General features: G+C 45.3%; 3 protein-coding genes and 1 pseudogene across 4 annotated transcripts; 3 read left to right on the top strand and 1 right to left on the bottom strand.

Moving 5' to 3' along the window:
• The first annotated feature begins 13,410 nt into the window (after positions 1–13,410).
• On the top strand, positions 13,411–25,381 carry LOC123181850 (PH, RCC1 and FYVE domains-containing protein 1-like; annotated as a pseudogene). Its single transcript, XR_006491894.1, has 11 exons — positions 13,411–13,943; positions 15,075–15,161; positions 15,260–15,349; positions 15,818–15,898; positions 16,033–16,227; positions 16,653–18,764; positions 19,188–19,334; positions 19,748–20,118; positions 21,863–21,944; positions 22,480–22,513; positions 22,955–25,381. The product of XR_006491894.1 is annotated as a PH, RCC1 and FYVE domains-containing protein 1-like (transcript).
• A 1,211-nt stretch (positions 25,382–26,592) lies between these two features.
• LOC123181849 (uncharacterized) lies at positions 26,593–34,373 on the top strand. Its single transcript, XM_044594248.1, has 18 exons — positions 26,593–26,768; positions 26,874–27,067; positions 27,264–27,338; positions 27,897–27,952; positions 28,521–28,592; positions 28,667–28,762; positions 28,852–28,932; positions 29,477–29,539; positions 29,625–29,720; positions 29,805–29,885; positions 30,494–30,565; positions 30,642–30,737; positions 30,821–30,901; positions 31,491–31,550; positions 31,656–31,751; positions 31,837–31,917; positions 33,393–33,503; positions 33,575–34,373. The coding sequence occupies exons 2-18, from the start codon at positions 26,880–26,882 to the stop codon at positions 34,072–34,074; spliced, it is 1,905 nt and encodes a 634-aa protein (XP_044450183.1). The 5' UTR covers positions 26,593–26,768; positions 26,874–26,879; the 3' UTR covers positions 34,075–34,373.
• A 2,005-nt stretch (positions 34,374–36,378) lies between these two features.
• LOC123169525 (putative cyclin-dependent kinase F-2) lies at positions 36,379–37,891 on the top strand. The gene has a single exon (XM_044587399.1). It carries the CDS (start codon positions 36,515–36,517, stop codon positions 37,796–37,798), a length of 1,284 nt encoding a protein of 427 aa, XP_044443334.1. The 5' UTR covers positions 36,379–36,514; the 3' UTR covers positions 37,799–37,891.
• A 1,114-nt stretch (positions 37,892–39,005) lies between these two features.
• Positions 39,006–41,994, bottom strand: LOC123181848 (receptor protein kinase-like protein ZAR1). Its single transcript, XM_044594247.1, has 2 exons — positions 40,487–41,994; positions 39,006–40,001 (listed from the first exon to the last, which is right to left on the bottom strand). Exons 1-2 carry the CDS (start codon positions 41,922–41,924, stop codon positions 39,340–39,342), a joined length of 2,100 nt encoding a protein of 699 aa, XP_044450182.1. The 5' UTR covers positions 41,925–41,994; the 3' UTR covers positions 39,006–39,339.
• Between the last annotated feature and the right edge of the window lie 30,095 nt (positions 41,995–72,089).

Genomic DNA, 72,089 nt, shown 5'->3' with positions numbered 1-72,089 from the left:
AGACTGGGAAGCGACCAACTAGAGAGTGACAACAGTCATGAACATGCATTAAAATTAATGAACATCGAGTGCAAGCATGAGTAGGATATAATCCACCATGAACATAAATATCGTGGAGGCTATGTTGATTTTGTTTCAACTACATGTGTGAACATGTGCCAAGTCAAGTCACTCGAATCATTCAAAGGAGGATACCACCCTATCATACCACATCACAACCATTTTAATAGCATGTTGGCACGCAAGGTAAACCATTATAACTCCTAGCTAATTAAGCATGGCATGAGCAACTATAATCTCTAATTGTCATTGCAAACATGTTTCATTCATAATAGGCTGAATCAGGAACGATGAACTAATCATATTTACGAAAACAAGAGAGGTCGAGTTCATACCAGCTTCTCTCATCTCAAGCAGTCCATCATATATCGTCATTATTGCCTTTCACTTGCACGACCGAACGGTGTGAATAATAATAATAGTGTACGTGCATTGGACTAAGCTGGAATCTGCGAGCGTTCAATACAAGGGAGAAGACAAGGTAATGTGGGCTCTTTGTTAAATCAACAATAATGCATATAAGAGCCACTCAACATTTTCGTTATGGTCTTCTCCTCTCGACCCCCAAAGAAAAGAAAAGAAATAAAACTATTTACACGGGAAAGCTCCCAACAAACAAGAGAAGAACAAGAAATCTTTTTGGGTTTTATTTTTAATTATTACTACTACATGCATGGAAGGTAAACTAGCTAAAAGCTACAAATATTTTTTTTGGTTTTTCTTAAGGTTTTTCAAACACACAAGAAGAAAGCGAGAAAAAGAAAATAAACTAGCATGGATGGTACAATGAAAAAGTATGAGCACCGACAACTAGAATGAGTGTGTGAACATGAATGTAATGTCGGTGAGAAATACGTACTCCCCCAAGCTTAGGCTTTTGGCCTAAGTTGGTTTATGCCCATGGATCAAAGTTGTAGTTGGGGTCGTACTGAGATGCAGCAGCTATTGCCTCATGAGCTGCCGCTTGGAGGCAAGCTGCCTCCGTCCTCCTCTTATACTCGTTCGCCTCCTCCCTGGTTATAATATATCTCCCTTTTGCCTGAAAGTCAAAGAAAGTAGGAGCATGGAGAGCAACATGGAAAGTGCGACGCCTGTCAAACATTAGTCGGTACTGGAGAGGCTGTTCATTCCTCTCAATAAACTGATGGCGGACCATAGCATCATAATCTAGATAAGCGGGGGGCAATTCCATATCATTTTCATGTATGGGCATCTCAAGAAAATTAGCCACACGGGTTGCATAAATCCCCCCAAACAAGTCTCCACTTAAACCATTATTATGCAACCTTCGTGCAACAATGGCCCCCAAGTTATATTGTTTATCTCCTAAAACAGCACTCTTGAGAACACTAAGATCAGGAACACACATGTGACATGTCTCATCCTTACCGTTTATGCATCTACCTATAAAGAGAGCAAAATAATGTATAGCAGGAAAATGAATGCTCCCTATGGTAGCTTGTGTTATTTCTCTAGATTCCCCCACAGTGATACTAGCAAGAAAATCTTTAAACTCGGATTTGCGAGGTTCACTAGCACTACCCCATTGCGGGAGTTTACAAGCAGTATTAAAATCTTCTAAGTCCATGGTATAAGATTTACCATAGAGATCAAATAGGACAGTGTGAGAAGTGCGTGAAGATGTAAATTTGAACCTTCTCACAAAGGAATCAGTTAGCTAATAATACTGAGGGCACTTATCTAGCAGGAAGCCCTCGAGTTCAGCATTACGCACATATGCGTCAAATTCCTCCTTAATTCCTGCTCGGACCATGAAATCTTCTGACGGCCATTCACAAGGCCGCACTTGAGCTTCTCTTGGTAGTTCATGGTCCGGCTCACGCATTGCGGGCCTGGGTCCTTGCTTCCTTGAAGAACCACCTTGGTACATTTTCCTAAACATATTACTTCCTCTGAAAAATTTAGTGACTCAAAATAAAAGTGAACCAAACTCAACAAAATTGATAGCAACTACTCCCACAAGTGCCTAGAGACTATATCATGCATTAAAACTACTTGGAACCATATAAATTTGACATGCAAGCTCAAGAACAGGGTCACCTAGGCAGCAAAAATTTGCAAAGAATAAAGCACTAGAACAAAAACTAATTGGACCATTGGAGGAGTCACATACAGAAGAACAATCACCCAAAGCAGTTTCGTGAGTGGAGCTTTGAGCAAGGAGATCGAAAATGGCAGCAAGATGAGCTAGAACTCGTGCTTGAGATGGTTGGTGATTTTTTTGGGAGGAAGAAGGAGTGTGTGGTTGCTGGAATAAGTGGAGGGGGGCCACCAGGGGCCCACGAGGCAGGGGCGCGCCCAGGGGTGGGCATGCCCTGGACCCTCGTGGCCAGGTGCTTGCTCCCCCTGATGTGTTCTCAGTGCCAGATATTCTCAAATATTCTAGAAAAAATCATATTTCATTTTCAAGGCATTTGGAGAACTTTTATTTTCGGGGTATTTTTTTATTGCAAGGATAATTCAGAAAACAGACAAAAAATACTATTTTTTTATTTATTCTAAATAACAGAAAGTAAAAGGAGGGTACAGAAGGTTGTGCTTTCTAACTTCATCCATCTCATGCTCATCAAAAGGAATCCACTAACAAGGTTGATCAAATCTTGTTAACAAACTCTTTTCGAATAACATGGAACCGGAGAAATTTCGAATAACACTAGGTTACCTCAACGGGGATATGCACATCCCCAACAATAAGAATATCATATCTCTTCTTAACAGTAGGAAGAGGAAATTCAAAACCTCCAATAGTAATAGTTGAAAATTTTCCAATAGAATTGATACTGTGGACTTGAGGTTGTTTGCTCGGAAAGTGTACCGTGTGCTCATTACCATTAACATGAAAAGTGACATTGCCTTTGTTGCAATCAATAACAGCCCCTGCAGTATTCAAAAAGGGTCTACCAAGGATAATCGACATACTATCGTCCTCGGGAATATCAAGAATAACAAAGTTCGTCAAAATAGTAACATTTGCAACCACAACAGGCACATCCTCACAAATACCGACAGGTATAGCCGTTGACTTATCGGCCATTTGCAAAGATATTTCAATAGGTGTCAACTTATTCAAATCAAGTCTACGATATAAAGAGAGAGGCATAACACTAACACCAGCTCCAAGATCACATAAAGCAGTTCTAACATAGTTTCTTTTAATGGAGCATGGTATAGTTGGTACTCCTGGATCTCCAAGTTTCTTAGGTATTCCACCTTTAAAAGTATAATTAGCAAGCATGGTGGAAATTTCAGCTTCCGGTATCTTTCTTTTATTTGTAACAATATCTTTCATATACTTAGCATAAGGATTCATTTTAAGCATATCAGTCAAACGCATACGCAAAAAGATAGGTCTAATCATTTCAGCAAAGCGCTCAAAATCCTCATCATCCTTTTTCTTGGATGGTTTGGGAGGAAAAGGCATGGGTTTCTGAACCCATGGTTCTCTTTCTTTACCGTGCTTCCTAGCAACGAAGTATCTCTTATCATAATGTTGATTCTTTGATTGTGGGTTATCAAGATCAACGGTAGGTTCAATCTCTACATCATTGTCATTACTAGGTTGAGCATCAACATGAACATCATCATTAACATTATCACTAGGTTCATGTTCATTACCAGATTGTGTTTCAGCATCAGAAATAGAAATATCATTGGGATTCTCAGGTGTGTCTACAACAGGTTCACTAGAAGCATGCAAACTCCTATCATTTTTCTTTTTCTTCCTTTTAGAAGGACTAGGTGCATCAACATTAGTTCTCTGAGAATCCTGCTCAATTCTCTTAGGGTGGACCTCAGGATACAAAGGTTCCTGAGTCATTTTACCCCCTCTAGTCATAACTCTAATAGCATTATCATTTTTCTTATTATTTAATTCATTGATCAAATCATTTTGAGCTTTAAGCACTTGTTCTACTTGAGTGGTAACCATAGAAGCATGTTTGCTAATGATTTTAAGTTCACCTTTAACTCTAGACATACAATCACTCAAGTGTTCAATCATATAAGCATTGCATTTCAATTGTCTACCAACATAAGCATTGAAGTTTTCTTGTTTAACAATAAAATTATCAAACTCATCTAAGCATTGGCTAGCAGACTTATAACGAGGAATATCACCTTCATCAAATCTATAGAGAGAATTTACCTTTACTACCTGTGTCGGGTTATCAAGACCGTGTATTTCTTTAACAGGCGGCAAATTAAGACCATGTATTTCTTCAATAGGTGGTAAATTCTTAACATCTTCAGCTTTAATACCCTTTTCTTTCATAGATTTCTTTGCCTCTTGCATATCTTCAGGACTGAGAAATAGAATACCCCTTTTCTTTGGAGTTGGCTTAGGAATTGGTTCAGGAAGTGTCCAATTATTTTCATTAGTCAACATATTATTCAATAGCAATTCAGCTTGATCAACTGTTCTTTCCCTGAAAACACAACCAGCACAACTATCCAGGTGGCCTCTGGAAGCATCGGTTAGTCCATTATAAAAGATATCAAGTATTTCATTTTTATTGATAGGATGATCAGGCAAAGCATTAAGTAATTGGAGAAGCCTCCCCCAAGCTTGTGGGAGACTCTCTTCTTCAATTTGCACAAAATTATATATTTCCCTTAAAGTAGCTTGTTTCTTATGAGCAGGGAAATATTTAGCAGAGAAGTATAAATCATATCCTGGGGACTACGCACACAACCAGGATCAAGAGAATTAAACCATGTTTTAGCATCACCCTTTAATGAGAGCGGAAATAACTTAAGGATATAGTAGTAGCGAGTTTTCTCATCATTAGTGAATAGGGTGGCTATATCATTTAATTTAGTAAGATGTGCCACAACAGTTTCAGATTCATAGCCATAAAAAGGATCAGATTCAACCAAAGTAATTATCTCAGGATCGACAGAGAAATCATAATCCTTATCAGTAACACAGATAGGTGAAGTAGCAAAAGCAGGGTCATGTTTCATTCTAGCATTCAAAGACTTTTCTTTCAGCTTAGCTAATAATTTCTTAAGATCATATCTATCATTGCAAGCAAGAAAGTCTCTAGCAGTTTCTTCATCCATAACATAACCCTCAGGCACAACAGGCAATTCATATCTAGGGGGAGAATCTTCATCATCACTTTCATCAATATTATCAGTTTCAATAATTTCATTCTCTCTAGCCCTAGCAAGTTGTTCATCAAGAAATTCACCTAATGGCACAGTAGTATCAAGCATAGAAGTAGTTTCATCATAAGTATCATGCATAGCAGAAGTGGCATCATCAATAACATGCGACATATCAGAATTAATAGCAGAAGCAGGTTTAGGTGTCGCAAGCTTACTCAAAACAGAAGGTGAATCAAGTGCAGAGCTAGATGGCAGTTCCTTACCTCCCCTCGTAGTTGAGGGAAAAATCTTAGTTCTTTCGTCTTTCAAGTTCCTCATAGTGATCAACAGATATAAATCCCAAGTGACTCAAAGAATAGAGCTATGCTCCCCGGCAACGGCGTCAGAAAATAGTCTTGATAACCCACAAGTATAGGGGATCGCAACAGTTTTCGAGGGTAGAGTATTCAACCCAAATTTATTGATTCGACACAAGGGGAGCCAAAGAATATTCTCAAGTATTAGCAGTTGAGTTGTCAATTCAACCACACCCGGATAACTTAATATCTGCAGCAAAGTATTTAGTAGCAAAGTAGTATGGAAGTAACGGTAACGGTGGGCAAAGTAACAATAGTAGTTTTGTAGTAATTGTGACAGAGGCAACGGCAAAGTAACTAAGCGGAAACAATATGTGAAAAGCTCGTAGGCATTGGATCGGTGATGGAGAATTATGTCGGATGCGATTCCTCATGCAATAGTTATAACATAGGGTGACACAGAACTAGCTCCAGTTCATCAATGTAATGTAGGCATGTATTCCGAATATAGTAATACGTGCTTATGGAAAAGAACTTGCATGACATCTTTTGTCCTACCCTCCCATGGCAGCGGGGTCCTATTGGAAACTAAGGGATATTAAGGCCTCCTTTTAATATAGCACCGGACCAAAGCATTACCACTTAGTGAATACATGAACTCCTCAAACTACGGTCATCACCGGGAGTGGTCCCGATTATTGTCACTTCGGGGTTACCGGATCATAACACATAGTAGGTGACTATAGACTTGCAAGATAGGATCAAGAACTCACATATATTCATGAAAACATAATAGGTTCAGATCTGAAATCATGGCACTCGGGCCCTAGTGACAAGCATTAAGCATAGCAAAGTCATAGCAACATCAATCTCAGAATATAGTGGATACTAGGGATCAAAACCTAACAAAACTAACTCGATTACATGGTAAATCTCATCCAACCCATCACCGTCCAGCAAGCCTACGATGGAATTACTCACGCACGGCGGTGAGCATCATGAAATTGGTGATGGAGGAAGGTTGATGATGACGATGGCGACGGATTCCCCTCTCCGGAGCCCCGAACGGACTCCAGATCAGCCCTCCCGAGAGAGATTAGGGCTTGGCGGCGGCTCCGTATCGTAAAACGCGATGAATCCTTCTCTCTGATTTTTTTCTCCCCGAACGTGAATATATGGAGTTGGAGTTGAGGTCGGTGGAGCACCAAGGGGCCCACGAGGCAGGGGGCGCGCCCAGGGGGTAGGCGCGCCCCCACCCTCGTGGACAGGGTGTGGCCCCCCTGGCCTTGATTCTTTCGCCAGTATTTTTATTAATTCCAAAAATATTGTCCGTGAAGTTTCAGGTCATTCCGAGAACTTTTATTTCTGCACAAAAATAACACCATGGCAATTCTGCTGAAAACAACGTCAGTCCGGGTTAGTTCCATTCAAATCATGCAAGTTAGAGTCCAAAACAAGGGCAAAAGTGCTTGGAAAAGTAGATACGATGGAGACGTATCAGCCGTGCTACGTCGGAATGCTGAGCTCTTCGCCCGGCCGCCTCGGGACTAGCCTGGAGGCTGGAACCTTGTCCCGCACCAAGCTCGGACCGCGTCATCAATGCCGAACACATTAACCAGCTAAGTCGCTTTCATGCTCAAAGTTTTAAATTTTTTATTTGTGTTCGGTTCGACGGTGCTCACATACATTGTTTTTCAGAAGAAACTCCCTTTGCCCATGTTAACTGGGGGCTCTTAAAATTTATATGAGCCGTTTTATAGTAAATGTGTTTTCTTCTTGGTCGTTGCAAAGTCTTTTCCTACTGCTCCTTTTTCGACTCGAGTGTATGGTCAATAGCCGGATAGCCTGGCTTCTCTCTAAAGCCGCTCGAGTTTAGTTCGCTAAACTGGGCTCGAAGAAGCACTCCGCCTTTGGGATAAGGAGCTTGAAGCCGTAGGCTGACCGCTTGAAGTCTTGAGATCGGATGTGTCATGTTAAAGCACGACAAAAGCACAATTTTTTAAGACCAATTGCCAGATTGGCACCAAAATCTCGATTTAGTCCGGACGTCAAGCTTTTACATAAGTTTTTGGCTTTTCAAGCTTATGGCCCTTTTGATCTATTTGTGTGTTTTTCTTTTATGAGGCGGGACATCCTCTTGACCGAGGTACCCTGCGTAATAATCCAGCTCGGAAAATCTTTTTTGACCCATAGATTGGCATTTTTTCTGCCGACCTGCACCTCGGTGTTGGGTCCGAGCATAAATCCCGCAGTACACTGCCGGACACTTTTTAAGCATCGATAATATCAACGGGTGGCTGCGACTTGAGCCGAACCCACCAAAAGCCACGGTACTCTGAGGAGTCCTAGGCAAAATGTTCTTGGATATTGCTTTATATGCATCCGTTTCGAATTGTGTCTTCGGTCAATAGTTGGGTTGCCCGGCTCATGTGCTTGCCTCCTATGGTCCGCTTTATTCGGCTAGGTGTGTAAAGGGAGAACCACTGCGATTGTGCTTCCATCTAGCATGGTTAAGCGCCTCAGTGGAGAAAGCCAAAAACTAACTGTCACAATAAGCGTAAACTGGTTAGCGATCTGATGACTATATTAAACTATAAGATCGATAGAGGTCACCCCGTGTTAAATGACGGTCCGTTCATAACATGGGCCAAAGTGTTTACGGCTTGACCTCGCCTGTTGCCGAACACTAACCGGGGCCTAGTAACTGGCCTCCCAACTTCAAGCTCCTCTGACTAAGTGAAAGTTATAAAGCCCGCATATCTGATTGCCTTGTTTCTGCTAGCACAACCACCTCCGGGCACCGAGATGTCGGCTAAGGGTTGCCTTGTTATTGCGGAAGCACCCTGTGTAGCATCTACAAAGGGGTAGAAGCCGATGATGGGCCACTTTCAAATGATAAACGGTCGCAACGGAGTCAAAATAAACATATATCATCAGTGTTTGTATTCATTACACAAGCGTCGCCTTTCGTAATTATCGTTATAAAGCCATAAATATGCATCAATTTGACTTACCCCTACGTTCCCGATCGTTCGGCTAAGTGGTAAAGGGAGCACCTCTGTGATAGTTACTACCGGGTCATCTGAGTTAGTACCTCAGACTGGGTGAAGCCGAAAGCTAGCCATCTTAAAGGATATAATTGGTCGGCAATGACGGAAGTGAAAATTTAGGTTTGCTATAGACCACATAGTCCGGGAACTTTCCCCAAACTAAATCCTCAATATTTTCCTCCCACATTGCTCGGAGGTGAGGTTTCATGATCATGATCAGCATGACAACCCAAAGAAAGGAACCGATAGCGGGACTATTTTCTTTGGAAGATGCTTTTTACATTTAATAGCAATATAGCATATCTCTCTGCATACCTTTGTTTATAAAACCACATGGCCGGATTGCCTTGTTTGTCGTAAAACTTTTCCCTTGTAAAGGCTTTATAAAGTAGGACAAACACTCCCCAGCTACTGGCCGAGGAGGTTGAAGCCGATGGTCGGTCAACAAAGTTTTGTACATTGTGGATCCGAGCATTAATGATGTAAAGTACTTGGGTACATAGAATCATTACACATAAATTGTGAGCAAAAATCAATTTTTTCACAGCCAATCTTTTAAAGAGCTAATGGCAGAGTCTCTTTGAGACAACCGAGCAGCTGACATAACGCTCTCATAGTTCCTTATTGGCATTGATTTCCTATCTATTAAGCCCCTTGAGGCCGACCTTGGCGAGCTCAACTTTCGTTAGCTCGAACTCATTTATGAGATCTTTATTCTCTTTCCGAGAAGTTTGTGTTAAACACAACAAAATTTTCTGTCAAACGGATATTGATCCTTAATTCGGCCACCCGTGCCCACATTAAGGCTCGAGGGCTACTGGGCTTCGCGCTTATCATTTACAAACATTAAGGGGCACATCGATCCCCTGATCTGGTGTTGCCACCCGACCAGTGGCTCGGGCGCTACTGCATTGCCTATTTAATGCAGAAAATTCATAATGACCAGTGTTCGGCTTGACCGAGCTATGGGCAAACGTGTCTTCGGACAAAATAGGTACCATCAGGAACCTATCCGGCATCAAGCTAATATATTACGACGACTTCTCAAGACCTTCTCTCAAGGGCCCGTCTGTCGATCACTATTTCCTCCAATATATTACACCGCGTTTCTATTCCAAAGTTTGCTGCAGAGCTAGGAGTTGATCCTCAGGCCGATTTTGTGAATCGACCTGAGTCTCAGGGGCTACTGGGATCAGTGGTTTGATTTTATCCTTCAGGTACATCCTGGATATTAGGTCAGCACGCACCTTGAGGGCTACTGGCTATACATCTCGTCAGCAAACAAATTGCACCAATCGGAAATGAAATCCGCAAACAATCAGCCCACGGCCAAGGTAGTGCACCACCTTGGATGCAGTCTGGCATAAAGCTCGGATACAGATGGTTGGCTCCTTAGAGGGCATTTCCAGCATTAAGCTCGGCTAAACTCCTTTGACATTTTTGAGCCAAGGTGATCTATGACACCCCGGATACAGTCCGGCGTTGGAGCTCGGATGTAGTCTAGCGTTGGAGCTCGGACACAAGAGGACACCGCCGCACGGGAACAATTTCAAGCCTGAGGTGTGGCGTAAAAAATTACAAGGCATTGATAAAGGCCGAAAACTTAAAGGTCTCCTCGGATGCCCGATGTGTGCACTCTTCGGATTCAGCTCAGCGATCCTCAATCAAAGATGGGAAAGATTTGTCGAACCAGTTTTCAAGACCGGCGTCCGAAGATGAAGAACAGTTTGGAAGAACCGAGGAGCATCCCCAACTTGAAGACCGGTTCAGGGGGCTACTAACGGTGTCCTGGACTAGGGGGTACTCACCACATCGTCTCCCGATCAGTGGGATTGGGCCGAGGACCTCCATGGACGTTCACTCATGGGCCAGTTCGGACAGCCGATGCATACACGAGGAAGATTCCACAAGACTTAGTGATCAAGACAAGGACTCCTCTCCACCAACGTGTTCGACTAGGACTCTTATTATCCTAGGCCTCTGGTACATTATATAAGCCGGGGCCAGGCTAGTCGATAGAGGATCATGACATTACTCATCATACCTCTAGGGTTTAGACCACAACTAATGATCTCGGGGTAGATCAACTCTGTTATCATATACATCGAATACAATCAAAAGCAGCATGTAGGGTATTATCTCTTCGAGAGAGCCCGAAGCTGGGTAAAAACACCGTGTCCCTCGTCTCCTGTTACCCATCGATCCTAAGACACATAACTTGGGACCCCCTACCCGAGATCTGCCGGTTTTGACACCGACAGATATATCTCTACCCTAGTGTGTATCAAACTCCAAAATTGACCCTTCGAAGCATCATTAATGTAGATTATTTTTCAGTAAAATGCGACATTCCAGACGAATAGCAAGACATTTTTTGTTTGCAAAAATGTTAAATAGCAAGTCCCACACTTTGTTTAAGAGCATCTACAGTCGGATACACCAAATCTGACAGCTCAAACGCCCGCGGATGCGCCCAGACGCGTCCGCAGACAGTGACCAACACCTCAAATTACCGTTTCCACAACGGATACCTCAATTACAAATCCATAAAATTCCATGCACGTAGAACCTTTTCTTGATCCATGTATGACGACTGACTGTGTCCCCTCGGAGTGTTGGTGCAATCACCGGTGAGGTAGAGTAGGACATGGGACACGCACCGGCTCACGAGACTCGAGGATCACTGTTTTCCATGCCTTACCATTCCTCGTCGGAGCCCGTCGCCTGCACGTCACCGGTTAATGTGAGGTCGAAGATGGATCCGTCATGGTCGGTGGCTGACACGTTCACCACGATGCGGTTGCGGCGCCTGGGGTTGCCGGTCACCCGCATCGACGCTGGAGAATGCGACTCTACCTCGTTGACGTCTGCCGCGGCTTCCCGCACCCTCTACATCACACGGCGGGCATGTCCCTCAATAGCTTCAATGAACGGGCCACCGAAGGCCTCCGAGTCAGCTCGCCAATGAAGGGGTTGCGCCTTCGTAATCACATTCAGGATGCTAGACAGAGTGCACCGACTCCGGCGAGGCAGCGGCACACGCCTCGCACCAGATCCAAGCACACTTGGGCGGACGTTATGGATTCCTGCCGGATCGAGTCCGAACGCTGTCGGGCATTCTCATCGCGGGCATGGCTGAGCAATGCGGACGACCATCTCCTCCTCAGGCCTGACTGGGATGAGGTCCCAGTCCGCAGATCAGGTGACGGAGGACTCAGATCCACTACCAGCCATGCCGGAGAACACCGAAGATCGCTAAAAAGGAGCTTGTCGGCGTAGTGGAGTGGGTAGGTTTGGTCCGGGGAGCAGATGGGGATGAATATATGTGGGTCGGTGGGCGGTGTGGGTCAGGTCCGACGTGACGGACGCGTCTGGGCCTCGCCATATCCGCCTAGATTTGGGTTGGATATGAGGATTGTCGGTCAGCCCGGGCATTTGTGGTCGGTACAAAGCATCCGTCTGGGTCGTTTTTCTTTTTGATCGGTCATTGACGGGCCGTCTGTCCGAGTGTATAAGGACATCTTCAATGGTGTAAGGGGCTGTTTGGTTCTAGGCCTAGGAGTGCCACACTTTGCCATACAATGTTTGCCAAACTTGCCTAAGGTTAGTTCTTCAAAATGAGAGCCACAAGTTGGCAAGCCTTAGGGAATCTTGCCATACTTTTTGAGTGTATGTGATGTGGGACCATTAAGTTTGCCAAAGCTTGCCACACCTAAGGTTAGGCAAGTTTGACCAACTTAGGTGTGTGTTTGGTTCAAGCCACATCTTAGGCAAGCCACACTATGGTCCCACATCACATACACATAAAAAGTGTGGCAAGATTCCCTAACATCACATACACATAAAAAGTGTGGCAAGATTCCCTAAGTTTGCCAAAGCTTGCCACGCCTAGGCAAGTTTGACCAACTTAGGTGTGTGTTTGGTTCAAGCCACATCTTAAGCAAGTCACATTATGGTCCCACATCACATACACACAAAAAGTGTGGCAAGATTCCCTTAGGCTTGCCAACTTGTGGCTCTCATTTTAAAGAACTAACCTCAGGCAAGTTTGGCAAACATTGTATGGCAAAGTGTGGCACTCCTAGGCCTAGAACCAAACAGCCCCTTAGTCTCAAACCAAACAGCCCCTAAGATAGTCGTTGGTAGACTTTGCCACATAGGAATTTTTTATGCTGTGTCACACAATAAATGAGAAAGAGAGTAAGGTTGTACATGAATCAACAACCCTTGCATAAGCTCCAATGTAGAATAAGATAACACCTTATTTATTATCTTACATCCTATTGGTAAACTAGTAGATACAACCAATTGAAGTAGTTGTATGTTAAACAAATAAACAAAAGAGATGCCCTAAGATTTGAGGCGCCCTGGCGTAGATGCTCTAAGTGTGCGCGTGTGGTGCTTATCTTGGTCGCACCACATCTTTCTAAAAAATTATTACCTCCGTCCGGAAATACTTGTCATCGAAATGGATAAAAAGAGGTGTATCTAGAACTAAAATGCATCTAGATACATCCTCTTTTATTCATCTTGATGACAAGTATTTCCGGACGGAGGGAGTACCTGCGTTGGTCTGAGTTTTCCCGTCGGTAGGGTAATAACCACGTCGACAGCCGCAGAGAATCAAGCACTTCCACCGCAAAATCACCAACAGATTCCCCTCGCAGTGTGTCAGTGTCCTCGTGCGTCCCACAGCCAACGGATTTCAACCCCACGGCGTCCAATCACCGTGCCACCACTGCCCCATCGCCACCTCCCCCTTCCCCGTACCCGCGTACCACCACCACCACCACCGTAGCCTAGCCAGCGCAGTGCAGACGGCCGCCGCGACCTCAACCTAAAAGGCAAGCAGTGCAGCGCAGCGCCGCACACAGCCCAGCCCCAGCTAGCTGCTGCTAGCGATCACAGCACAGCGCAGAGCGCAGAGGCAGAGCCGCACGCGTAACAAACCTAGCACCAGCAGCTCCGGGGAAAAAGGCCTCAGCGAGAAAAGTGAAGGAGGAAAACAAAAAAAAACCAACGCCTCCCCTCCTCCTCCCACACCACCTCCTTCCTCCCCTCTCTCTCCATTCCTCGCCCTCTCCCACTTCCTCTCGATCTCTCTCCCAGCTCGCCAGCCGCTTCCTCCCCTCCCAAACCCCTCCCCGCGCCTGGATCCCGCGTGCTCCCGCCTACCCTCGCCGCCTCTCCGGCGGCCTCCTTCGAGCGTGCTCCAGCCGAGGGACGAGTCGGACCCCATTGGCGCGGGCCGCCGTAGGCAGGCCGTAGGCGTCGGGGGCGAGGCGAGGCGGGTCTCCGGGGTGCGGGGCGCGATGAGGAGGGCCGTGGGCTGACGCCGATGATGTCGGACGCCTCGTCGGATCTCGGCGGCGGAAGGGCCGGGCCCGTGGAGCGCGACATCGAGCAGGTGAGCGGCCCCGATCCCCCCGCTCGAATCGCTGCGGAATTCCCGGTCCTCGCGCGGTCGGGAGACCCGGATAGTTGGATGTAGATGCATTTCTGTTCTCCGTGTGTTTGTGTGCTCCTGCGTGTGTGGTGCCCAATTCTGCATCGCCGGTGGCCGCAGCTGTCCCCGGTGATTGAACGGCCCGTAATTCGGGGAAACTAAGTATGGAGATTCAGCTGTGCTACAGCCAGAGCTGTAACTTTTGGCGTCTTGGGTTGGAGATGTCCCAAGGGATATTGATTTGCCAGTGACCACTTTTTTGGCAGCTGGTTGTTAGGTTGTTTCCTACTAGTTGCTACGCTTCTCATCGAATTGGCTCATGGGCAGTTCTTTTGATCTAACAGGGAGTAGTATGTTAGAATTGCACCCCACCTTTTTTGTGTCTTCATTTTTGTTGTGCGCAAAGTATTGAGCTCTGTTACGTGAGTATCCTTTCAGAGGTTGGGCCAATGGCGAGTTGGATCAGTACTGTATTCCATGTTCTTATTACTGACAGATAATTGCCCCGTGATGGGGTTAGTAAAATTCCTTGCCCCTTTATCGAAATTGCTTTATCCTCCGAGCATATGCCTGACATAGTGAAGAATACGGATACGAAATGCAGCTGTTCTGATCCTACGATATATCAAACACGCATACGCTCATGCATAGTCGAGTGAAGCCAAATTTCCCCTATGGCATTTTGTGTTTTTTCACCAACTGAAAGCACATATCTCTTGTGGGAATTGTTGGTTCATGTGGCATATATTGATACATGACATCTTGGCACATCCTTCCATGTTCATTGTTTATCTGTTCTATTGTGTATCGAGAAGTTTGAATACTAGTCTGATCCTCTCTCAATCTTAATTGATTGATATTGCAGTCCCATAATTTGTAATTCCTTTTCCATTTCTACACTATATGGCACCGCTTGAAATGCCAGTTAAAATTGAAAACGGCAATGGGCACATTTGAACGTGTTTGATTGTTCAATGGTGTTTTAAGGCTTCTCCTTTGACATACTATAAAATTACCACTATTTGGCAGGATAGTATTTTTAGACGCTAGTTACTGATGCTTGATACAACCTTATTCCCATTGTTACCGCAGGCCATCACTGCTCTCAAGAAAGGAGCATACCTGCTGAAGTATGGACGTAGAGGGAAGCCGAAATTTTGTCCCTTCAGGCTTTCCAATGTGAGTTTATTAATTTGCTCCATCACAGAATTTTCAAGTCCTTTATGTTTGCCCCATCTCATTTATGAATATCTTTGGCACTCCTTTTGCTCCTCCAGGATGAATCTATATTGATTTGGTTCTCAGGGAAAGAGGAGAAGCAACTAAGATTGAGTCATGTGTCCAGAATAATTCCTGGACAGCGAACTGTGAGTTGCTACTTCAACAAAACCCAATTTTGGGAGACAGATTTGATGGATACTATGCTCTACTGTTACGATTCATAATATTGGCTGAAGCAACTATATTTCATTTTGCTCGTTTACTCCTGGTGCTAGCTCCTGAATATTCCATGGGGCTTTCTTCAGCTTTTACCATGATGTGATTCTTCTTCGTTTTAGAGAGAGAGAGAGCTTGCTGCTAATTTATTTTCACTGTGCTCGATTCCACTAATTCACCAGTAGTTCCTATAGATACAAAGCATTTATGATCCAACATTGATAAAACTTTATGGCAAGAAGAGATAGCATCATTCTTTCCTGCAAAAATTAAGTTGAATAAACTTCTCAAGGTCCACTTATGAGATCATCTTCTGCGCTCAGATATTTAGCGAGGATGTTCTACTATTCTGAATTGCTGCAAAGCTGTCCTGATATAGTACTTTTTTTGTGATACAGGCGATTTTTCAGAGGTATCCACGACCTGAGAAGGAATGCCAGTCATTTTCTCTCATATCCCATGATAGATCATTGGACATTGTAAGTCATGCCAATCATTCATGTGTGATGTAACATGTTCGCTTGTTTGCCAACTTTGTTGCATGCTAAATTCGTTTGTTAGTCTATATCACCAGCTAATCAATTTGGTAATTTGGTTTTGTCATGAAAAACAGATATGCAAAGATAAAGATGAAGCTGAAGTGTGGTTTGCTGGGCTAAAAACACTGATATCACGTAGTCACCAAAGAAAATGGAGAACAGAATCAAGAAGTGATATGCTTTCCTCTGGTACAACTAGTCCAAGAACTTACACGAGAAGGAGCTCTCCCTTGAGTTCTCCTTTCAGTAGCAATGATAGTGTCCACAAGGTATTTCCCGCCATCCACCCAGCTCATCCATCTTCTCAACACTCTCTTGTTGTGTGCCGGTCAGGCTGCACTGATCAACCCAAACTCTTCCTCCATGTACTTTGATCTTTTCCATTTTTGTGTTTGATGCTACTGGCTTAAGACTTCTTTTCTGAGAAATCTCTGGCTTAAGATTTGAACAGCCACCAAACTTGAGTTGGCAGCCATGATACCCATGTTGTATTTTATGGTCTGTACATTCTATATCACATACTGGTTTGTGGCAGCAAAATAAAAATAAATAGAAGTATTTTTTCCTTGATGAAGTCAAAATATATGAAATAATATCTGTGTTCAAGCATGGCAGATCATGCTATTCCCATTTTATTTCTGCTATCTACATCAATTATTATAAAAAACAATCTTTAACAATTGAACTGCAACAGGATGGCAGCGAAAATTATCGACTCCGGAGTCCATATGGGAGTCCACCAAAGGTTGGCTTGGACAAGGCCTTCTCTGACATTGTATCATATGCAGCCCCACCTAGGCCCTTCTTCCCATCGGATTCTAATGTTGGATCAGTTCACTCTGTGTCTTCTGGGCACTCAGATAACACAAATGGGAACTCGAGGGGCATCCCAATGGATGCTTTCCGAGTTAGTTTATCAAGTGCTGTCAGTTCATCAAGTCATGGTTCTGGTCATGATGATGGCGATGCTCTAGGTGATGTTTTCATTTGGGGAGAGGGAACTGGGGAGGGAATTCTTGGTGGTGGCAATTCAAGGGTTGGAAGTTCCTCGGGTGCAAAGATGGATTGTCTTGTACCGAAGCCATTGGAGTTTGCTGGAAGGCTTGATGTGCAGAACATTTCATGTGGAGGAAGGCATGCTACACTTGTCACTAAGCAGGGAGAGGTCTACTCTTGGGGTGAGGAGTCAGGTGGGCGTCTTGGTCATGGTGTGGACTGTGACGTGCCCCAGCCAAAACTTATCGATGCTCTTGCTCATATGAACATTGAGCTAGTAGCATGTGGTGAGTACCATACTTGCGCAGTCACGCTCTCTGGAGATTTGTACACATGGGGAAATGGCACCTTTAATTTTGGACTTTCAGGTCATGGGAATGAAGTCAGTCATTGGATGCCCAAAAGGCTCAATGGACCATTAGAAGGCATACATGTTTCGTCTATTTCATGTGGCCCTTGGCACACGGCTGTAGTAACATCTGCAGGTCAGCTATTCACATTTGGAGATGGCTCTTTTGGAGTTCTAGGTCATGGAGATCGTCAGAGTATTTCGGTACCAAGGGAGGTGGAATCCCTGAAAGGGCTACGGACTGTTCGGGCAGCTTGTGGTGTGTGGCACACAGCCGCCGTTGTTGAAGTTATGGTTGGGAATTCAAGTTCCAGCAATTGTTCTTCTGGCAAGATATTTACATGGGGTGATGGTGATAAAGGTCGTTTGGGACATGGTGACAAAGAAACAAGACTTGTCCCAACGTGTGTGGCTTCTTTGGTTGAGCCTAACTTTTGCCAAGTAGCTTGTGGTCATTGTTTCACGGTGGCACTAACAACCTCAGGGCATGTGTACACAATGGGAAGTTCTGTCTATGGTCAGCTTGGAAATCCACAAGCAGATGGCATGGTTCCTGCGCGTGTTGAAGGAAAGCTACATAAAAACTTCGTGGAGGAGATTTCATGTGGCGCTTATCATGTTGCTGTCTTGACTTCCAGGACAGAGGTGTATACATGGGGTAAAGGTGCTAATGGCCGGTTAGGACATGGTGATACTGATGATAGGAATTCTCCTACACTAGTTGAAGCTCTGAAAGATAAGCAAGTCAGGAGTGTTGTTTGTGGAATTAACTTCACTGCAGCAATATGCATTCACAAGTGGGTGTCTGGAGTTGACCAGTCCATGTGTTCTGGATGTCGCTTGCCGTTTAACTTGAGGAGAAAACGGCATAATTGCTACAACTGTGCTCTTGTATTTTGTCATTCCTGCAGCAGTAAGAAATCTCTGAAGGCTTCATTAGCACCAAACCCAAACAAGCCTTACCGTGTCTGTGATAGCTGCTACGGTAAACTTAATAAGGGACCTGAGACAGATAGGTATTCTTCAGCAAAGCGCGGAGCTATCTTACAAGGGTTCAATGATTCTATCAATGATGATTCGGAGACAAGGTCAAATGTCCAATTGTCTAGATTGTCATCAATGGAATCTTTCAAGAACATGGATAGCAGATATTCAAAGAAAAATAAGAAGTTTGAGTTTAATAGCAGCCGTGTTTCCCCTATTCCAAATGGCAGCTCTCACTGGAGCGGGCTCAACATTTCTAAATCTTTTGGCTCATCAAAGAAATTTTTCTCAGCGTCTGTTCCTGGATCAAGAATTGCTTCTAGGGCAACGTCACCTGTCTCAAGAAGAACAAGCCCTCCTCGATCTACAACTCCAACACCTACCTTGGGTGGTCTAACATCTCCTAGAGTTGTTGTAGATGGTACAAAGCCAATAAAGGACAGTGTAAGCCAAGAGGTTATACATTTGAGATCTCAGGTACAGATCTTGACGTTCTCTCTATTCAATCAGTATTTCTAACTTGTCTCCATTATAAGTAAGTAGTATGATTGTATGCATTATTGGTCACCATTCTCTAATAACTTGATGAAGCAGTCATATGAAACCGTTAACTTCTAAATGGAATCTCAAAATATCTGACATAATGACAGTAAACAAGTTTGTACACACCTGTTTTTCCTTCTGCTCTCTTTATTTTATGACCGGCCCAGTGTCCAGTCGCTGTAGGAAGGTAGAAAGATATTCATGGAACTGATCATTATTATGACAGTAGTTTTCTATGCAGTTAACTAATATATTCACGGAATAAAATACTACACTGATAGATCATCAAACTCCCCTATTTGTTTAATGTGAGAGTTTGCTTACCTGTGGAGGTTCTAATCAAGTTCAATATTTCAGGTGGAAAATCTTACTCGGAAGTCCCACCTACTGGAAGTTGAATTGGAGAGAACAACTAAACAGTTAAAGGAAGCTATTTCCATTGCAGGGGAGGAAACTGCAAAGTGCAAAGCTGCAAAAGAAGTAATCAAGTCGCTCACTGCACAAGTAAGATTCCTTATCTGTGAGGATGTTGTTTTCTTATATTTCAGCCAGAACCTACTGTAAAAACATCCATAGATTAAATATAAGTACATTTTTTTCACCAAATCTGATGAAATTGAATGGCTAAAAACCAAGAACTCTGTAGATTGGTCAAAGTCAGTGTGCTTCCTTTGACGGGATCCAAGCAGCTCATAACTCTTCTGGGTTTTGAGCCTGTGACTTATCTAAATGATGTTCATGTACTATGGAGCGAAATAAGGCAACCATACTACTTTAGTGGAGTTGCAAAGGGTGCAGACAAAAGAAGTGGTCTGGAGATGTTGTTTTTATTAACAAACAACTAGCATGACATGATGATTTTAAAACTTGAATGATGATACAGTCTAACATGTGAACAATCATTTTTTCTACCATAGTTGAAGGGTATGGCAGAGAAGCTACCTGAAGGAGCAGGAGCAGGAGCAGGGGCAGGGGTGGTTAAGCACAGTAGACTGCCACCACTTTCTGGAGTGCCTGTTAATGATATATCAATGGCAACTGAGAATTTAGGTAGCCCTAGAAATTCAGGAGAGCCATATTTGAACGGGTCTAATGGGTTGATTGTTTCTAATGGACCAAGTTCAGTTAGAAATAAGACTCACCTGGAAGTTGGCAAGAATGGAACCAGACAGCCCGATTCAGACTCTAAGCCTGATTCTGAATGGGTAGAGCAAGATGAACCAGGGGTCTACATCACCCTTACGGCCCTACCTGGAGGGGCTAGAGATCTTAGGAGGGTACGGTTCAGGTAAATTCCTTCATTCCCATTCAAAATGCAACTATAAATCAGCTGAAGGACTTGTCTATTGGACGTTTATGGGCACATTATTTATACATTTGATTAGTGTAGACTGTCAGACAATGTTCAGCACTTTGTTAATTTGATGTGAGGTAGTATAGCAAATGACCTTTTTTCTGGTCTATCATATAAGATTCTTTAGTTATTCGGAACAAATTGTTCTTCTGTGTAGGTGTAGCTGTATGACAACCTGTTTAATTATGAAGTTCTTCACAGATTAATTATATACTCCCTCTGTTCACTTTTGTAAGACTTTTTAGACATTTAAGACAGCACCTACAACAGTTCAATTTCAGCTGTCTTAAAAGACTTACAAAAGTGAACAGAGGGAGTAACTAATTCTAGATATAAGAATTTGTATTTGTATTTTTATAGGACTGATTTTCATACACATTTTTTGTCTGCTGGACATGAAGGATCAAAGAAAAATTGTAATGATTTTGTAAAGTCGACTCTACCGCTTAGAAACTGGGACGTGTCTAGGTGGCAGCCGTTGGCTCATTAGTAGCCGTGAGCAAACAGCGCGAGCAAACACCACTTAAAATGAAAGCACCGCCCCCCACCTGACAAAAAAGGAAAACGTGTCTGGTCCTCCAGTGGATATTTTTCCACACACAAACACCCCCCCCCCCCCCACATGTATAAAGCCTGTCCAATTAATTTCAATACAGTTATTTTAAAAAGCTGTAACATTCGAACCAAGCGTGGAATTAAGATCCGTTTTCACCCATAGTTTCCTCGCAAGTTGCTCTCCGAAACTAGATCCCATATTGGTACCTTTTGACAGACTTTTACCAGAAACAATTTTAGTGTTACTATAGGAAGCAACTTTAGTGCTTTAGTGCTATAAGAAGCAACTTCCTGTTTTGTGAAAGTTGCCTATCGCTAATAATTAGCTGCATGCAGTATTGTAGAAGCTGTCTACCATGGTTTCTGAGTTGCCTATCTAGGAAACCAAGCAGTTCACAGTTTATGAAGTTGTCTTCCGGTGATGTTCCATCACTGTGAAAGTTGCATACTATGGTTTCCGGTAATGCTGAATTGCCTACCATTGCTAATTAGTTGCATATAGCACTGTTAAAAGTTGGCGATGTTGCTAAGTTGCCTACCCCTCTACCTAAGTTGCTTACCGTACTAAAGATTACTCTAGGCAACTTAGCATAATGTTAGGCTAGTCACTAGTCATGGTAGACAACTTGGAGAAAACGCCAGGCTACCTGGCAGTCATGGTAGCCATCTCAGGGCAAACATTATGCTAACTGGCACTGAAAGTTGTTTCCAATAGCACGAAAGTTGCTTCTGGAGAGAAGTTCATTGAAACATATGAAAATGAGATCAAAGGCCCAACAGTGAAAATGATCGTAATTCCAATATTTGGTCCAAAAGTTATAGCATTTTGAAATTTCGAAAAGTGGAATTGATCTACCAAAATAGTAATGCATGTGGTACAGCATGGGCAGGACCGCAGGTGCTTTTTCCTTGCATGTGCCAATCATCTTTTGCTATTTTAGGTAAAAAAGGGAATCAACTTTGGTGTGGGCTCTATATGTATAGCCAAAAAGTACAGCTGCACTTCTAAGAATTAGGGTAGAAACTAATGTTCTGTTGAGATTTTGTGCTATTTAAAAGCTTATTGTAATTTCTGGAGTTTGATCTTTGCTGCTTTTCACTCATTTCTATTTCTTGCGTGCAGCCGGAAGCGTTTCAGCGAGACGCAAGCAGAGCAATGGTGGCAAGAGAACCGGGCAAGGGTATACGAGCTGTATAACGTTCGTGTGGTGGACAAATCAGTCACCAGTATTGATAGTGATGTACCTCACTGACATAGAGCATGCGATTGGTTGCGAGGTTATTTAGGGCCTGAAAGAAAGAGGGCTGCTGTTTGGAAAATGTGGGCTTGCCCAAGGAGAAGTGATGTAAATGGTTCGTGGCAGCCGGCTAATCTGCCCTGTAAATGCATAAGCAAGCACACCAATTTAGAGTTTGTTCTTCCTAATTTTCCATTGATCCACGAATATATAGGTCCAACAGCCGAGCCAGAGATAACGGGTGCAGAACATTTTGGATGCTAATTGTAGATTGAGATGCGAAGCAGCCATGCAAGAGTTAAGCTTTATTTTCATTGTGCTGCATTTTTTAATTTCTACCATCCTGCCTGCCTGCTTTTTGTTTCATCCAGTTTCCTCGCAAACTGCACAGGTTTACAGTGTGCTTTCCAGTTATACGAGTCCTCGAAAAAAAAATTCTGGTTGTGTGGAGTAGATGCAGATCAGGCTATGGGCATTCTCTTCTCGCTACCATTTTTTCCAGTGGAGACGAAAGGAGTGCATTTGTTCGTCCACCCGTTGCTTGGCGGTGATGGATGTTTCCCGTTGCTTGCATTTTACCGACGATGGCTGGCATACGCTGATGCTCTGCGATTTTGCGGAGTGTCTTGTCGTCGACAACATAATCTGGGTGTAGCCAGGAGTCCAAGTAAGAAGAGAAGTCTCCCAGTATGTGCCCCGACCACCCACACGTCAAGAAACAAGAGCCGATTTAGATTTGGTTAAGAGCGCGCGGTTAGGTCCAACCGCCAAGACACAGCACGCAACACAAATGATACCAACATTCAGTTAGGTCACAGTAGCTCACAAGTCGCAACGCCCCCTCACCCATACAGACACCATTTCCGTCACTCTTTGCTCGCTTCTGCCTTCCATTCCTAGCAGCCACCTTGACCGGCGATCACCTACTAGAAGATCTTAGTACCCTTCAGATCACCAAGAATTACTAACATTTATAGTTGTAACCGGTGTGAAAATAGCTAGCACCATTGCCTCTGTTATAGAAGTGCGCTAGCTAGCTAGCTACGAACAATCTCAACCTATGGCGAATGGTGGCGTGCGTGCAAGAGTGCACTACACGTTCAAGAAAACTTCAGTACTGCCTCATTCAGAGAGCTAATTGTCGAGGCTATTTGTAGTTTCTGAAGCTGTTTCCCGCTCATCTACTGCTTCCACACTCCACACATCGACCCCTCTCACGCGCACTTGCCTCGCCCGCAGCCATGGATCAGGACCTGTCGTCGGAGCTGGACCCGGCGCTCCTCCTCTCCACGTCGGCGTCCTCGTCGTCGCCGCAGGACTCCGCGTCGCCGTCCTTCTCCTTCTACCCGCCCTCCCCTCCGGAGTATACCCTCACCGTCACCAACCTCTCGTGCCCAGCGCCGCGCCGCGCCAACGGCGCTCTCCTCCCGTTCTTGCCCTCCTTCTCCGCGGCACCGGCACCCGCCGCCGAGGGGCTCCTCAACTCCGTCTCCTTCACCGCGTCCAGCTCCAGCATCCTGGCCGTGGTCGGCCCCAGCGGCGCCGGCAAGTCGACGCTCCTGCGCATCCTGTCCGGCCGCGGCACCGGCTCCGAGATCACCAAGCCGCCCACCGTGTGCATCAACGGCCACGCCGTCACCTCCCGCGCGCAGCTGCGCCGGACGTGCGGCTTCGTCACGCAGGACGACAACCTCCTGCCGCTGCTCACCGTCCGCGAGACCATCCTCTTCGCCGCGCGCTTCAGGCTCGGCTCCTCCGTGACCGCGCGGGAGCAGCACGAGCGGGTGGAGGCGCTCATGCAGGAGCTGCGCCTCTCCGAGGTGGCCGACAGCTACGTCGGCGGCGGCGGCGGCGAGGCGATGTCGTCGTCCCGCGGGGTGTCCGGGGGCGAGCGCAAGCGGGTGTCCATCGCGGTGGACATGGTGCACGACCCGCCGGTCCTGCTGCTGGACGAGCCCACGTCGGGGCTGGACAGCCGGTCGGCCATGGACGTGCTGGCGCTGCTGCACGAGGTGGCGCGCGCGCGGCGGCAGGTGGTGGTGCTCAGCATCCACCAGCCCAGCTACCGCATGCTCGGCTACATCTCGTCGCTGCTGCTGCTCTCCCGCGGCGCCGTCGCGCACTGCGGCTCGCTCAGGTCGCTCGAGGACGCGCTGGCAAGGCTGGGCCACAAGATCCCCGCGCAGCTCAACCCGCTGGAGCTCGCCATGGAGGTCACCGAGCAGCTACAGGCGGACCGCGCCAAGTTCGCCGAGCTGAGGGACAACGACCAGTACGAGGAGGAAAGGGAAAGCCCCGGCGTCGGCAACGGCAGCCTTCAGGTCCCCGAGCACGGGTACCGCAGCCGCGCCGTGGAGGTGGCGGCGCTGACAGTGCGCTGCTGGCGCACCATGTACCGCACGCAGCAGCTCTTCGCGGCGCGGGCGGCGCAGGCGGTGGTCGGCGGCCTCGGCCTCGGCAGCGTCTTCTTCCGCGTGCGCGCCGACCCGGACGGCCTGGCGCTCCGGCTCGGCCTCTTCGCCTTCAGCCTCAGCTTCCTCCTCTCCTCCACCGTGGAGGCGCTGCCCATCCTCCTCCACGAGCGGCGCGTGCTGATGCGCGAGGCCTCCCGCCGCGCCTACCGCCTGTCCTCCTACGTGGTGGCCAACGCGCTGGTGTTCGCGCCGTGCCTGCTCGCCGTGGCGGTCCTCTTCTCGGCGCCCGTGTACTGGCTGGTGGGCCTCCGCGCCTCCCTGGCCGCCTTCGGGTTCTTCGTGCTCGCCGTGTGGCTCATCGTGCTCATGGCCAGCTCCCTGGTCCTCTTCCTCAGCGCCGTGTCCCCGGACTTCATCCTCGGCAACTCGCTCATCTGCATCTTCCTGGGCGTCTTCTTCCTCTTCTCCGGCTACTTCATACCCAAGGAGAGCATCCCGAGGTACTGGGCCTTCATGTACTACGTGTCCATGTACAGGTACCCGCTGGACCTGCTGCTCATCAACGAGTACGGGGGCAGCGCCAGGGACAAGTGCGTGGCGTGGGTGGGTGGGGACGCCATGAACGGCGACGGCGTGTGCCTGAGCACCGGAGGCGACGTGCTGAGGGGGAGAGGGGTGGACGAGGGCATGAGGTGGGTCAACGTGGGGGTCATGCTGGGCTTCTTCCTCGTGTACAGGATCATGTGCTGGGCTGTGCTGGTGAGGAGGGCGTCCAAGACCACTCTCTGATCCTTCCTTCCCCTGTTTTTGTTTGTCAGCTTCATTGGTTTGGATCATATATACAAATCGGCGTTATTTGTTTGCTTTTCTGCTGTAGTTTGCTCTTTGTTTAGATGTGCTGAGTAAGAAGTGCAATGCAAGTTTGCACTCATGTGTGTAAAATGCTTGATTTGGGTTCATGAAAAGAAAATGTCTACCTGTCTACCTGAACTATGGGCGTCCTTTTACGGAAACGCTTCTATTCAGTGGGCTGATAATCAACATGGCACCCGCAGGGCTCGGGTGCGGGTAATGCTCGCCCAAACCCGTATCCGTCTCAATATTTTTCTCCTAAATCCTTACTCGTACCTGCACCTCCGGTTTTATATTGTTCTCATACCCATACCCAGCCGCGGGTAATAACGGTGGGCAAAATACCATCTCGGTCACCTTTCAATTCATATTTTACCATGTATAAATTTCAACATTTTATTATGTAAAACGCAACATTTCAGCTTGCATATTTTAGCATTTCAGCCCGAGGCGAGATGGGAAGATGGGTTTGTAATGAGTGTGACGACACATGGATGGGTGAGGGGAGAGTATTTTGTGTGTGGGTTGTGGGCTATTAGGCTAGGGTTTCCATTTTTTGTTAGTGAATGATATAGGGGACCTACATGTTAGATGTGCTAATATACGGGTAAGGCGGTACACGAGTATGTGTATTGTCTTCCTGTACCTGTACCCGGCTTATCCGTTTGGTGCATTTTTTTTTCCATTTACAGACCTATGAGTATTTAACTTTCCCAAACCCTTACCCTAATAGGGGTTTTACCCGTCAACATTGCGGGTAGCGGGTACCCATTGCCATGTCGAGCTGATATTTCTGCTTGTGTCGCCTCTGTGACCATCAGACCTGCTTTTGATTGGACGGCTCAGAAGGAACAACTTTTTTCCTCTTTTTGCATTGACGTGGACCAGTTTGATTTAAGAAAAAAAACACCCTAAAAGAAACTGCAAAACCGAACAATATAACATTTGCAGTTGCAAACCTATAACTTTACATTTTCTTTTCAGCTCCGGAACCACCAGACCTTACTTTCCGGAAAAACTTTGGAAGCAAAACCTATATGAAGTTCTATTGCTTTTGAGCTCGAAAACTACTTCCTCCATCCCATAATATAAGCGCGTGTTTGACACTACTACACTAGTGTACAAAACGCTCTTATATTAGGAATATCGGGTCATGAGGAACAAGATTTTAAGTTTTACTCATTTTACTTTTGTATATTCTCTTTCAAATAGACAAGCTTCCCTGTATTATTGGGCCCAAATCTGGTCCGTGGTGGCGGTATGTCCAGTCCAGCAAAAGCACATAGGACCCTTTCGATGCTCCTTCATAGCCCAGCGGGCCGCGTTTCCTTCCGGCGCCGCCAAAGCGTTTGGCGTCGAACACACGCACGCGGCCGTCACCGTCTTCGCCGTGCCTACGAAGAGATCGAGGAGGAAGAGGAAGCGGCGTCGCGGCGCACCCCGTTTCCATTCTCGGCTTCCTCGCCCACCGACCACCCCCGCCTCTCCTCCCTCAGCCTACGCGCCGCCCGCCGCCGCCATTGACGTAAGCGCCCCCTCCTCTACCGCCGCGCTCCCGCTCTGCTGCTCCGTTCCCTTCCCTTCTCCCGCGTAGTCACCTCCGGTCCTCTCTCCGCTTGCGCTCCTGCAGGCACAGATGATGGGCTCCTCGGGCTCCGGCAATGGCTCCCGCCACCTCGACCCGGGCCGCGTCCACGAGCTCGTCATGCGCCGAAAGCCGTACGACCTCCTCCACTACCTGAATTCCGTGCCCGGGGCGTCCGAGGACCCGCACTGCCGCCAGATCAAATACGTCGCGGAGACTCTCCTGCTGCTCATGCGAAGGTGCGGTTCTCGCCTCTCGGTGGCGTCTCGCTTCATGGATCCAGCGCTTGCTCTGGTCCATGCGACGCTCCTTCCTCCGCTTCCTCCCGGGGCGCGCTAGCTGCCACGATTCCTGCTCTGATTTCTGCGCCTGCTTCTCGCGCTTCCTCTAGTAGTAGGACTACTAATTTGGTTGCGTTGTTTTCTCGTCCTCCAGAGGTTTGGTTCCCGGAGACAAGACGCTGATCGTGGATTGGGCCCGAAACGCATGGCTGAACGCGACACAAAGCAGGTTGGTACTTGAAATCTCGCAGAGGCTCGTGCTCTTCTTCTTCATGCCCTGTTCCTAGTTTCCTACCATGTGTCGCCCGCTATCTGTTCGATGTTTGTACCCCGAGAAATGGTCCTAAGCATCTACGGTTAGTTCCATCTGGTCTCTGGTGCCGATTTGTTGCTTGCGTAATGAGCGCTTCAGTGTAGTATAGTGCGTATAATAATACTACAAGTTTGTTATTGGAATGATGCTCAAGCACTTGATTGATTTGCTTTAATCTCCTGTGCAGAATTTCTGCTACTAGATAGAATGGTTATGGCAAATTCTGTTCGGTTTTGTTCTGTAACTTAAAAGGTTTGGCTTAGTCTCGTGTTACAAGATAAATCTTCTGTCGAATCCTTTCCGTGGAAGTGATTTATGTTGGCAAGACACCATCTCATTGGGGAAAAATGAAACCATCTTCCATTTTACAAAAAGTTGCTACTTGTGTTGCTTATTAAAATGTTGGTATGCTAGACATATTATGATCTGGGTTTATCTCTGCATATAAATTAAATATTTGTTCTATTTTTGCAGACTTTTTTCATCCCAGATGGTTGGTGGTGGTCCATCCAATTTTACTTCAGATGCAGGTTCAACACTATAACCTCTAGCATATCTTCTCTTGGTGTCACTGAGCATTTTGTTGAACGTCATTTACAGATTTACCTGAGGATTTTCCCTGTTATGAGTTTATAACTCATAGATGGCCGTTTTTATTGGCATTTTGTCAAGATTATTTTCACAGTATATTGTATATGTTGTGAACGTATGACTGTACATATACGATCAAGATGATTGCAACAAGGATTTTATTTTTCTACTGCCATGTTTATCCAAGATTGAACATGCAGGTTTTGGTTACATTATCTTTCAGGTAATTCATTATTTCTCAAAATCCTATCAACTACTGCAAGCTTTTCTGACAGGAGGAACGTCAAATTTCTAGCAACTTAGTGTATAGCTGCTTAGTTTATCAAGTTGCTCTGCAGTCAATATACACCTATGGATTATGGTAGATATACTCCTATACTTGCCGGCAAGATTTCTGTGTACTGCTACTTGTTCTTTATCTACTATTTACTCTCATAGTAAGTCACAAATAGATCAAGGTGAATGGTTGTATATCTATGGTGGATGATCTGTGTCATTCTTATACAGGTTATAATATGCATCCACACAATTCAAGTTCATATTCTGGAAGGATGTTGACCAATGAACCTGTCAGTAATGGTATAGCAAAATTCGGTGTTTCACTTCTATCCGAACTGTCTGTTTCTACTAACCATCATGGTACATGTGTGCAGACTTCAGACATGCTGCAATGCATAATCAATTATCTGCTTCTAACCCAAGGAATCATACTGCAACATTTCCTCCACAGCAAGCAAACTCAACTGATGGTCGGTAAATGTTCCATGTCTTCTTACTCTACAATTTTTCTCCCATAAGTATGTATTTAGAACGATCATCATTCATGTCTGATGTGTAGTGATGCTTGATGGAACCCCTGCTTTTAACTCCGGAACTCATGCTTCAGCATATGTTCCATTGCGGAATAATTCTAAGCTTGGTTAGTAACGATTCCTGATTCCTTACCCTGCATTGTTACTTACCATGTTTATTAGTTGTCATGTCGCTCCTGCTTGACATGCCAATTCACAAAGAAAGAACGAAAGCCTGATGATTTGTGAGCTTTGTCTGTTAACTTGAAAGTAATGCTAACAAGTTTCTTGCTTTTTACCATGGTGACTCACGAGTGTGCTGTCTTAATACAGCAAGGAAATATTTATTCGCTACTTGTTCATTCATATAGGGTAACTGAAAGGATTGCAATGGTTCAAGTTCAATTTTGGCAATGTAGTCTGGAACGTTTGGAATAAATAAGATGGAACTCCTATCAACTACTCCCAAAGTTTTCTGAAACAGGATGAATGATTCTTAATTGAAACTAAAAGTTAGCAACTTAGCATAGCTGCTCAGTTTACGAAGTTGACAAGGTTTCTGTGTACCACTGCTTGTCCTGCATCTAATATTTACTTTCGTAGTCAGTCGCAAATAGATTCAGGTAAATGGGTGTGTATCTTAGGTGAATGATCTGTGCCATTATTTTACAGGTCATGATATGCACCCACACAATTCAAGTTCATATTCTGGAAGGATGTCGACCAACGAACCTGGTAGTAATGGCACAGCTAAATTTGGTGTTTTACTTCTATTTATCTGAACTTTGTATTTCTACTAACAATCATCACACGTGTGCAGGGCTCAGAGATACTGCAACGCATAATCAATTATCTGCTTCTTACTCACGGAATCATACTGCAACATTTCCTCAACTGCAATTAAACTCGAATGATGGTTAGTAAATGTTCCATGTTTGCTTACTTTATAACTTATCTCACATAAGTATGTATTGAGCTGATCATAATGTCTGATGTGTAGTGATGCTTGATGAAACATCTGCCTTTAACCCTGGAACTCATGCTTCAGCATATGTTCCATCAGGGGGTTATTATACACTTGGTTAGTAGTGTTTCTTGTTTTCTTACCCTCCCTGCATTCTTGATACATCAGTTAACATGTTATTAGTTTGTCATGCCACTCCTGCTTGACATGCAAATTCACAAAGAAAGGAAAATCCTGATGACTTTTGAACTTTGCTTGTTAACTTAAAATTAACGCCGACAAATTTCTTGCTTTGTACCATGGTAAGTCACGAGTCTGTTGTCTTGATACAACGAGGAAATATTAGTTTGCTGCTTATTCCTTCATCTCTTATTACTGAAAGGATTGCCACTGCATTGGCGATTCAAGTTTCAACTTTGCCAATGTAGTCTGGAATGTTTGAAATAAACAAGATGAACTCCTATCAACTACTCCAAGGTTTTCTGTAACAGGACGATCATTTGTTAATAGAAACTAAAGTTAGTAGCTTAGCATATCTGCTCAGTTTACCAAGTTGCTCTTCTGTCAATATACACCTATGGTAAATATACTCATATACTTGTTGACAAGGTTTCTGTTTACCGCTCCTTGTCCTGTATCTAATATTTACTTTCGTAGTCAGTTACAAATAGATCCAGGTAAATGGGTGTATATCTATGGTGGATAATCTGCGATATTCTTTACAGGTCATAAGATGCACCCACAAAATTCAAATTCAAATTCTGGAAGGATGTTGACTAACAAACCTGGTAGTAATGGTATAGCTAAATTTGGTGTTTTACTTCTATCTATCTGAACTGTGTATTTCTACTAACAATCATCACACGTGTGCAGGGCTCAGAGATACTGCAACGCATAATCAATTATCTGCTTCTTACTCACGGAATCATACTGCAACATTTCCTCAACTGCAATTAAACTCGAATGATGGTTAGTAAAATGTTCCATGTTTGCTTACTTTATAACTTTTCTCATATAAGTATGTATTTGAGCTGATCAAGTCTGGTATGTAGTAATGCTTGATGAAACATCTACCTTTAACCCTGGAACTCATGCTTCAGAATATGTTCCATCACGGGGTTATTATACACTTGGTTAGTAGTGTTTCCTATTTTCTTACCCCTATCTTACCTGCATTCTTGATAGTTTGTCATGTCTCTCCTGCTTGACATGCCAATTCACAAAGAAAGAAAAATCCTTATGACTTGTAGCTTTGCCTGTTAACATAATTAATGCTGGGAAATTTCTTGCTTTGTACAATGGTAAGTCATGAGTCTGCTGTCTTCATACAATGAGGAAATATTTGTTTGCTGCTTATTCATTCATATCTTATTACTGAAAGGATTGCCAGTGTATTAGCGATTCAAGTTCCAGCTTTGGCAGTGTAGTCTGGAATGTTTGAAATTAACAAGATGAACTCCTATCAACTACTCCAAGGTTTTCTGAAACAGTAAGAACATTTGCTAACAGAAACTTAGTTCAAAACTTAGCATAGCTGCTTAGTTACCAAGTTGCTCTGCAGTCAATATGCACCTATGTTAAATATTCATATACTTGTTGACAAGGTTTCTGTGTACTGCTCCTAACCCTTTTATGTGATATTTACTTTCGTGGTCAGTTACAAATTGATCAAGGTAAATGTATGTATATCTATGGTGGATGATCTGTGTCATTCTTTTACAGGTCATAATAATTCAAGTTCATATTCTGGAAGGATGTTGACCAACGAACCTTGTAGTAATGGTATTTCTAAGTTCGTTGCTTTACTTCTATCCTCTATCCTCTATACCTCAAAAATAAAAACGTTGTATTTCTTCTAACCATCATGGCATCATAAAATGTGTGCAGAGGTCAGAGATGCTGCAATGCATAATCAGTTATCTGCTTCTAACTCAAGGAATTATACTGCAACATTTCCTCCACTGCAGGCAAACTCAAATGATGGTTAGTAAATGTTACATGTTTGCTAACTCTACATTTTTTCTTACATAAGTATGCATTTGGACTGATCATCATGTCTGATTTGTAGTGCCGCTTGATGAAACATCTGGTTTTAACTCCGGAACTCATGCTTCAGCATATGTTCCATTGCGGGATAATCCTACACTTGGTTAGTAACATTTCCTGTTTTCTTACCCTGCATCCGTGATGCGTCACTTAACATGTTTATTAGTATGTCATGTCACTCCTGCTTGACATGCCAATTCACAAAAAATAAAGAAATCCCAATGACCTGTGAACCTGCCTGTTAACTTAAAATTAATGCTGACAAGTTTCTTGCTTTGTACCATGGTAAAGTCATGAGTCCACTGTCCTAATACAATGAGGAAATATTTGTTCACTATGTACCTACGTCCTGGTTTATTGGTCCCCATTGTATTTTGTGCCAAATTTTGACCATAAATTTAACTAACAAAATGTCCATGCATGTCACAAAAAATTATATCATTAGAAACTATGTTCAAACATGAGTCCAACGGACCAACGATATAATTTTTGTTGACATGCATTAATATTTTGTTAGTTAAATATTTGTTCATTAATATAGTACTAATTGAAAAAAGAAAGTATAAAGAAATATTTGTTCACTACTTGTTCATTAATATTTGTTCACTACTTGTTCATTAATATTTGTTCACTACTCCTCCTAGGCATGCCAATTACGAAAAATAAAGTATAATATTATTGAGCGATTGCCAGTGTATTCGTGATTTGATTTTCTACTTTGGCAGGTAGTCTAGAATGTTTGGAAAATTGGAATTAATAAGATGGAACTTCTTGCTACTTTTCGATGATTTTACCATCTGCCCACTTAACTGACAGAGTCGATAAGCCACCGGGCATGTTTGCTTTATAATATAGTGAAATCTAGTGGTACATATATATAGATGCCTAGTTACCATCTACTCCCTCCGTTCCTAAATATTTGTCTTTCTAGAAATTTCAACAAGTGACTACATTCGAAGCAAAATGAGTGAATCTACACTCTAAAATATGTCTATATACATCCGTATGTGGCAGTCTATTTGAAATCTCTAAAAAGACAAATATTTAGGAACGGAGGGAGTAAATACTTTGTTCATCCTTTGCATGCATCTGTGCTTTGTTGCTCTAATTCAGACATGTTTATTTTGCACATATTGTGAGTTTATGTTCAGAGATACACTATTTCTGTATTTCATCTAGTTGAATATACACATTATGAAGCAACACTGGAATACGGGTCCTGTGAGGTCACCGCCTCACTGGCACAGAACCCAGTGAAAGTTTTTTCTAGTTCATTCTGAAAAATCATTTCTAGTCCACCTATGAGCAGATAGAATAAGCTATTACAGATTCTACCTTCTTTGCCACCTCTATCTTGTACTCGCCTCGTGTCAAAAAACGTCTTACATTATGGGACGGAGGGAGTATATCCAAGTAGAGGTCGAAACTTGAAATAACTTCTGAGCATTGCATTTTCCCTTGATTTTTCATGCAATGCTATTTCAACGAGAAGGTGAAGCCAATTATATTGCAGCAATGTTTAGTAATATGCTCTGTCTAATGTTTTATGTGATGGTTCTTTCTCTGATGTTTTTCCAGCACAAGCATTCAATGAACTCTTGGATAATATTTTTTCGCCACAAAAGCATGGTACACGGACGGTCGGACCACTATGGCCGTGCCACCCTGGGTCAGAGCAGAATAGAAAAGGTTAAAATCTTTATTGACACTTGTTGTTTCCAGAAGATTACATGTGCATCAACGTGTGTGTCGTATTGCAGTGCTGCCCACAGTAGATATCAAAGGAAAGAGACCTGCATCGATGAAGGTGACGACGCTGAGGTTGAACGTTGCTTCTTTGGTTGCAGAGGATGGAATTAATAGTGCTGCAGGGGTGTTGATTAGGGATGGCAGCACGGCACAATTCATCAGTGCATCATGTTTTAGTCCGATACTACGCAGAGAGCCAGCTCTTCTTCTTGCAGCTGCTTGTTGCAAAGGGATCAAAATCGCTCTGTCCTATCAACCAGCTAGTATCACGCTGGAGTCCCATCTGCTCCCTCTGCTCAACCCGCTATACGCCTCTTCGGATCAACCGCCAGATGTAGTACAGCTGAAAGAATTCCTGAGCCAGGGATACCCACATTTCGTAGTCCGGGACATTCCAGAAGAATCCAATCGTGCTGCTTGTGAGTTGGCTCTCAATGTTTTGCACCTACGGGAGTCCTATATGTTCTTCAATGATCCGCCAGAATGGCTTGTCCCTTACTTAGATCAGTGAGCTTAAATACTCTTTTGAGTTCGAAAACAATTCACCGGCTACTCAGTATAGAAAGCTTCATGGTGTAGGTAAATGGCAGGTGCAAGCTTTCATCTTGAGTGTAGTACTGTAGATTAGATATAGTGAAGTTGAAGTATACATACAGTAACGACGTTCTTTCAACATCTCACATACATACATGCATACATGGATAGTGTCTTGTCTGTCTTCTCGCTGTACTTGCGACCCAGATGTGATAGGTGTGATGTAAACCTGGATAGACCATATACTGATGAATAGAAATGATTACAGTTGATCTTTGGTGGTTGTTCACTTGCTCTATCGATAAGTGTCCTGCTTTTCCTACAACATCTTTCATGATTCCAGTTTCTTTGGTAATTTGTGTTGCAAATGCCATGATACATTTATTTAGTCTGATATATTAGTACTAGTGTTTAGAAAGCCCGTGCTGTGCTGGAGGCATTTTGTGCCGTTAGTACGACTTGCCCTTTGTACTGGGAATTTCCTATACATACATAATTTCTTTCTTTCGATACAAGTATCTGCTTCAGGTTATTTGGAATGTAAACCTCGAATAGTTGAATCTAGCTTCCTGAATGTGCATCGCAAACATAGGGCAATTGTTTTGGATTGCTCCTTAGGGTTGTGAGATTAAACTATGTCCTTAGCATGTGTGTTGTTTGTGCTCCATTGCTGTCTATCTGCCGGGCACTGTAGATGCAAACGTGAGGGTGAGTCTATCCTGGCGCACAAGGAGAGCCAGTGTTCGGGGCCAGGACGACTGAATTGGTGAGATGGATTCCAGATCTGAGTTTCTTAGAGCATCTCTAGTTCATCCCCTGTAACTTAATTATCCATTCTATCCCCTATCCTTTTTTTGTGTGGAATTAAACCTTCATCGTCTAACCTATCTCCTGAAACTTAATCCCCTGAAAAATTCCTTTCCTTCAAAAGTTTGTACGCAAATCCTAGTTCGAATGTGCGTCCCTAGATCTTGGCTTTCATAACATATTAATTTGAGACTTAATCTAGGATACATATAAAATTCGTTGTTGCATAATAAGAACTGTTGTTGCTGATCTAGGGTACATATTACTACTAAGAACATAGACTACAACCATGGAAGGCGAGGAGACAAAACACAGGGTTCTCAAACTGCGTAACGACCATCACCAGACACCTTCGTTGCGTGGCCATGATCCCAAAACTGGCAGGACCGAATCCCCCATCATTAATTGGCGCCTAGAGAGTCGGCAAGTGGGTTGCGTGACCTGGCGAAGGCATACATTACGCCCTGGATGCCCACGCGTTGGGAAGTAGCCTAGGCCAATACGACGTCCAATATCTTGAAATCCAAAATCTACACTGGAGACACCGCGAGCAATCAAGACGATGACTTCATGAAGAAAAACGACATCATGACGTTGTCGCCGTCTGGTTCAAAGAACTGGGCCTAGGGTTTTCCCTAGTGCTCAAAGAGGGGCACAGATAGAGGTCATGACAAACCCTCCATGAAGGAAGGCGACACCGGCAGGTGTCGACGCTGCCAGCATCGGCAAACCGTTTAGGGATTTAGCCCTGGCCTATGTCTGAGCAATTCCACAACGTGTGTACTAGGATCCAAATACGAGGAAATCAGTCTGCCGCCGCAAGAAGGGGAGCTGCGCCCGCCACCGAAGACAAAGGTGGCAACTGGCGCCACCAGACGTGCGAACTTTGGAACTAACGGGAGAAGCACAAGGCATAGGTGTGGACGGGGTTGAAGGCATGGAGGGGCGGAGAGGACGGTGCAGGGGATGCGACGGCGATCGGCGACGCAGACAAGCCAAGATCTAGGGACGCACATCCGATATGTCAGGGCTGAACCTGTGAGAATGCCGGCGAGCAAAGGAAGCTGGAGGGGAACACAGCTTGCCGAGCACCGGACCAGAGCCGCACCGGCAAAGGACGCCGACTAGCCACGGACACCGGAGGAGACATAGGCCGCACTGGCAGCAGCACATTCTTGCCCCTCAAGCCCTGGAAGCCCAGATCGAGCCCATCCACCGGAGAGGTAAGTTTTAAGGGATCAAAAGCTATGTTTTGAGGAATTAAAGGTACATGAGAAAGTCTAGTCATGTGTGCTAATTTCCTTAAACAATTTTGTTAGTGGATTAAATGTTTTTAGGGGAAAGGCTAGAGCCTAGAGATGTTCTTGATAGCAGAGACCGATCGAACCGACCTTCTGCCGCTGGCTTCTGCACTCCGAACCCACGCGCACGTCGGTGCACCAACATAACGCCACTCGCCACTCGCCAGGTCTTGCGGAGTCTGTATCGCAACCGGCTCGACCTTCGTCAGATCGGATATAATGGTCGAATTCCTTCTCAATGTCTTGCTAGTTAGGGTAATTGGTTCGTAGCTAGGTCCAGACTCCTCGAGTCCAGACACCGCCAGCGACATGGCCAAGGATGACGGCGCAGTGACGACGATCGCCTCCCGGGTCGCCTCCATCTGCGCCGTCATCGACCACGCCGTTGCATCGGAAACCCTGAGCGCCAGGCGAGTCGCCGCCATCTCCGCCATGATCCACGACGTCGCCTCCGCCGCGGAGGAGGGGGCGACGAGAAGCACCGGGAAGCGGCGGCGCATGGGCAGCTCACGCAGCTACCAGGAGACGCGCAGGATCGGCGAGGGCCGCTTCGGCGTCGTCCTCAGGGCGCGTCACCGCGCCACCGGCCAGACCGTCGCCCTCAAGGGCCTCCGCTGGACGACGCGCCACAGCCCCGGCTCCGAGCAGCTCGTCGGGAAGCTCCTGCGAGAGGCCTGCTTCATGGCGGCCTGCGGCGGCCACCCCTCCGTCGTCGATCTCCGCGGCGTCGCGCGCGTGCCCGGCACCAGCGACTACGCCATCGTCATGGAGTACGTCGGCCCGAGCCTGGACCAGGTCGTCTACGACCGCATGGCCCGCCTCGGCCGCCCGTTCACAGAGGACGAGGTGCGCGGCGTCATGCGGCAGTTGCTGGCCGGCGCGGACGCCATGCACGAGCGCCGCATCATCCACCGCGACATCAAGCCGTCCAACGTCCTCGTCGTCTACGACGGCGTCGGAGGCGATGGGGACCTCGTCGTCAAGATCTGCGACTACGGGCTGGCGATGTCCATGGTCGAGCAGAACGCCGACGGCGCGTTCCTGGCCGCCGGAACGAGGTCGTACATGGCGCCCGAGATGCTGCTGGCGAAGCCGCGCTACGACACGCGCGTCGACATGTGGTCCCTGGGCTGCGTCATGGCCGAGATGCTCACCGGCGAGGTGCTCTTCGAGAGGGCGGACACCATGGCTGGCCAGCTCTACAAGATCTTCGATGTGCTCGGCGTGCCAGAAAAGAAGAAGGCGCTTAAGGCCTTCAAGTCGCCGTTCTCGTTCCTCGCCGGCGAGGTGAAGCTGTGGCGGCAAGCTCGGCGCGGTGGCAGGCTGCGCGAGCTGTTCCCGGAGAAGACGCTGTCCAAGGACGGGTTCAAGGTCTTGAAAGGGCTGCTCACGTGCAGCCCCAGCAAGCGGCTGGACGCGGCCGCCGCGCTCCGGCTCCCGTGGTTCGCTGACACCGACGACGACCACGCTCCGGTAGCCGCTGCAGTTTCGAAGAGCGGTGGTGCGGCCGCGAGCATTCGCGCGCTGGCGTCGCACTCCTGGCAGATGGCTTTGTCATGCTTTGGGCGACCGGTAAGGTCGAAGGCAGTGTAGAAATCCCCGTGGGTGATTAGTGGGCCGGGCCGCTGGATACTTTTGAATATTTGACTACTAATATTTGTACAAACATGTAGGTTGTCCCTTGTTCTAAAAAAATGTAGGTTGTCCCTTAAAAATGTAGGTTGGTGTTCAAAAAGCATATACACGATAAAGATAAAGTAAAATCATTTTTTCCATATTTTGGTTGCTAATATATGCACAAAAATCACACGGCAAAACAAAACTATAATCAAGCCGTTGAACTTTGATTATTAATATATGTACGAATATGTAGGTTGGTGCTCAATAATTTGTTTAAAAAATAATATTGTAATATACGCTCCGTTCCTAAATATAAGTCTTTTTAAAGATTCCAATGGGACTACATACGGAGCAAAATGAGTGAATATACACTTTAAAATATATCTATATACATCCGCATGTAGTCTTTATTGAAATATCTAAAAAGACTTATATTTAGGAACGGAGGGAGTAGATTATACAATTACATCGCAATTAGAAATTAATTGCGCAAACTGTTTTTGGAGACTGTACGAGTATTCAAAGCAAAATTCTAGGGCTTCTTTGATTCACCTAATTCAAAAGATGGTGAAATAGGAAGAAAAAAAACGCAGGATGACATTATCATGACCACTAGAATTCTACAAAAGTAAATTCGTATCAAATTAGAAGATTTTGTCAAGTGAATTCAGTTGATGGAAAGTTTTTCCAAATGTAGTGAAAATTATGGATCCTACGTATATACTATCAAACAACCCCACGAAGAAAAAATCGTATGGTTTACAACCCTCTAAAATCCGAATAGAAAATCATTTAGATCAGAGAGGTCCTTAGAACACTAGTGGCAATATACATACATGACATTTCAAATGGATCATTTTTCTAATGATGATGCCAAGGTTTGTGATATCTGAGGAACCAAAAGTACTCAACACTATCCCCGCAAAACAAAAGGCACTCAACACTATGCTACTATTATGCATGCTTCCATCCTATCTAATTAAGCAACATGATATTTGCAATTGAAGAACATGCCTGACCATGCGTCCATGCCCATCATACACTAGAGGAACAAAAAAATGATGTTTTTTTTTTTCTAATATCATGCTTCCTTTTTTTGTGTGCACTATTTGCAATTGAGGAGCTACCAAGTTGTCTGCAACATGAGCAATTGTTGCACCTAATATTCACTGCAAGGATAGACAACAATCAGGAATGGGATTTCATTGCAAGTCTTCAACTGATCAACCACGTGGTACATTCATCGCTGAGTTAACTGCAGCTGTGCACAGAATTCATTCTCACACAGAGTACTACAGTAGCAAATACTAACAGATACTACATGCTCTGCTCCCAAAGAAGAAAAGCTAACACATGATAGGTACCTAACTTGTTAAAGGCCCCGAAATCGATAATTTTACATGGTTAACTAAATGTCACTTGGTGTTCCCCTAACCTTCTTTGCCATGCTTGAGCTTTACAACCATCACATGTTTTCTGCAACCATATCACCGCCCTTTCGTGGTCGTGCTTTTCTAGCTTGAAACTGAAGCGCTCAGGCGCTCCAAGGTTTCTGTGACATTTCTCATCGTCGGTCTTCGCTCGGGATTAGCATGAACGCAAGCGAGAGCGACTTTGAGTACAGCAATCATCTCACCTTCCTGTTCCGAGTCCCTCGCGAGGAAAGGGTCGAGCACATCAGCGGATGGTTTCTTATCTTGTATACAGAACTGGACCCACTGGACAAGATCCATCTGCATAGTTTCCAAGAGAGCGACGGGCGATCTACCAGTAATCATTTCGAGCAAGATCACGCCATAGGAGTAGACATCCCATTTCTGCGACGGTTTCAATGTTTTCAGCGCTTCTGGTGCTTGGTAGCATGAACTTTCTTTGCTCACAAGAGGGCTCATTGAGGAATCTGGCTGCAGACTCTGAGCCTTTTCGACGCCAATCCGATCCGATTGCGAAGAAGGTGCTGCTCCACCAGCAATGTTTGCTAGTCGCCCGAGGCCGAAATCTGAAATATACGGTTCCATGTCCTTTCCAAGAAGGACATTGTTCGGCCTCAAGTCCCCGTGTACGTACTTCTTGGGACTGAATTCATGCAAGAAAGACATCCCATTCGCGACTCCTTTCATGATCTTTAGACGTGCATTCCATGTCAGTGGTGTGAATGTCATTGTCCCAGGTTTACCTGAAAGTAACAAATCAGCCAATGCAACGCTAGCCTGAAATAAATACATAGGTTCAACATTGCAGTGAGGATGTACTCTAGTAACCTTTGCTAGCAAAGAACTACCCCCTCTGTACATAAATATAAGAGACAGTACATCAGAAAGAAGTAAATTACCTCTCAAAAAAGTTGTTTTTAGAAAGAAATGAATAAAGTCAAACTTTAACAGAGTACCACTGAGACAGTACTGTATCAAAACAATTTACATGGACTGAAAGAGCATTCTAGAGATATCACTTGAACTCCAGGTACTAGCTTTGTCATTAACAACAAAAATCGTATCACAAGGGGCAAAACTAATCAATGTCGAAGTACATTATATCAGTACGAGGATCCTGATCTACAAATTACTATCACTGGTCAACAGTTCTATGAAGCGACAGAAAATAATGGAAACATGATGTAAGCTAGGCATTAGAGAGCTCGATTCAGTTGATAACACATACCATGAATTGCTGAAGAGAGGCTGCCATTTGAGATGTAATCATATATCAGCAACTTCTCATCAAAGGACCAGTAGTAGGCCCTCAAGGCAACAATGTTGGCATGCCGGACCTTGCCAATGGCCTCAACCTCACTCTGAAACTCCTTAAACCTTTGCAATCCCCCCTCACCGAGTCGCCTCACCGCCATGGTGAGCCCATCCTCAAGAACTACCTTGTACACAATCCCGATCCCACTCTTCCCGAGCACAAATGCTGATGCCTTAAGCAGCTCATCGAGATCAAACCTCACTTTCTGGTCCAACAGCACGAGGTCGTGCTGCTCTGATGGAGTCTCAGGCTCGTCCCTGCTAAAACAACCAGACCTCGACTCTTTCGAGCCGGGACCCGCACCATGTCCTTTCTCCTTGGGGGAAACTTTCTTCCAATAGCAGTAGAACACCAGGGCAATGATCAAGATCCCTGCGACATCACCCAGAACAATGGCCACAATGGCAGCCTTCCCCAACCCCTTGCTCCTCCCACTCCCGTTGCCCCCGGCACCGGACTCCCCATCCTTCGGAACAGACGGGTTGGACGATGGCGGCGAGCAGGGGTTCTCGAGCGGCGGCCCACACAACCCTGGGTTGCCCAAGAACGCTGTGGGGCCACGGTTGTCAAGCGCCCCATTCTGCGGAATCGGCCCTGACAAATTGTTATAGGAGAGATCAATGTAGACCTTCTCCGGCAATTTCCCCAGGCTCGCCGGAATCGGCCCGGAGAAGTCATTGTGCGATAGGTCCACCGTCCCCTCGAGCCTGGACAGGTTCCCGATGTCATCCGGGATGGCGCCGGAGAGCCGGTTGTAGGACAGATTGAGCTGCTCCAGCGCCGAGAGCTCCCGGCCGAACCCCGGCGGGATCGGGCCCATGAGGTTGTTCCGGCCGAGGGACAGCCTGCGGAGGCGCCTGCATTTCAGGATCGACCCGGGGAGAGAGCCGTTGAGGTTGTTGGAGGAAAGGTCCAAGATTTGGAGGTAGGGGAGGTCCCCGAGCTCCGCGGGGACGGGCCCGTCGAGCTCGTTCCCGTAGAGGACGAGGCTCTGCAGCCCCGCGGCGCCGGCGAGGAGCGCGGGCGGCAGGGCGCCGTAGAGGCGGTTGCCGCGGAGGTTGAGGTGGCGGAGGGAGGCCGGGAGCGGGGACGCCGGTAGGGCGGCGACGAGGCCCTTCCTGGGAAGGGAGAGCGCGACGACCCGGCGGATGCCGGCGTCGTCGCAGGCGACGCCGTTCCAGGAGCAGGGGTCGGCATCGGAGGCGTTCCAGTCGGCGAGGGCCCCTGTGGGGTCCTGCAGGACGGCGGCCCTGAAGGAGAGCAGCGCCTGGCCGTCGGCGGTGAGCGCGTTGGTGGCGGCGGGGAGCGCGAGGGCTAGGAGGAGGAGGAGGAGCGGGAGCACGGCGGCCATGGGAGGAGGAGGAACGCGGGGCTGCGCTTTCCAGTGGGGACTGGCCGACCGGGGCACTGAGTGAGGCTCCGAGTCGTTGCGTTTATGAAGACCGGCGGCACTCATTAGAACTGGCGATGGCATTATTTTCCTGTACTACGTTGTAGTTTCGTGTTTAACTGGGTTCTCACCGGAATCCTCCTAACTGCGCTTGCTATTCTATTTCCACTTCTTTACTGGTGAGGAGCGGTGGTGACCGATGATTGCCGACAGTTGGTGAGTACGGGCAATAGTGCATTGTGTTCGAGAAAGTAACGCGGCCGCACGTGCCTGCTCAACCTAGCTAGGGCATCTTCAACGCAAATGTACATCATCATCCCAGTGTCTACGGCAATGTCTGGACGCGTCGGAGGTCATTCAATCGAAGGACATGTCGTCCATCCTTCGCTGTTTGTCGAATTTTATCTTGATCAATAGTGACTTGATCATGCAAAAAAGCGTTGTATGTTCAACAAGTTTTTTACATCCTTCGAACCTGGAAATTTTGACCTCTTTTCCCCTTTCTTTTGCGCATAGCGTGCGGTGATTCTAATGTTTTAATTTCAAAAGTATTGTGCGAGCCATCGTATTGTAATTTACTAACGATGCATGAACAACGCTTTCAATCATGATGTAGATCGCAACACGTACCACAAAGAGGAAAAGTGCTCCTTCGACATGTTACTTTCAAGCTTCGGCGTTTCATCACATGATTCATCCTTTGAACAATGCATCCGAGAGCTAGAAGCAAAGGTTACAACACAAGAGTCGGACACAAAAGCAGCGATTGCCACCTTTGAAGAAGATCAGAATGCAGTACTTTGTGCACAGAAGCAATAAATCGAAGAGCTCAAATTGAAGCAGCATCAAGAAATAGAAATTTTCAAGATGGATCGGGACAGAAAAATCCGAGCGTTTCAAAAGAAGCAATAAGAAATGGAGGCAATTCTTAGTCATCTCTTAAGGAAGTTACTGCTGATGGTGTACTATTATTCGTCGTGATACTTTCTTGCATGTCTTATTTCTCATGCTTGATAATATGTCATTTGGATGCTCATTTTAATATGTGGGCCAGTGCTGTGACAGATGCCAAGTCTCATTCTTAATATAAGTTACGATGGCAATGTTAAATTTCAAAAATAAATAAATTTAAATTCAAACTCGCCTACAAATTGAAACCATGCACAATTTGGCGCCATCTCGAACCGGTGACAGTACCGGTGCCGAAAATTGCAGCTGTCACCAGAGTCATGGCCCCACTTGTAAGCACCCACATAAGCAACGTCCAGACCCACATGTAAGCAGCCACGTCAACATATTCTAGGCCCATATGTCAGCACCATTGACTCATCAAAACTGACAACCGACTTATTACCAACTGGTGCCTGCAAGCCAAACAGGGTTATGTAGCACTTTCGAGGAAGTATCCCAATTAGTTATCGCCCCAACGAAGAGCAGGGAAGAGTATTTATATTGGCACTTCTGTCACACATAAGTTGTCACAGTTCTTGTGTGAAGTAACTGGTTGAGCTTCTGCAAATATTGTTACTGTCCTATTGGACGAATAAACCAGAATGCCAAGGATAAAAGGTTTGAAGTAGCAGTGGTAAAAACTCTTAAAAGTAAATAACATAAATAAACGGGAAAGTAGAGTTGCGTTTCTTGCAATCGAGAGATTAGGCGCGGAGAGAATTCAGCTCATGGTAAGTATATAAATATATCAAGTGTGCGAGTGCGACGGTAATACCAATTACCTTGTATTATACTCATAGTATTTGATATGTGTGTTCTGTAGGCGGATCACGCTAAGGTTATGAAATTCCTCCTCGCGGGATTACATTTCATTTTATGGTCCTGCTTTGTCATTGCCACGGAGTGGTCGTCTCCACAATTAAGGTCCTTAGACCGGAACCAAGCATTAGGTTTCATGGATCACTATTATCTCATATTGTGTTCGGTCCTCATTGATATCTCCACCTGTCATATCAGAGGTCACATATTCCTAAACAATATGTGTTACCTGTGTAGGTCTTGAGATCGTGTTACATGCGCCCTTAAATTGGACAACACACATAGGGTTCACTACAATATAACAACTTACTGGACAAATTATAAGACTACGAATACACATGACGACATATAGATCAGACACAAATGAATCTTACCACTCACCTACATCTCCCATGCCTATGGGGGATTACTCACGCATCATAAGAGAGAAACCAGTCACACCAGAGATAAAACTCATGATAACCATATCGATAATACCATGAAGATCCACAATAAGATGAAATGGATAATTCAAATAGTCTTGGTCTCCAGATGAGAATGAATAGAGTTACAATTTGTTCTCACAACTTGGAATTCCTCTTACAATAGTGAAGGATGAGATGATGATGGAGATGAAAGGACCAAAACTAAGAAGATCTCCAAAGTTTCTTCGGTTCTCCTCTTCTTCGTTTTGGATGTGGTGGCGGCGGATAGGGCTCCTCCCTGATACATCCATTTTGCATCATGCTTTTATACTGATATTTGTTGCGTTATGAGTTGTTATTACACATTATGGTACAATACTTATGCCTTTTATCCCTTATTTTACAAGGTTTACATGAAGAGGGAGAATGCCTGTAGCTGGAATTCTAGACTAGAAAAGGAGCAAATATTAGAGACCTATTCTGCACAACTCCAAAAGTCCTGAAACTTCATGGAGAATTATTTTGGAATATATAAAAAATATTGGGCGAAGAAAGCACCAGAGGGGGGCCACCAGCCATCCACAAGGGTGGGGGCGCGCCTCCCTACCTTGTGGGCCCCCTGACAGGCCTTCGGTGCCCATCTTCTGCTATATGGTGTGTTTTGACCTGAAAAAATCAGGAGGAAGCTTTCGGGACGAAGCACCGCCGTCTCGAGGCAGAACTTGGGCAGAACCAATCTAGGGCTCTGGCGGAGCTGTTCTTGAAGGAAATATGCCCTAGAGGCAATAATAAAGTTGTTATTTTATATTTCCTTATTCATGATAAATGTTTATTATTCATGCTAGATCAGAAACCTAAATACATGTGTGAATACATAGACAAACACTATGTCCCTAGTGAGCCTCTACTTGACTAGCTCGTTGATCAAAGATGGTTAAGGTTTCCTAACCATGGACATGAGTTGTCATTTGATAACGGGATCACATCTTTAAGAGAATGATGTGATGAACAGGACCCATCCGTTAGCTTAGCATCAGGATCGTTCAGTTTTATTGCTATTGCTTTCTTCATGTAAATGCATTCCTTCGACTATGAGATTATGCAACTCCCGGATACCGGAGGAATGCCTTGTGTGCTATCAAACGTCACAACATAACTGGGTGATTATAAATATGCTCTACAGGTATCTCTGAAGGTGTTTGTTCAGTTGGCATAGATCGAAATTAGAATTTGTCACTCCGAGTATCGGAGAGGTATCTCTGGGCCATCTCGGTAATACACATCATAAGCTTGCAAGCAAACGACTAAGGAGTTAGTCACGAGGTGATGTATTACGGACGAGTAAAGAGACTTGCCGTTAACGAGATTGAACTAGGTATGAAGATACCGACGATCGAATCTCGGGCAAGTAACATACCGACAGACAAAGGGAATAACGTATGTTGTCATAACGGTTCGACCGATAAAGATCTTCGTAGAATATGCAGGAGCCAATATGGGCATCCAGGTTCCGCTATTGGTTATTTACCGGAGAGGTGTCTCGATCATGTCTACATAGTTCTCGAACCCGTAGGGTCCGCACGCTAACGTTCGATGACGATATTATATTATATGAGTTATGTGATTTGGTGACCGAATGTTGTTCGGAGTCCCGCATGGGATCATGGACATGAAGAGGAGTCTCGAAATGGTTGATAGGTAAAGATTGATATATAGGATGGTAGTATTCGGACACCGGAAGTGTTCCGGAGGGTACCGGGTACATATCGGGTCACCGGAAGGGGTTCCGGGCACCCCCGGCAAAAGATATGGGCCTAATGGGCCAAGAGGGGAAACGCACCAGCCACCAGGGGCTGGTGCACCCCCCATATGGGCCGAACCAGGAAAGAGGGGAAGGGAGAAGGAAAGGGGGGGTCGGCCTCCCCCTTCCTTCCCTCCTCCCTCCTCTTTCCTTCCCCCTCCGGTAAATAAGGAAGGGGGGGGGGGCGCCGGCCTAGGAGGAACCCAAGTAGGATTCGATCCTACTTGGGGCGCCTCTTGGCCTCTTCCCTCTCCCTCCCACCTATATATATGTCGGGGAGGCGCCCCCTAGCACACCCCAGACAATTGTTAGCCGTGTGCGGCGCCCCCCTCCACCGTTTACTCCCACTGTCATATCTTCGTAGTGCTTAGGCGAAGCCCTGCGAGGATCACTTCACCATCACCGTCACCACGCCATCATGCTGACGGAACTCATCTACTACCTCAACAACTTGTTGTATCAAGAATGCGAGGGACGTCACCGAGCTGAACGTGTGCAGAACGCGGAGGTGCCGTGCGTTTGGTACTTGATCGGTTGAAGCGTGAAGAAGTTCGACTACATCAACCGCGTTGAGAAACGCTTCCGCTTGCGGTCTACGAGAGTACATAGACACACTCCCCCCCTCGTTGATATGCATCTCCATGGATAGATCATTGCGTGTGCGTAGAATTTTTATTTATTTTCCATGCAACGATCCCAACAGTGGCATCATGAGCCAGGTCTATGCGTAGATGATATGCACGAGTAGAACACAAAGAGTTGTGGGCTGTGACGCCCCCGATTCAATCGTACACTAATCATACACGCAAACGTGTACGATCAAGATCAGGGACTCACGGGAAGATATCACAACACAACTCTAAAAATAAAATAAGTCATACAAGCATCATAATATAAGCCAGGGGCCTCGAGGGCTCGAATACAAGTGCTCGATCATAGACGAGTCAACGGAAGCAACAAAATCTGAGTACAAACATAAGTTAAACAAGTTTGCCTTAAGAAGGCTAGCACAAACTGGGATACAGATCGAAAGAGGCGCATGCCTCCTGCCTGGGATCCTCCTAAACTACTCCTGGTCGTCATCAGTGGCCTGCACGTAGTAGTAGGCACCTCTGGTGTAGTAGGAGTCGTCGGTGACGGTGGCGTCTGGCTCCTGGGCTCCAGCATCTGGTTACGACAACCGAGAGGAAAGGAAAGGGGGAAAAGAGGGAGAAAAGCAACCATGAGTACTCATCCAAAGTACTCGCAAGCAAGGATCTACACTACATATGCATGAGTATCTGTGTAAAGGGGCAATATTGGTGGACTGAACTATAGAATGCCAGAATAAGAGGGGGATAGCTAGTCCTGTCGAAGACTACGCTTCTGGCAGCCTCCATCTTGCAGCATGTAGAAGAGAGTAGATGGTAAGTTCACCAAGTAGCATCGCATAGCATAACCCTACCCGGCGACCCTCCCCTCGTCGCCCTGTGTGAGAGCGATCATCGGGTTATATCTGGCACTTGGAAGGGTGTGTTTTATTAAGTATCCGGTTCTAGTTGTCATAAGGTCAAGGTACAACTCCGGGTCGTCCTGTTACCGAGGATCACGGCTATTCGAATAGATAAACTTCCCTGCAGGGGTGCACCAGATAACCCAACACGCTCGATCCCCTTTGGTCGGACACACTTTCCTGGGTCATGCCCGGCCTCGGAAGATCAACACATCGCAGCCCCACCTAAGCACAACAGAGAGGTCAGCACGCCGCTCTAAATCCTATGCGCGCAGGGGTCTGGGCCCATCGCCCATTGCACAGCTGCACGTTGCGTGGCCGGCCGGAGAGCAGACCTAGCAACCTCCATTACAAAGGAAGTTGCATTACACGGTCCAACTCGGCGCGCGCCGCTCAGTCGCTGACGTCACGAAGGCTTCGGCTGATACCACGACGTCGAGTGCCCATAACTGTTCCCGCGTAGTTGGTTAGTGCGTATAGGCCAGTGGCCAGACTCAGATCAAATACCAAGATCTTGTTAAGCGTGTTAATTGAAGTATCCGCGAACGCCGACCAGGGCCAGGCCCACCTCTCTCCTAGGTGGTCTCAACCTGCCCTGTCGCTCCGCCACAAAGTAACAGTCGGGGGCCGTCGGGAACCCAGGCCCACCTCTATCGGGATGGAGCCACCTGCCCCTTCAGCCCCCATCTCGGAACAGTATCATAAGTAATGTAACAGTATAAAGTATATAGCATATGCCCGTGATCACCTCCCGAAGTGATCACGGCCCAGTAGAATAGCATGGCAGACGGACAAGAGTGTAGGGCTACTGATGGAACACTAGCATCCTATACTAAGCATTAGGATAGCAGGTAAGGGTAACAACTGTAGCAACAATGACAGGCTATGCAGCAGAATAGGATTAACCGAAAGCAGTAACATGCTTCACTACTCTAATGCAAGCAGTAGAGAGAAGGAATAGGCGATATCTGGTGATCAAGGGGGGGGGGGGGCTTGCCTGGTTGCTCTGGCAAGAAGGAGGGGTCGTCAACACCATAGTCGTACTGGGTAGCTGCGGCGTCGGTCACGGTGTCTAGCGAGAGAAGAGGGGGAAGAAACAATAAATATAATGCAAACATAAGCATGCCGATGCATGACATGACAATGAGTGGAGCTAGGTGTGCCCTAACGCAGTGCTAGGTGATATCGGCGAAGGGGGGAGACATCTGGGAAAGTATTCCCGGTGTTTCGCGTTTTCGGATAGATGAAACGGAGGGGAAAAGTTGCGTGTTCGCTATGCCAGGGATGTGTGGCGGACGAACGGGCTACGTATCCGGATGCGTCTCGTCGTTCTGAGCAACTTTCATGTACAAAGTATTTTCAACCGAGCTACAGATTATTTTATATTAATTATTAAAGATTTAAATCATTTTTAGGATTAATAGAATTAATTAATTTAGAAAATACAATTATGACGTCAGCATGATGTCAACATGACGTCAGCGGTCAACTCTGACCGTTGACCGGTCAAACTGACATGTGGGTTCCACACGTCATTGTCTGTTAACTAATTAACCTAGTTAATTATTTTAATTAACAGATTAATTAGGTTAGTTAATTAGGTTTCTTAAACACAATTAATTAAGTTAATTTATTTATTTAATTAATTAATATTTCTATCTATTATTATTATTTAAAATTCTTTTTTTATAGTCGTTCTGGGCTGGGGCCTCTTTGTCATAGGCAGGGGGGCTAGCGGGCGCCGGGCTATCGGGCGCAGGGTGCGGCGAGTGGGGACGCCTGGACCCGGGCGGTGCAGCCAGCTGCGAGGCGAGGCAAGGCCGCCGGCGAGGTGAACGGGGCCGTGGCGGGCAGAGCAGAGGGAGCGGGGAGCACGGCCAGGCGGGCTTGACGCGCGGCAATGCAGGAGTAGCCGCGAGCGCGTGCGCTGGCGTGGTCGCGGGGCGGCGCGACGGACAGGACGCAATAGGGGAGAAGCAACGGCGCGGCGCACGGGGAAGGAGCTGCAGGGCTGGGAGCGCCGCGAGGCGATGATGCGGCGGCAGCAGCAGGGGCGAGCGGGAGGTAGGCTGCGGGTGCGCGCGCGCAGGCGGGCGCGGCAAAGGGTGGTCCAGGGCGTGCGGGAGCACGAAGGTGGACGCGCGCGGATGCAGGTGGCCGCGAGAGCCAGCGGCAGATGCGGCAGCGTGTAGGCGGCAGCGGAGCACCGGAGCAGGGCTGCATGGGGGCACGCAGGGTTGCGGCCGGACGAGGAGGGCATGGCCCGAGCGGCGCGGCCGGAGCCGGATGGACGTGCGGGCGCGTCACGCGCGCCGTGACGTGCGAGGAAGAGAATTGGAGAGGCCGGGGGAGCTCACGGGGGAGTGGTAGGGTACGGGGCAGTGGGGCGCGAGGAGGAGGTCGGGGACGACGGTGATGCAGGGGAGGCAGTTCCGGCGAGGTGGCGTTGGCGATGGCGGTGGTGCGGCGACCGGGCCGCCGGCGACGAGAGCGGCAGGGTGATGAGCGGCGACGGCGGGGCAGCACCGAGCGGCGTCGGGGTCGAGCCCCCGATCTCGATCCAGATCGAGGGGGAGTGGGCGATGTGGGAGGAGGAGTGGGGTCGTGCGGTCGGGCTAGGGTTTGCCCAGGGGGTTATGAGTAGTGGGGTGGGGCACGGATGGGCCGGCCTGGTTGGCCCGATGGCCTGCTGGGCCACGGCCAAGCAGGGGGGTTTGCTTTCTTTTATTATTATTTCTCGTTTTGTTTTATTTTCTTTTCTTTTATTCTGTTGTATCTTTGTTTCCTATTGTTTTAGTTTTTGTAAAATATATACTTGGCATCTAATTTAGTATTACAATTTAGTCCACTGTCACAAAAAGTCTAGTCCCCAAATAATTTAGTTTGATATTTTATTAATTAATAAAGGCATTTAAATAATTAGGTTTGCTACTATTTAAATCTTTTTAGTGCAGTTAAACATTTCATAAAAGTTTGGTTTCACCACCGTAATCACCTATGCATTATCTGGCATGACCCGAACATTTTAGTTTCATTGTTTGAAATTTTTTGTTGTTTGCGTGATTTTTAATTTGAATTCAAATCAGTTTCGAACTAACGCAAGATTAACAACAGTAATCGAGGTGACATGGCATCATTAGGCGAGGGTTACGGTAGCTTAATTATCCAGGCGTCACAATTCTCCTCCACTACAAGAAATCTCGTCCCGAGATTTAGGAGCGGTTATAAGGGGGAAGGGATCTGGTTACGAAATTCTAACGATTCTTCTCGGTCATAGTTGCTCTTCTCGAAGAGGTCGATCCATTACATTGATGTCTTCATTCCTCTGCTTCAGGTCATCATGATGAAGTTGTCGTCCTTCCTTCAGGATCTTCATCATACTTACGAATGGGGTGAGAAGGGAAAACCCTATAAGGACGGATTCTAACAAGATCGAGCATCAGACGGTTAACTCAGGGGAAGAAGCATAAGTATCTCTCGAATTGAAACTTAAGAATATGTCGAGAGCAAAGTAAGAAGGTACCATGAGAAGTTTCAAATGGATAGGCAAGCGTTCGATGCCTAATCAGAAGGTGAAAGGGGTTTAGAGCAACGAGAATAAGTATTGCGTCTGATACCCGAATAGATCACTTGGCAGGTGGCCCGTGAGTTAAGAAGTCAAGCGCGAGGAATAACTTTGGAAACCGGGGGTGTACATGAGAGTCAGGTTTCGATCCTGTGGAACTGTGGGTTATGGGCCCACCATGTGGGATAAAAGTAGAAGGAGCGGTGACATCTTGCATGGTCATGATAGCAAGGCATGTCAGAGGTAGCCTGTCGATTATGTCGGCAACAATGTCGGTACCAAGGGCGAGGGATGAAGAGAACCATTTTCCTGCTCGTTGAACGAGGCGGACCATTAGGCAAAGTTCTCGTCCATCGGTGGCTATCGGAATATCATCAACAATAGTAACAGGGCCTTGTTGACAGAATTGTACACCGAGGTGTTTACATATGCAGGAGAATATTATTGCTTAGATTATATAGACCTCAGAAAGGTTAAACAAAATAATGGAAATGAAATTATGTTTATCAGATTAAACAAAACAATGGAAGGGAAAATGTGTTTAAACACATATTTCAGGGGTATATCCTTCCCAAGGACAAGCAGGGCATGATATCCATGACAGGATATAACATAGAAAACCCTTTAGGTAAGATGAGAGAAATTTCATGACATTACCCATACAAAGGTGTTTGGATAATTGATAATGAAAATTTAGCATTGTGTTTCAAATGTTCTTATTGATGATAGGAGTACCACATACATGCTTCGAGATAGCATTGACATGGTCTTCAAGCAAAGGTCGGACTTTGCATATACAAAGGATTCATCAGGAACAACTTATAAAATAAGTCTTACGATTTCCTCATGGAAGAATCGCTAAGCTTGCTAAAAAGGAAACTATAACAATAGGTCCTCCGGCCAGGTGTGCTAGGCATGACGTCATCTTACCGGGTCATATAAAGACCAATGTTATAACTCTTGGAAATATGTTCCAACCATCATATCTGACCGAGATTCAGGTCTGATTAGTGCCAGGATACCTGATGACCCACAAGTATAGGGGATCTATCGTAGTCCTTTCGATAAGTAAGAGTGTCGAATCCAACGAGGAGCAGAAGGAAATGATAAGCGGTTTTCAGCAAGGTATTCTCTGCAAGCACTGAAATAATAGGTAACAGATAGTTTTGTGATAAGATAATTTGTAACAAGCAACAAGTAACAAAAGTAAATAAAGTGCAGCTAGGTGGCCCAATCCTTTTTGTAGCAAAGGACAAGCCTGGACAAACTCTTATATAGAGAAAAGCGCTCCCGAGGACACATGGGAATTATCGTCAAGCTAGTTTTCATCACATTCATATGATTCGCGTTCGGTACTTTGATAATTTGATATGTGGGTGGACCGGTGCTTGGGTGCTGTCCTTACTTGGACAAACATCCCACTTATGATTAACTCCTATTGCAAGCATCCGCAACTACAAAAGAAGTATTAAGGTAAACCTAACCATAGCATGAAACATATGGATCCAAATTAGCCTCTTACGAAGCAACGCATAAACTAGGGTTTAAGCTTCTGTCACTCTAGCAACCCATCATCTACTTATTACTTCCCAATGCCTTCCTCTAGGCCCAAATAATGGTGAAGTGTCATGTAGTCGACGTTCACATGACACCACTAGAAGAGAGACAACATACATCTCATCAAAATATCGAACGAATACCAAATTCACATGACTACTAATAGCAAGACTTCTCCCATGTCCTCAGGAACAAATGTAACTACTCACAAAGCATATTCATGTTCATAATCAGAGGAGTATTAATATGCATAAAGGATCTGAACATATGATCTTCCACCAAATAAACCAACTAGCATCAACTACAAGGAGTAATCAACACTACTAGCAACCTATAGGTACCAATCTCAGACTTAGAGACAAGAATTGGATACAAGAGATGAACTAGGGTTTGAGAGGAGATGGTGCTGGTGAAGATGTTGATGGAGATTGGCCCCTCCCGATGAGAGGAGCGTTGGGATGACGATGGCGATGATTTCCCCCTCCCGGAGCGAAGTGTCCCCGGCAGAACAGCTCCGCCAGAGCCCTAGATTGGTTCCGCCTCGTAGCGGTGGAGTCTCGTCCCGAAAGCTTGCTTATGATTTTTCTTGGGACGAAAGACTTCATATAGCAGAAGATGGCCACCGGAGGGCCACCAGGGGGCCCATGAGGCAGGGGGGCGCGCCCAGGGGGGTAGGGCGCGCCCCCCACCCTCGTGCCTGGTGGGTGGCCCCCTCTGGTATTTCTTCCGCTCAATATTTTTTATATATTCTGAAAATAACTTCCGTGGAGTTTTAGTGCAGAATAGGTCTCTAATATTTGCTCCTTTTCCAGCCCAGAATTCCAGTTGTCGGCATTCTCCCTCTTCATGTAAACCTTGTAAAATAAGAGAGAATAGGCATAAGTATTGTGACATAATGTGTAATAACAGCCCATAATGCAATAAATATCGATATAAAAGCATGATGCAAAATGGACGTATCAACTCCCCCAAGCTTAGACCTCGCTTGTCCTCAAGCGGAAGCAGATAACGATAAATATGACCACATGTTTAGAGGTAGAGGTGTCGATAAAATAAAATACGGACATGAGGGCATCATGATCATTCTTATAACAGCAACATATATGGATATTGTCATATGATTTCTTATGCTCAAGTAATAATCTATCCACAATGTCAAGTATGAATCAGAAACTTCATTGAGAACCAAGAAACTATAATCTCAGTCATTGAAGCAATTGCAATTTATCATAACATCGGAAAGAGTCTATATAAGAGCTTTTCAGCAAGTCCACATACTCAACTATCATTTAGTCTTTCACAATTGCTAACACTCACGCAATACTTGTGGTTACAGAGTTTTAATCGGACACAGAGAAAGATAGGGGCTTATAGTTTCGCCTCCCAACCTTTTACCTCAAGGGTAATGTCAACAATAATAGTTCATGCTAACTTACATCCAATTGGATATATATATATCAGGATCTTTCCAACATACTGTGCTTACCAAAGGATAAAATGAAAAAGAGGAAAGGTGAAGATCACCATGACTCTTGCATAAGGGTAAGAGATAAAAGTGAAAGATAGGTCCTTCGCAGAGGGAAGCAGAGGTTGTCATGCGCTTTCATGGTTGGATGCACGAAATCTTAATGCAAAAGAACGTCACTTTATACTGCCACTTGTGATGTGGACCTTTATTATGCAGTCCGTCGCTTTTATTTCTTCCACATCACAAGATCGTATAAAGCTTATTTTCTCCCACACTAATAAGTCATACATATTTAGAGAGCAATTTTTTATTGCTTGCACCGATGACAACTTACTTGAAGGATCTTACTCAATCCATAGGTAGATATGGTGGACTCTCATGGCAAAACTGGGTTTAAGGGTATTTGGAAGCACAAGTAGTATCTCTACTTAGTGCTAAGAATTAGCTAGGATGAGGGGGAAAGGCAAGCTCAAAATGTTGGATGATCCATGACAATATACTTTATTTCGGATATAAGAAAACATAACCCATTATGTTGTCTTCCTTGTCCAACATCAACTCTTTAGCATGTCATACTTTATTGAGTGCTCACAATCATAAAAGATGTCCAAGATAGTATATTTATATGTGAAACCTGTCTTTCTTTATTACTTCCTATTAATTGCAACGATGACCAAAGCTATGTTTGTCAACTCTCAACAACTTTTAATCATCATACTCTTTCTATGTGAAGTCATTACTCTCCATAAGATCAATATGATCTCTTTGTTTCTTTTTATTCTTTCATTTTCTTTTATTCCCTCAAGATCATAGCAAGATAATCAAGCACTTAACTCAACACTAGTCTTTATTATATATAGCTCACGGACTCGATTACATAGAGGGATCATAAAGCAAAACTCAAGACTAGATCATACCAAAAACTTTATTCTACTAGATCAAGATATTACTGAAAGGATCGAACTAAGAAAAACGGTAAAGATAGGAGTGTGATGGTGATACGATACCGGGGCACCTCCCCCAAGCTTGGCAGTTGCCAAGGGGAGTGCCCATACCCATATGATTATGTCTCCCTTGCTGGTGAAGAAGATGGTGGTGATGATGGGTAGTCGCACATCGAGCGTAAGAGATCCTCCAACTTGCGGATAATGCCCTTGAGTGCAACGATATGCTCCTTCAACAAAATATTTTCACGTGTGAGATACTTGTTTTGTATACGAGCTAACTCAATCATCTTGAAAGCTTCGATCTCAGTTGGGGTAAGAAGATTGTGATCAAGTTGAAGGATGTCTTCTGTTGCCGGAACTTGGTCCTCCGTGGCCTTCTTGATCCCTTCATCCTTGTTGATCTCCATGGGTTCTTCCCTCTTCAGCTCTATCTTCATTAGCCAAGCATCGTTGTCACCATTGTTAGAGGAGGGGGACGACATGATGCCTGGCCTTGACAACCCTGACAGAAAACAACTCAAAACAAGAACAGAGGATAATTGCGTGATACAGGAGTCAAAACCTCGGGGAGATTATATAATGAATTTTTACAAACCAAAATATGTATTATGCAAGAAAACGGAGTCCGGAGGGCACACGAGGTGCCCACGAGGCAGGGGGTAGGGTGCACCCTCCACCCTCGTGGAGCCCTCGTGTCCTTCCTGGACTGCTTCTTATTTTTCTATTTTTCTAAATATTCCAAAACGGAGAAAAATTGCCATTAGAACTGTTTTGGAGTCGGTTTACTTACCGTACCACATACCTATTCCTTTTCAGAGTCTGAAACGTTCTGGAAAGTGTCCTTTATGTATTCCTCCGGGGTTACGGTTTCAATAACATTGGTTTCAACATTTATAGGATTACCTGAGATATAATGTTTGATTCTTTGACCGTTCACCACCTTCGGATTTGTGCCTTCGAAGTTGTTGATTTTTATGGCACCGGAACGATAGACCTCCTCGATAACGTAAGGGCCTTCCCATTTAGAGAGAAGTTTTCCTGCAAAAAATCTTAAACGAGAGTTGTATAATAATACATAATCACCTACATTAAACTCACGCTTTTGTATTCTTTTGTCATGCCATCTTTTAACCTTTTCTTTAAACAGTTTGGCATTTTCATAGGCTTGGGTTCTCCATTCATCAAGTGAGCTAATGTCAAATAACCTCTTCTCACCGGCAAGTTTGAAATCATAGTTGAGCTCTTTAATAGCCCAATATGCCTTATGTTCTAGTTCGAGAGGTAAGTGACATGCTTTTCCATAAACCATTTTATACGGAGACATACCCATAGGATTTTTATATGCAGTTCTATAGGCCCATAATGCATCATCAAGTTTCTTGGACCAATTCTTTCTAGATCTATTAACAGTCTTTTGCAAAATTAATTTGAGTTCTCTATTGCTCAATTCTACTTGACCACTAGACTGTGGGTGATAAGGTGATGCAATTCTATGATTAACATCATACTTAGCAAGCATTTTACGAAAGGCACCATGAATAAAATGTGAACCACCATTAGTCATTAAATATCTAGGGACTCCAAACCTCGGAAAAATAACTTCTTTAAGCATCTTAATAGAGCTGTTATGATCAGCACTACTAGTTGGAATAGCTTCTACCCACTTAGTAACGTAATCAACAACAACTAAAATATGTGTATATCCATTAGAGGCAGGAAACGGTCCCATATAATCAAAGCCCCAAAATTCAAATGGTTCAATAACAAGTGAATAATTCATAGGCATTTCTTGACGTCTACTAATATCACCAATTCTTTGACATTCATCACAAGATAAGACAAACTTACGGGCATCCTTGAAGAGAGTAGACCAATAAAAACCGGATTGCAATACCTTATGCGCAGTTCTATCTCCAGCGTGGTGTCCTCCATAAGCCTCGAAGTGACACTTGCGTAAGATCTGTTCCTGTTCATGCTAAGGTACACAACGTCTAATAACACCATCTACTGCTTCTTTATAAAGATGTGGGTCATCCCAAAAGTAATGTCTCAAATCATAGAAAAACTTTTTCTTTTGCGGGTATGTGAAACTAGGTGGTATAAACTTAGCAACAATGTAATTAGCATAATCAGCATACCATGGAGCAGTACGAGAAGCATTTATGACATTTAATTGTTCATCATGAAAGCTATCATCAATAGGTAGTGGGTCATCAAGAACATTTTCTGACCTAGACAAGTTGTCTGCAGCGGGGTTCTAAGCTCCCTTTCTATCAATAATATGCAAATCAAATTCTTGTAGTAAGAGAACCCATCTAATAAGTCTAGGTTTAGCATCTTTCTTTTTCATAAGATATTTAATAGCAGCCTGATCCATGTGAATAGTTACTTTAGAATCAACAATATAAGGTCTGAACTTATCACAAGCAAATACAACTCCTAAGAATTCTTTTTCAGTAGTAGCATAATTTCTCTGGGCACTGTCTAGAGTTTTACTAGCATATTGAATAACATTTAATTTCTTATCAACTCTTTGTCCTAGAACAGCACCTACAGCATAATCACTAGCATCACACATGATTTCAAAGAGTAAATTCCAATCAGGTGGCTGAACAATAGGTGCAGAAATCAATGCTTTCTTAAGTATTTCAAATGCTTCTACACAATCATCATCAAAGACAAATGGTATATCTTTTTGTAACAGATTAGTCAGAGGCCAAGAAATTTTTGAGAAGTCCTTAATGAACCTCCTATAAAAGCCGGCATGACCCAGGAAACTTCTTATACCTTTGATGTCCTTGGGACATGGCATCTTTTCAATAGCATCAACTTTAGCTTTATCAACTTCAATACCTCTTTCAGAAATTTTTATGCCCCAAGACAATGCCTTCCTTAACCATAAAGTGGCACTTCTCCCAATTCAAGACAAGGTTAGTGTCTTCACATCTCTGCAAAACTCGATCAAGGTTGCTCAAGCAATCATCAAAAGAGGATCCATAAACGGAGAAATTGTCCATGAAAACCTCACAAATCTTTTCACAAAAGTCAGAGAATATAGCCATCATGCATCTTTGAAAGGTAGCAGGTGCATTACATAAACCAAAAGGCATACGTCTATAAGCAAAAGTACCGAAAGGGCAAGTAAAAGTGGTCTTAGCTTGATCATCAGCTGACACAGGTATTTGAGAGAAACCAGAATAACCATCTAGAAAGCAAAAATGTGTGTGTTTGGATAATCTTTCTAGCATTTGATCAATGAATGGAAAGGGGTAATGATCTTTTTTAGTAGCTTTATTTAATTTGCGGAAATCAATTACCATCCTATAACCTGTAATAATTCTTTGCGGAATCAATTCATCTTTATCATTAGGAACGACAGTAATACCTCCTTTCTTAGGGACACAATGGACAGGGCTTACCCACTGACTATCAGCAACATGATAAATTATACCTGCCTCAAGGAGCTTTAGTATTTCCTTTCTTACCACTTCTTTCATCTTAGGATTTAGCTGTCGTTGGTGATCAATAGCTGGTTTGGCATCTTTCTCCAAATTTATTTTATGTTGACATAGAGTGGGACTAATGCCCTTAAGATCATCAAGAGTATATCCAATAGCAGCACGGTGCTTCTTCAGAGTTTTCAATAAATTTTCTTCCTCCTTCTTTGAAAGGTTAGCACTAATAATAACAGGATATATATTCTTTTCATCAAGATAAGCATATTTAAGAGTATCAGGTAATGGTTTAAGCTCAAACACGGGATGACCCTTGGGTGGAGGAGGATCCCCTAGGATTTCAACAGGTAAGTTGTGTTTCAGAATAGGTCCCTGTTTAAAGAACACTTCATCTATTTCCCTTCTTTCATTCATAAACATATCATTTTCATGGTCTAGCAAATATTGTTCTAAACGATCACTAGGAGGTACGGCAATAGAAGCAAGACCAATAATTTCATCTTTACTAGGCAATTCCTCTTCACGGTGTTGTCTACGAAATTTAGAAAAGTTAAAATCATGAGACATATCACCTAAACCAATAGTAACAACATCCTTTTCGCAGTCTATCTTAGCATTAACTGTTGGGGATCGTTGCAGAAATTAAAATTTTTCTACGCATCACCAAGAACAATCTATGGAGTCTTCTAGCAACGAGAGGGAAAATAGTGCATCTACATACCCTTGTAGATCGCGAGCGAAAGCGTTCAAGTGAACGGGGTTGATGGAGTCGTACTCGTCGTGATCCAAATCACCGATGACCGAGCGCCGAACGGACGGCACCTCTGCATTCAACACACGTATGGTTGGGGAAGACGTATCCTCCTTCTTGATCCAGCAAGGGGAGGGAGAGGTTGATGGATATCCAGCAGCACGACGACATGGTGGTGGAAGCAGCGGGGATCTCGGCAGGGCTTCGCCAAGCTCAGCGAGAGGGAGAGGTGTCACGGGAGGGAGAGGGAGGCGCCAGGGGCTTAGGTTAGGCTGCCCTCCCTCCCCCCTCTTTATATAGGGCCCCGGGGGGGGGGGGGGCGCCGGCCCTAGGAGATCCAATCTCCAAGGGGGGGCGGCGGCCAAGGGGGTGGCTTGCCCCCCAAGCCAAGTGGGGCGCCCCCACCCCTAGGGTTTCCAACCCTAGGCGCAGGGGGAGGCCCAAGGGGGGCGCACCAGCCCACCAGGGGCTGGTTCCCCTCCCACTTCAGCCCATGGGGCCCTCCGGGATAGGTGGCCCCACCCGGTGGACCCCCCCGGACCCTTCCCGTGGTCCCGGTACAATACCGGTGACCCCCGAAACTTTCCCGGTGGCCGAAACTGGACTTCCAATATACAATTCTTCACCTGCGGACCATTCCGGAACTCCTCGTGACGTCCGGGATCTCATCCGGGACTCCGAACGACTTTCGGATTTCCGCATACTAATATCTCTACAACCCTAGCATCACCGAACCTTAAGTGTGTAGACCCTACGGGTTCGGGAGACATGCAGACATGACCGAGACGACTCTCCGGTCAATAACCAACAGCGGGATCTGGATACCCATGTTGGCTCCCACATGTTCCACGATGATCTCATCGGATGAACCACGATGTCGAGGATTCAATCAATCCCGTATACAATCCCTTTGTCAATCGGTACGTTACTTGCCCGAGATTCGATCGTCGGTATCCCAATACCTTGTTCAATCTCGTTACCGGCAAGTCACTTTACTCGTACCGTAATGCATGATCCCGTGACCAAACACTTGGTCACATTGAGCTCATTATGATGATGCATTACCGAGTGGGCCCAGAGATACCTCTCCGTCATACGGAGTGACAAATCCCAGTCTCGATTCGTGCCAACCCAACAGACACTTTCGGAGATACCCGTAGTGCACCTTTATAGCCACCCAGTTACGTTGTGACGTTTGGCACACCCAAAGCACTCCTATGGTATCCGGGAGTTGCACAATCTCATGGTCTAAGGAAATGATACTTGACATTTGGAAAAGCTCTAGCAAACGAACTACACGATCTTGTGCTATGCTTAGGATTGGGTCTTGTCCATCACATCATTCTCCTAATGATGTGATCCCGTTATCAATGACATCCAATGTCCATAGTCAGGAAACCATGACTATCTGTTGATCAATGAGCTAGTCAACTAGAGGCTCACTAGGGACATGTTGTGGTCTATGTATTCACACATGTATTACGATTTCCGGATAACACAATTATAGCATGAACAATAGACAATTATCATGAACAAGGAAATATAATAATAACCATTTTATTATTGCCTCTAGGGCATATTTCCAACAGTCTCCCACTTGCACTAGAGTCAATAATCTAGTTACATTGTGATGAATCGAACACCCATAGAGTTCTGGTGTTGATCATGTTTTGCTCTAGGGAGAGGTTTAGTCAACGGATCTGCTACATTCAGGTCCGTATGTACTTTACAAATATCTATGTCTCCATTTTGAACATTTTCACGAATGGAGTTGAAGCGACGCTTGATATGCCTGGTCTTCCTGTGAAACCTGGGCTCCTTGGCAAGGGCAATAGCTCCAGTGTTGTCACAGAAGAGAGTCATCGGGCCCGACGCATTGGGAATAACTCCTAGGTCGGTAATGAACTCCTTCACCCAGATTGCTTCTTGTGCTGCCTCTGAGGCCGCCATGTATTCCGCTTCACATGTAGATCCCGCCACAACGCTTTGCTTGCAACTGCACCAGCTTACTGCCCCACCATTCAAAATATACACGTATCCGGTTTGTGACTTAGAGTCATCCAGATCTGTGTCGAAGCTAGCATCGACGTAACCCTTTACGACGAGCTCTTCGTCACCTCCATAAACGAGAAACATATCCTTAGTCCTCTTCAGGTACTTCAGGATATTCTTGACCGCTGTCCAGTGTTCCATGCCGGGATTACTTTGGTACCTTCCTACCAAACTTACGGCAAGGTTTACATCAGGTCTGGTACACAGCATGGCATACATAATAGACCCTATGGCCGAGGCATAGGGGACGACACTCATCTTTTCTCTATCTTCTGCCGTGGTCGGGCATTGAGCCGTGCTCAATTGCACACCTTGCAATACAGGCAAGAACCCCTTCTTGGACTGATCCATATTGAACTTCTTCAATATCTTGTCAAGGTACGTACTTTGTGAAAGACCAATGAGGCGTCTTGATCTATCTCTATAGATCTTGATGCCTAATATATAAGCAGCTTCTCCAAGGTCCTTCATTGAAAAACACTTGTTCAAGTAGGCCTTTATGCTTCCCAAGAATTCTATATCATTTCCCATCAACAGTATGTCATCCACATATATAATATGAGAAATGCTACAGAGCTCCCACTCACTTTCTTGTAAACACAGGCTTCTCCATAAGTCTGTGTAAACCCAAACGCTTTGATCATCTCATCAAATCGAATGTTCCAACTCCGAGATGCTTGCACCAGCCCATAGATGGAGCGCTGGAGCTTGCATACCTTGTTAGCATTCTTAGGATCGACAAAACCTTCCGGCTGCATCATATACAATTCTTCCTTAAGAAAGCCGTTAAGGAATGCCGTTTTGACGTCCATTTGCCATATCTCATAATCATAGTATGCGGCAATTGCTAACATGATTCGGACGGACTTCAGCTTCGCTACGGGTGAGAAAGTCTCATCGTAGTCAACCCCTTGAACTTGTCGATAACCCTTAGCGACAAGTCGAGCTTTATAGATGGTAACATTACCATCCGCGTCTGTCTTCTTCTTAAAGATCCATTTGTTTTCTATCGCTCGCCGATCATCGGGCAAGTCTGTCAAAGTCCACACTTTGTTTTCATACATGGATCCTATCTCGGATTGCATGGCTTCAAGCCATTTGTTGGAATCTGGGCCCGCCATTGCTTCTTCATAGTTCGAAGGTTCACCGTTGTCTAACAACATGATTTCCAGGACAGGGTTGCCATACCACTCTGGTGTGGAACGTGTCCTCGTGGACCTACGAAGTTCAGTAGTAACTTGATCCGAAGTACCTTGATCATCATCATTAGCTTCCTCTCTAGTCAGTGCAGGCACCACAGGAACATCTTCCTGAGCTGCGCTACTTTCCGGTTCAAGAGGTAGTACTTCATCAAGTTCCACTTTCCTCCCACTTACTTCTTTCGAGAGAAACTCTTTCTCCAGAAAGGACCCGTTCTTGGCAACAAAGATCTTGCCTTCGGATCTGAGGTAGAAGGTATACCCAATGGTTTCCTTAGGGTATCCTATGAAGACGCATTTTTCCGACTTGGGTTCGAGCTTTTCAGGTTGAAGTTTCTTGACATAAGCATCGCATCCCCAAACTTTTAGAAACGACAGCTTAGGTTTCTTCCCAAACCATAATTCATACGGTGTCGTCTCAACGGATTTCGACGGAGCCCTATTTAAAGTGAATGCGGCAGTCTCTAAAGCATAGCCCCAAAATGAGAGCGGTAGATCGGTAAGAGACATCATAGATCGCACCATATCCAATAGAGTGCGATTACGACGTTCGGACACACCATTTCGCTGAGGTGTTCCAGGCGGCGTGAGTTGTGAAACTATTCCACATTTCCTTAAGTGTGTGCCAAATTCGTGACTCAAATATTCCCCTCCACGATCTGATCGTAAGAACTTTATTTTCCTGTCACGTTGATTCTCAACCTCACTCTGAAATTCCTTGAACTTTTCAAAGGTCTCAGACTTGTGTTTCATTAGGTAGACATACCCATATCTACTCAAGTCATCAGTGAGAGTGAGAACATAACGATAGCCACCGCGAGCCTCAACACTCATTGGACCGCACACATCAGTATGTATGATTTCCAATAAGTTGGTTGCTCGCTCCATTGTTCCGGAGAACGGAGTCTTGGTCATCTTACCCATGAGGCATGGTTCGCACGTGTCAAATGATTCGTAATCAAGAGACTCCAAAAGTCCATCTGCATGGAGCTTCTTCATGCGTTTGACACCAATGTGACCAAGACGGCAGTGCCACAAGTATGTGGGACTATCATTATCAACCTTACATCTTTTGGTATTCACACTATGAATATGTGTAACACTACGTTCGAGATTCATTAAGAATAAACCATTAACCAGCGGGGCATGACCATAAAACATATCTCTCATATAAATAGAACAACCATTATTCTCGGATTTAAATGAGTAGCCATCTCGAATTAAACGAGATCCTGATACAATGTTCATGCTCAAAGCTGGCACTAAATAACAATTATTGAGGTTTAAAACTAATCCCGTAGGTAAATGTAGAGGTAGCGTGCCGACGGCGATCACATCGACCTTGGAACCATTCCCGACGCGCATCGTCACCTCGTCCTTTGCCAGTCTCCGTTTATTCCGCAGCTCCTGCTTTGAGTTACAAATATGAGCAACCGCACCGGTATCAAATACCCAGGAGCTACTACGAGTGCTGGTAAGGTACACATCAATAACATGTATATCACATATACCTTTGGTGTTGCCGGCCTTCTTGTCCGCCAAGTACTTGGGGCAGTTCCGCTTCCAGTGACCACTTCCCTTGCAATAAAAGCACTCAGTCTCAGGCTTGGGTCCATTCTTTGGCTTCTTCCCGGCAACTGGCTTACCGGGCGCGGCAACTCCCTTGCCGTCCTTCTTGAAGTTCTTCTTACCCTTGCCTTTCTTGAACTTAGTGGTTTTATTCACCATCAACACTTGATGTTCCTTTTTGATCTCCACCTCCGCTGATTTCAGCATTGAATATACCTCAGGAATGGTCTTTTCCATCCCCTGCATATTGAAGTTCATCACAAAGCTCTTGTAGCTCGGTGGAAGCGACTGAAGGATTCTGTCAATGACCGCGTCATCCGGGAGATTAACTCCCAGCTGAGTCAAGCGGTTGTGTAACCCAGACATTTTGAGTATGTGCTCACTGACAGAACTATTTTCCTCCATCTTACAACTGAAGAACTTGTCGGAGACTTCATATCTCTCGACCCGGGCATGAGCTTGGAAAACCATTTTCAGCTCTTCGAACATCTCATATGCTCCGTGTTGCTCAAAACGCTTTTGGAGCCCCGGTTCTAAGCTGTAAAGCATGCCGCACTGAACGAGGGAGTAATCATCAGCACGCTGCTGCCAAGCGTTCATAACGTCTTGGTTCTCTGGGATGGGTGCGTCACCTAGCGGTGCTTCTAGGACATAATCTTTCTTGGCAGCTATGAGGATGATCCTCAGGTTCCGGACCCAGTCCGTATAGTTGCTGCCATCATCTTTCAGCTTGGTTTTCTCTAGGAACGCGTTGAAGTTGAGGGCAACATTAGCGTGGGCCATTTGATCTACAAGACATATTGTAAAGATTTTAGACTAAGTTCATGATAATTAAGTTCATCTAATCAAATTATTCAATGAACTCCCACTCAGATAGACATCCCTCTAGTCATCTAAGTGAAACATGATCCGAGTCAACTAGGCCGTGTCCGATCATCACGTGAGACGGACTAGTCAACATCGGTGAACATCTTCATGTTGATCGTATCTTCTATACGACTCATGCTCGACCTTTCGGTCTTCCGTGTTCCGAGGCCATGTCTGTACATGCTAGGCTCGTCAAGTCAACCTAAGTGTATTGCGTGTGCAAATCTGGCTTACACCCGTTGTATTCGAACGTTAGAATCTATCACACCCGATCATCACGTGGTGCTTCGAAACAACGAACCTTCGCAACGGTGCACAGTTAGGGGGAACACTTTCTTGAAATTATTGCGAGGGATCATCTTATTTAAGCTACCGTCGTTCTAAGCAAATAAGATGTAAAACATGATAAACATCACATGCAATCAAATAGTGACATGATATGGCCAGTATCATATTGCTCCTTTGATCTCCATCTTCGGGGCGCCATGATCATCTTCGTCACCGGCATGACACCATGATCTCCATCATCGTGTCTTCATGAAGTTGTCACGCCAACGATTACTTCTACTTCTATGGCTAACGTGTTTAGCAATAAAGTAAAGTAATTTACATGGCGTTATTCAATGACACGCAGGTCATACAAAAAATAAAGACAACTCCTATGGCTCCTGCCGGTTGTCATACTCATCGACATGCAAGTCGTGATTCCTATTACAAGAACATGATCAATCTCATACATCACATATATTTCATTCATCACATCCTTTTGGCCATATCACATCACAAGGCATATGCTGCAAAAACAAGTTAGACGTCCTCTAATTGTTGTTGCATGTTTTTACGTGGCTTCTATAGGTTTCTAGCAAGAACGTTTCTTACCTACGTAAAACCACAACGTGATATGCCAACTTCTATTTACCCTTCATAAGGACCCTTTTCATCGAATCCGATCCGACTAAAGTGGGAGAGACAGACACCCGCTAGCCACCTTATGCAACTAGTGCATGTCAGTCGGTGGAACCTGTCTCACGTAAGCGTACGTGTAAGGTCGGTCCGGGCCGCTTCATCCCACGATGCCGCCGAAACAAGATAAGACTAGTAGTGGCAAGAAAATTGACAACATCTACGCCCACAACAAGTTTGTGTTCTACTCGTGCATAGAAACTATGCATAGACCTAGCTCATGATGCCACTGTTGGAGATCGTTGCAGAAATTAAAATTTTCTACGCATCACCAAGAACAATCTATGGAGTCTTCTAGCAACGAGAGGGAAAAGAGTGCATCTACATACCCTTGTAGATCGCGAGCGGAAGCGTTCAAGTGAACGGGGTTGATGGAGTCGTACTCGTCGTGATCCAAATCACCGATGACCGAGCGCCGAACGGACGGCACCTCCGCGTTCAACACACGTACGGTTGGGGAAGACGTCTCCTCCTTCTTGATCCAGCAAGGGGAGGGAGAGGTTGATGGAGATCCAGCAGCACGACGGCGTGGTGGTGGAAGCAGCGGGGATCTCGGCAGGGCTTCGCCAAGCTCAGCGAGAGGGAGAGGTGTCACGGGAGGGAGAGGGAGGCGCCAGGGGCTTGGGTGCGGCTGCCCTCCCTCCCCCCTCTTTATATAGGGCCCCTGGGGGGCGCCGGCCCTAGGAGATCCAATCTCCAAGGGGGGGCGGCGGCCAAGGGGGTGGCTTGCCCCCCAAGCCAAGTGGGGCGCCCCCCACCCCTAGGGTTTCCAACCCTAGGCGCAGGGGGGGGGGGCCCAAGGGGGACGCACCAGCCCACCAGGGGCTGGTTCCCCTCCCACTTCAGCCCATGGGGCCCTCCGGGATAGGTGGCCCCACCCGGTGGACCCCCCGGGACCCTTCCGGTGGTCCCGGTACAATACCGGTGACCCCCGAAACTTTCCCGTGGCCGAAACTGGACTTCCTATATACAATTCTTCACCTCCGGACCATTCCGGAACTCCTCGTGACGTCCGGGATCTCATCCGGGACTCCGAACGACTTTTGGATTTCCGCATACTAATATCTCTACCACCCTAGCGTCACCGAACCTTAAGTGTGTAGACCCTACAGGTTCGGGAGACATGCAGACATGACCGAGACGACTCTCCGGTCAATAACCAACAGCAGGATCTGGATACCCATGTTGGCTCCCACATGTTCCACGATGATCTCATCGGATGAACCACGATGTCGAGGATTCAATCAATCCCGTATACAATTCCCTTTGTCAATCGGTACGTTACTTGCCCGAGATTCGATCGTCGGTATCCCAATACCTTGTTCAATCTCGTTACCGGCAAGTCACTTTACTCGTACCGTAATGCATGATCCCGTGACCAAACACTTGGTCACATTGAGCTCATTATGATGATGCATTACCGAGTGGGCCCAGAGATACCTCTCCGTCATACGGAGTGACAAATCCCAGTCTCGATTCGTGCCAACCCAACAGACACTTTCGGAGATACCCGTAGTGCACCTTTATAGCCACCCAGTTACGTTGTGACGTTTGGCACACCCAAAGCACTCCTATGGTATCCGGGAGTTGCACAATCTCATGGTCTAAGGAAATGATACTTGACATTTGGAAAAGCTCTAGCAAACGAACTATACGATCTTGTGCTATGCTTAGGATTGGGTCTTGTCCATCACATCATTCTCCTAATGATGTGATCCCGTTATCAATGACATCCAATGTCCATAGTCAGGAAACCATGACTATCTGTTGATCAACGAGCTAGTCAACTAGAGGCTCACTAGGGACATGTTGTGGTCTATGTATTCACACATGTATTACGATTTCCGGATAACACAATTATAGCATGAACAATAGACAATTATCATGAACAAGGAAATATAATAATAACCATTTTATTATTACCTCTAGGGCATATTTCCAACATTAACAGTGTTTAAGAAGGGTCTACCAAATATAATGGGACAAAAGCTATCTTGTGGGGAACCAAGAATAAGAAAATCAGCAGGATATTTCCCACACAAGACTTCAACATCTCTAACAATCCCGATTGGTGAAATAGTATCTCTATTGGCAAGTTTAATTGTGACATCAATTTCTTCTAACTCAGCGGGTGCAATATCATGCAAAATTTCTTTGTATAAGTCAATAGGCATTGCACTAGCACTAGCACCCATATCACACAAGCCATGATAACAATGATCTCCTATTTTAACAGAAATAACAGGCATGCCTACCACAGGTCTATGTTTATCTTTAACACTAGGTTTAGCAATTCTAGCAGTTTCATTGCAGAAGTAAATAACATGCCAATATTATCAGCCAAGAGATCTTTAACAATAGCAATATTAGGCTCAATTTTAACTTGCTCAGGAGGTGTATAAGTTCTAATATTGCTTTTACGAACCACAGTTGAAGCTTTAGCATGATCCTTTATTCTAACAGGGAAAGGTGGTTTCTCAACATAAGCAGTAGGAACAATAGGATCACTATAAGTGATAGTCTTTTCTTCAACTTTAATAGGCGCAACTACTTTTACTTCTATGGGAGGATGATATTTAAACCACTTCTCCTTAGGGAGATCAACATGAGTAGCAAAGGATTCACAGAAAGAAGCTATTATCTCAGAGTCAAGTCCATATTTAGTGCTAAATTTACGGAAAACATCGGTATCCATAAAAGATTTAACAGAATCAAACTTAGCTGTTATACCTGAATCCTTACTTTCGTCGAGGTCCCAATCTTCGGAGTTGCGTTTAATTCTTTCCAATAAATCCCATTTGAATTCAATAGTCTTCATCATAAAAGAACCAGTACAAGAAGTATCGAGCATGGTGCGATTGTTGTCAGAAATCCGAGCATAAAAATTTTGAATAATCATTTCTCTTGAGAGCTCATGATTGGGGCATGAATATAACATTGACTTAAGCCTCCCCCAAGCTTGAGCGATGCTTTCTCCTTCGCGAGGCCAAAAATTATATATATAATTATGATCACGATGACAAGATGCATAAGATAAAACTTCTGATGAAATTCCAATTTCAATCGTTTGTAGTTCCATGATCCCATATCATCACATAGCCTATACCATGTCAATGGATCTCCCTTCAAAGATAAAGGGAAGACCTTCTTCTTGATAACATCATCGAGCATACCTGCAAGCTTAAATAATCCACAAACTTCATCCACATAGATTAGGTGCTCATCAGGATGTAATGTTCCATCTCCTGCAAAAGGATTAGCTAGCAGTTTTTCTATCATACCCGAAGGAATTTCAAAGTAGACATTTTCATTTTCAGTAGATTCAGTAGGTTGAGGAGCAACTCTTTGCTCTACTGGTCGGGGTGAAGATACCCCGAACAAGCCCCTCAGAGGATTACTTTCCATAGTAAGAAGTGACAGTAAATTTCAGCACACCATATAAATTTGTCCTTACCAAATTCCACCTACCAAAGGCACTTCACTCCCCGGCAATGGTGCCAGAAAAGAGTCTTGATGACCCACAAGTATAGGGTATCTATCGTAGTCCTTTCGATAAGTAAGAGTGTCGAACCCAACGAGGAGCAGAAGGAAATGATAAGCGGTTTTCAGCAAGGTATTCTCTGCAAGCACTGAAATAATATGTAACAGATAGTTTTGTGATAAGATAATTTGTAACAAGCAACAAGTAACAAAAGTAAATAAAGTGCAGCAAGGTGGCCCAATCCTTTTTGTAGCAAAGGATAAGCCTGGACAAACTCTTATATAGAGAAAAGTGCTCCCGAGGACACATGGGAATTGTCGTCAAGCTAGTTTTCATCAGTTCATATGATTCGCGTTCGGTACTTTGATAATTTGATATGTGGGTGGACCGGTGCTTGGCTGCTGTCCTTACTTGGACAAACATTCCACTTATGATTAACCCCTATTGCAAGCATCCACAACTACAAAAGAAGTATTAAGGTAAACCTAACCATAGCATGAAACATATGGATCCAAATCAGCCCCTTACGAAGCAACGCATAAACTAGGGTTTAAGCTTCTGTCACTCTAGCAACCCATCATCTACTTATTACTTCCCAATGCCTTCCTCTAGGCCCAAATAATGGTGAAGTGTCATGTAGTCGACGTTCACATGACACCACTAGAAGAGAGACAACATACATCTCATCAAAATATCGAACGAATACCAAATTCACATAACTACTAATAGCAAGACTTCTCCGATGTCCTCAGGAACAAATGTAACTACTGACAAAGCATATTCATGTTCATAATCAGAGGAGTATTAATATGCATAAAGGATCTGAACATATGATCTTCCACCAAATAAACCAACTAGCATCAACTACAAGGAGTAATCAACACTACTAGCAACCTACAGGTACCAATCTCAGACTTAGAGACAAGAATTGGATACAAGAGATGAACTAGGGTTTGAGAGGAGATGGTGCTGGTGAAGATGTTGATGGAGATTGGCCCCCTCCCGATGAGAGGAGCGTTGGTGATGACGATGGCGGTGATTTCCCCCTCCCGGAGGGAAGTGTCCCCGGCAGAACAGCTCCGCCAGAGCCCTAGATTGGTTCCGCCAAGGTTCCGCCTCGTGGCGGCGGAGTCTCTTCCCGAAAGCTTGCTTATGATTCTTCTTGGGAGGAAAGACTTCATATAGCAGAAGATGGCCACCGGAGGGCCACCAGGGGGCCCACGAGGCAGGGGGCGCGCCCAGGGGGGTAGGGCGCCCCCACCCTCGTGCCTGGTGGGTGGCCCCCTCTGGTATTTCTTCCGCTCAATATTTTTTTATATATTCTGAAAATAACTTCCGTGGAGTTTCAGGACTTTTGGAGTTGTGCAGAATAGGTCTCTAATATTTGCTCCTTTTCCAGCCCAGAATTCCAGCTGTCGGCATTCTCCCTCTTCATGTAAACTTTGTAAAATAAGAGAGAATAGGCATAACTATTGTGACATAATGTGTAATAACAGCCCATAATGCAATAAATATCGATATAAAAGCATGATGCAAAATGGACGTATCAATATCTCAGACTCGGGATGCCCGAGAAGAAAAGGTGCAACACAAATTGATGAGATGACAATGTAAGATCCTCGGGAAATGAACTATGGAAGTGAGTACTGAAACAAGAGTTCATCATTAAACCAAGGAGAGGATGAGGAGGTGGCTGATGGACTCAGCGACAATCCATCGAAATTTCTAGAAAGATGGATTTCCACAATCATGTGAACAAGGAGATAACATTAGTCAGATCAAATGATATAATGATGTATGCTCGAGGAAAACATACATAATTAAACATTGGTTGAAAAGGTGCACCCGAAATGTGGGCTTATAGTAGCATGATCAACGTTAGAATGGTGGTTCAACAACCGATAGGCTAAGAATGAATTGTCGATCATTAACTTCAAAGCAATAGGGTTGCTAGAAGTGCAGAATCCAAACAACACCGTTCACTTGTGGGTACCCCGGTTGGAATCAACACGAGGACCAAGAAAGAATGGTGATGGTGAGAAGTATCACTATAGCAAGAATTCTTAAGAGGTGGAGCAATCCTCACAACATTCTTGATATAGAAGACAGTAATACTACAAGGTAGAACATAACCTAAGCTAGACAGCAAGGAAAACAAGGTACAACACAAAACACGAACAAGTTTGTGTTGAACGGAAGGCAATAAAGTGGTCGATGATAACACAAATCATCGAGGCTAGACTCAACTTTGGCCAAAGGTGTGGAAGGGGGATTCCTACAGGCAGTCGGCTCTGATACCAACTTGTGACGCCCCCGATTCAATCGTACACTAATCATACACGCAAACGTGTACGATCAAGATCAGGGATTCACGGGAAGATATCAAAACACAACTCTAAAAATAAAATAAGTCATACAAGCATCATAATACAAGCCAGGGGCCTCGAGGGCTCGAATACAAGTGCTCGATCATAGACGAGTCAGCAGAAGCAAGAAAATCTGAGTACAGACATAAGTTAAACAAGTTTGCCTTAAGAAGGCTAGCACAAACTGGGATACAGATCGAAAGAGGCGCAGGCCTCCTGCCTGGGATCCTCCTAAACTACTCCTGGTCGTCATTAGCGGCCTGCACGTAGTAGTAGGCACCTCCAGTGTAGTAGGAGTCGTCGTCGACGGTGGCGTCTGGCTCCTGGGCTCCAGCATCTGGTTGCGACAATCGAGAGGAAAGGAAAGGGGGAAAAGAGGGAGAAAAGCAACCGTGAGTACTCATCCAAAGTACTCGCAA

This window comes from Triticum aestivum, chromosome 1D, assembly GCF_018294505.1.
Source record: "Triticum aestivum cultivar Chinese Spring chromosome 1D, IWGSC CS RefSeq v2.1, whole genome shotgun sequence".
NCBI lineage: Eukaryota > Viridiplantae > Streptophyta > Magnoliopsida > Poales > Poaceae > Triticum > Triticum aestivum.
This window is presented reverse-complemented; position numbering and strand designations above follow the sequence as displayed.

Excerpts from the sequence above, each read along its gene's own strand:
- LOC123181849 (XM_044594248.1), top strand. The coding sequence starts at position 26,880 with ATGATGGGCTCCTCGGGCTCCGGCAATGGCTCCCGCCACCTCGACCCG. Across the intron at positions 27,068-27,263 it reads CTCCTGCTGCTCATGCGAAG|AGGTTTGGTTCCCGGAGACA; the intron begins GTGCGGTTCTCG and ends CTCGTCCTCCAG. Across the intron at positions 31,752-31,836 it reads GCAGGCAAACTCAAATGATG|TGCCGCTTGATGAAACATCT; the intron begins GTTAGTAAATGT and ends TCTGATTTGTAG.
- LOC123181848 (XM_044594247.1), bottom strand. The coding sequence starts at position 41,924 with ATGGCCGCCGTGCTCCCGCTCCTCCTCCTCCTCCTAGCCCTCGCGCTC. Across the intron at positions 40,002-40,486 it reads CCTCTCTTCAGCAATTCATG|GTAAACCTGGGACAATGACA; the intron begins GTATGTGTTATC and ends TGTTACTTTCAG.
- LOC123169525 (XM_044587399.1), top strand. The coding sequence starts at position 36,515 with ATGGCCAAGGATGACGGCGCAGTGACGACGATCGCCTCCCGGGTCGCC.